Source organism: Mytilus galloprovincialis, chromosome 11 (genome assembly GCF_965363235.1).
Source record: "Mytilus galloprovincialis chromosome 11, xbMytGall1.hap1.1, whole genome shotgun sequence".
Taxonomy (NCBI): Eukaryota; Metazoa; Mollusca; class Bivalvia; order Mytilida; family Mytilidae; genus Mytilus; species Mytilus galloprovincialis.
The window spans coordinates 35,805,732-35,877,820 of NC_134848.1; positions in this window are offsets into that span (position 1 = coordinate 35,805,732).

Sequence of the window (72,089 nt, forward strand, 5' to 3'; positions counted from 1 at the left end):
TGGTAGGTCAATAATATTTGGTATTCAGTTGTATAAAGATCTGCACACCTAATTTCCATGGACTATTTTGCCTTGATCCCTCAGTCATGGTCCATTCATAATTGACTTTGAACATTTTGCTTACATGACATGTATTGGTTTGTAGTTAGGTCAGCTAAGTCAATAATATTTGATATACAAATATATTGGTATTTGCAAATCTTGTTTCTATGGAGATTATATAGCTGCACCCTCCTCATCATGGTTTATTGACTTTAAAACTTTTACACAGCCTACAAGTTAAGGTTTGTGTTTAGGTTTGTATAAAGGCAACGACTCATGATAACTCAATGGTACTTGGTATGAAGTTTTACTAGCATTGGCACATCCCATTTACATGGAATTTGTTTAGCATTATGTACCTTCAGTTATGGTCCATTTACTTTAAATATTTGTATAACTTGTAAACAGGCTAAATTGTTGGTATTTTAATTTCAACATTTGCAGTATCAAAATTACAAAAAAGGCGAGACATATCTCTGTGATATCTTACCCGGCGGTGTTGATGGTTTAGACGTTGAGTCGTTTGTTTTCTCTTATTTTTGAGTGTAAATTCACATTGCGATAAGACGTGTCACGGTACTTGTCTATCTCAAATTCATGTATTTGGTTTTGATGTTATATTTGTTATTCTCGTGGGATTTTGACTGATGCTTGGTCCGTTTCTCTTTGTGTTACATTTTAGTGTTATGTCGTTGTTCTCCTCTTATATTTAATGAGTTTCCCTCGGTTTTAGTTTGTTACCCCGATTTTGTTTTTTGACCATGGATTTGAGTTTTGAACAGTGGTATATTACTGATGCCTTCATTTATTGAACAAATGTTTTAAAAGTAAAGACATAGTGAAAAAATGAGTGTTTTATATCCCTGTTCATGGGAAAATAAGCTGAAGTAGTATGCTTTGTTGAATTTTTAACTTGTTTACCAGCAGTGCATCCCATGAAAGGAGAAACCAATCATCTTTGGTGCGAAGTGGTTTATTGATGAATAAAAGGCTTCAACATCTGAAGAGTTATTAGGTCACAGCTTCTTTTTGTTGTGGGGAGGGGGTTTTTAGGCCCTCTATCCAAACTTTGGCCAAGTAGCTTAAAATCTTTTCTCCATAACAAGCATTTATCCTTAAATAATTTTGTTATTTCATCGTTACTTTTCTTTTTAAATTATATTTCGGGATCATCAATCTGTTGTTCCTCGTCTTTAGCTTTTTCTTCTATTCCTTCAGCTACCAGTATTTCAGTTGGTGTCTAACTCCCGATAAGATCTCTTTCTGCTGATCTTGCAAAAACTGTTTGATCAACTTTAATGCATTTACCTTGATTAATTGAGAAACGTCCTCGGCAGGTATTTCGAGTTCGGTCAGTCAGTGCAATGCCAGTACGAACAAGTAACTGCCCACGCTGTTGTCACTCATTACAGATGTTTTTAAATAGGATCTGAAGAAATGACAATTCTGTCATATCAAAGAGAACATATCATTAAAAACATCGTCTGTCTTTCAGATGACTTGAAACATGATGCTGATGCTGTACATGCATTCAACACAACAAATAAGTATCATCTATCCAAGAAATTAAAAGACATTAAAGAGCAGGTTCAATTTTCAGAATGAAAAGTTTTAGCCAGTTCTGTTGATAGTTCTACGGTAAGAACTGATTTAGTCACTTCTGCCGACATTTGCACGGTTAGAACTGATTTGGTCGAATGCAAAATTTAAGCGATTTCTGTAATTAGGTTATTTTTTTATTTCGATATTACGTCTATTTCTCCTATTAGTTTAACAGAAAAAAGGACATTAACATAAAAGTATGCTTCTCCCGGAGGCAGATTCTGAGATTAAATGAACGGTGATCCCTTTTTTATTTCATTAGCTCACCTGGCCTGACTAAAATTGTTTATCAGGTCAAGATCTATCTGCCTTTAAATTTTCAGATGAATCGGACAACCCGTTGTTTAGTTGCTGCCCCTAAATTGGTAAGTTTAAGGAAATTTTGCTGTTTTTGGTTATTATCTTGAATATTATTATAGATTTTTACTAACATTTTCCACTGAAACTACTGGGCCAAGTTCATTATAGATAGAGATAATTGTAAGCAGCAAGAATGTTCAGTAAAGTAAGATGTACAAACACATCACCATCACCAAAACACATTTTTTTCATGAATCTATCTGCTTCTTTTGTTTAATATTCATATATACCAAGGTGAGCGACACAGGCTCTTTAGAGCCTCTAGTTTTTCTATTAAGTATAAGATAAAGTTCATTTATAGAAAAATATAGAGAAATCCTATATTAAATAAACAATTTGATTTAGACCCGCGAGCCCCCTTAACAACTGTTGACTATAATCGGGATAACAAGTGGGAACAAAACATCGGCGAAAGACATAGGGTTATTAAGTTTATCTACAAAATAATAATAGTTATCAAAGGTACCAGGATTATAAATATCTCAAAAACTATTGTATCTTTGTCGTAAAGAAAGTGGATGACATTTGGGGATAAACAAAACTTGTATTATGGTCGCATCAAAGTATTTTTCCCTGCTATAAATAAGAAAGTGGCATCATACATAACCAAATGTCAAGAATGTCGAAACAGATTAAAACCAAATGTCAAGAATGTCAAAACAGAATAAAAAGTAGAGAACATTCGTATCAGAAATCAAACCTGTTTTAATGTAGATCGTTTCTGCTAACAATCGGCCTGTTTTCGCAAAAACACAATTGTAGATCATATATATATATATGCATTATCCTTTAATTTTATTATATATTTATCTATTGTATAAATTGTTTTTAACTTATGGTTTGAATATATAAAGAGTCAAGAGTAATAAATTTCAGATCCATAATTAAAAAGGTTATTTACCAGGACATCATTAAAGGTATCAGAAATGAAGACCCATTTGATACTGTTGGTGAGAGCCAAGCAATTGAGCCTGAGAGCCAAGGAAATGAGCCAGAGAAGCAATAAATTGAGCCCGAGAGCCCAGCAGTTTTCAAAAACCAGTCAAATTATGCATACATTCATAAATAATCTATCTTCTCTTTTTCTCCTAGGTTCATCTATCACAGTGTTGCTAAGTCAAAGATCACCGCTTAACTTATGCCCTAATGACCCTTTGCGTCCCGAGTTTTTAAAACGATGTCAACACAACCACACTAAAATATGTATGTGTTTCCTGAAATTGACAGTGAATTATTCCACATAAAAACAACCAAGCGAAAAAGACTAATAATCAAGCAAGATGTTTATGATTTTGGAGAACGTATTCAGAAGACAGTTTATCAGGAGGATAACGAGTTAGAAAGAGTATGAAGAATATAATTCTGCAGTCGATGTTTTACAGGACATTCATGAAAGTTTTCAATCAAGGGATAAATAAAGGGGGAAGATAGAAACACAGCCAAAAATGTAAAAGGGTATATCCAATCTGTTGGGGCAGATCCATTTAACATAATTTTGTACACAGAGGAACAAATACGATTAATAAAAAGTTTTAAAAAAATGGAACTTTTGTTATTTTATGTAGATGCTACTTGGAAGGAAAGCAATTCGAAAAAAACAAAGTATCTGAATATTAACTATCTATACAATGCAGTGGCACTACCTGCCTTAAGACTTGAGAAAGAAGTGAGACAACAATAACAGACTGGCAACTGTATTATACTAGGTGTTTTGGTTTCTCCTATAGACTTCAGATCTAACAAATACACTGGTCTATAAGAATTTAAATTAATTCAACGTTTGGTAATGAGCTACTAGACTGAATATAGTTATCAAAGGTACCAGGATTAAAATTCAGTACGCCAGACGCGCGTTTTGTCTATATAAGACTCATTAGTGACGCTCTTATCGAAATAGTTAATATAAAGCCAAACAAGTACAAAATTCAAAAAAGGTGTGCCAAATACGGCTAAGGTAATCTGCTGACATTTACAAGTTACTTTCTATTTGAAGTTGTACAGTGCATTATTTACACTTAAGCTGGCAGGGCACTTAATTGGCAATTTGTCTATTAAACTTTGAATTAATTTTTGTTATGATAAAAAATGAACTCCTGTTTTCAATGTTTGCCACTGTATTTTTGAACAGAGTAACTTTTTTTGGTCTTTCTTTATTTTGTGTTTTATACATACATGAACACAACCTCGCCCTTTCCAAGTTTTTCAGCCTCATTAAAAAAAAGTTGATATTTTTCTGACATTGACCTAATATTGTATATATATGGATCAGATGGAACATTGTTAATACAAATCCAAAGTCGCCAAAAGAAGATTTGATAAAGATTAATATGGTTCAAAGACTAGATTGATTGATTGTTGGTTGCTTAACGTCCAGTGGCAAATATTGCATGCATATTCAGGACGAGAATAAGTTCACAATAAATACAATAGGTAGGTTGATACAATAGAGGCCATCTGGGATGATGGTCGGGGAAATTTGGACTGCCACTGGAAAATGAGGGTATATTGGATATGGACAGAAATTTTGCCTTGCAACAGGCCACCTACGGACCCCTCAAAGAGTTGTTGCAAGGGTTATTAACGTACAAAGAGCGTGGCACTCTCTTTACACGAGGCATCGGATTTAACGTCCCCTTCTGACCGGACGTGACTGCGAACTTGATACATCCCGCACAGCCAAACGGACACCCCACTTCGGCAAGCGTTTTACTGCCGGTCGGGAGAAGACCAAGTGACCATATTTCTATTCCCCAGTCACCCTTGTCCTGATATCTCAGCCCAAATCTAGTCAAAATTTTCTAAAAACAACTGATATTGTTTAGAAATTGCCATGCCATTGTAACATTTATAAAAAAATAGGCCCTTGTCGGATGACCTATAGTTATATGAACTTGGTGAAATAAAGGTTGTACGTTTAGCTCAAAAAATATAGGAATCAGTAGTTGTCTTTAAAAGATACGTAAAAAACATAAATGGTTTATGAAGAATCCCAGTTGTACTGTGAGCTATCTACTGTATGGCGCTTTTTATGTCCCATTTATGGGCATTAATGTTTTTGGTCTGTGGGTCCGTCAGTTTGTTTATCTGTTTGTCCTGCTTCAGGTTTTGGTGAAGGTAGTTTTTGATGAAGTTAAAGTCCAATCGACTTGAAACTTAGTACACATGTTCCTTATGATATCATCTTTCTTATTTTTATGCCAAATTAGAGTTCCCCCACTGAAAATAGAAAATGAAAGTGCAGATGGGTCATCCATGTACTGAGATAACATTCTTGTTTTCAAATATACTTGATGTACAGTTAATACTTTCCAAAGTAAAGGATTACATTCCTTTGAATTTATTTTACAGGATCAGGAGACTTTTAAATATATTCTCAATATATGCAGAACAATTATAGATGAGGGGATACAAGAAGTACCCAGCTTTGATGGTGTGTGGAATTTTGAAGTAGAACATTTGGAATATGATTGGATTGAGGTAAGTAAACTATAGAAATAACATGAATAGTTGGAACAATGACAATATAACCGAAAACATTTGGTTAACGACCATTTATTTATTATTTAATACGACACTTAAACATCAACATACGTATCAAGAATAATACAATGATAATTTGAAATTGCTTTTATGGTCAAATATAAAACCGGTTGCATGAAATTCACATGAAGTGCCTGATAATTTTACATTATAATACAATTACCGGAGTCGAATAGGACGGAGAAAATATCTAAAGACAATTAGCGGAGTAAAATACTATTTAGCGGAGATTAATAAATCCATAAAGATAGTTGTCTCATTGGCAATCATACCACATCTTCTTTTTTATATGTATTAAAAGAAGTAGAAGCAATTATCAATTCCCGACCATTAGTTTATGTAGGTGACGACATTAACTCTACAATTACCTTAACACCAAGCCATTTTCTATCGCTCAATCCAAAAGTTGGTATTCAAGAGATTTGACTTTGATATAAAAGATCCAAATTACAAGAGATGTGAAAGCTCTTCGGATAAATTACTCCAGCTATGGAAGAAAGGACAACGACTCCTCAACAGTTTCTGGTCTATATGGAGAGAAGAATATCTTATTAGCTTGAGAGAAAGAATGCAGACTAAACTGAAAACAAGCAGAATTTTTCGTCCATCGTTAATTTTATGGAGGTATGAAGGTTATTTAGTATTGCCGAACATAATCGGTGTTCTTCGTCGGATTTGATACTGAAGAAATCATCAAAGTATCTTTGGTAACTTGTAGAGTTTTAGTTATTTGTTTATGTCTGATAACACACCAGTTTTTAACTGGCTTCGAGTAAATGGTTTATTACCATCGGAATTAATTTGTCATTGTGGTGCAAACTGTACTTTGAACCGCCGAACAAGCACAACAGATGGCTTCACATTTAGATGCACAAAGGGGCGTGAACTAGGTATGAGAAAGAACTCCTTCTTTGAAAGGTCTTCTTATAATATTAGAGATCTGATAGTCATTATAAAGTATTACATAGAAGGGCATAGTCTACACATGTCGGCTAAATGTGCTAATATGGAATATAAATCCACATCTGTTCATTGGGCTAGCTTCATCAGAGAGATGTTTTGTGAATATATATACACAGAGTATGAAATTATAAGATTTCAAGGTGATGTAGAGCTGGACGAGAGCCTATTTGGGAGAAAAATCAAATACAATAGATATAAGCCTACGGGGAACCGTATATGGATTTTTGGTATGATAGAAAGAAGTTCCAACAAGATAGTGATGTAGACAGTAGAGGTGTTGATGTATTGATACCGTTAATTCAGAAGCATATTGAACCGGGAAGCAGGATATTTTCTGATAGCTGAGGGGCATATTCTGGTCTGAATAGATTGGGATACGAACATTTCACAGTTATCCACAAAACTTCATTTAAGCAGGTGTATATTAACACTGAAACTAATGAAGAGGTACAGTGTTGTACCAACAGAATTGAAGGGGCTTGGAAAATCGCTCAAGCCCATTTCAGAAGAATTAATAACACCAACTCCAACATCTTTGAACAACATCTCTGCGAAATAGTTTGGAGAAATCATGTCCACAGAGCTGGCAACATATATGCATCCTTCTTTGACCTTAAGAAGACTATATATACTTTGGACATGGCACCTCGTTTCACTTAAAACAAAACCACTGTTTAGAACTTGGACGCCACCTTCTAAAGCAGATGAGGCCAGATATAACATAACTATCGTACAAGGGAGTGATGCTGAGTCTGACGGAGAAGATGCATCAACAGTCGACACATCGGAACCCACAGGCTCTTCTTTGCCTGCTAGCATTTACAACAGTGAGGAAGTCCAAGGGACAAGCAAAGCCTGCTGTACTAAAAGAAGTGTGACAATCATAAAAAAAACATTCAAACCGATATAGGATTTGACAGAGTATTCCACAGATGAGGATGATATTTAAAAACTATTCTTTCCTCCTACATTTAAGTCACTCAAGAAAAAAGACAAACAGATTGATTGATTGTTTGTTGCTTAACGTTCAGTGGCAAATATTTCATGCATATTCAGGACGAGAATAAGTTCACAATAAATACAATAGGTAGGTTGATACAATTTGATTTGACGAAATTCCTTCATCACAACAATCACCTCCTAGGCATATCAAGATCGCCATAGGAAGTTTTTTGAGAAAATATGGCGAGACGCTTGCACTAAACAAGATGATGGACATCAGGAAAGTTTAAACTAAATGACAGGATCATGGAAATGAAAAACAATTGGGCGGCTGAATACCAAACGGGTGCAGGTATGTCTGGAAAAAAAACCCAGAAAAGAAGACCAAAACACAAAGCTAGAACAAAGGACAAATAGCAAATATCTGCACTAAAGAGAGAAGTTGATGATTGGACTTGGAGGGTCGTAACAAAACTGCTTTGTCAGTCAACAGCCTGGTGAAACACCATCATGGAAACATGAATCCTTTTCAAAACCTGAAAAAGCAAGATAGTATGAACGAACTGGACAGCAGACGTGTACACTTTTCTGCTACCAAGAAAGCAAACCTTCAAGCGGAACTCAATTAATACTCCATGGAATTTTTCGGCCTCATGCACTGATGCTACAAAACAATAAGAAATCTGCAAAAGAATTGAACATTGGTTATTATGAAGTTCTTGGTTGTGCATCTTTCCACGACATTACCAACGTAGTCCAGAATGTAATCACTGAATTGCCACACCAAATAAAAGACACAACTGTCCAAAAACAATTTCAGCATTTCACAGCGACATCAAAAATCAGATTAGATGCTAGAATGTAGGCAGTCAAAATTAATAAATTTCCAAACACCCAATATTTTAATCAGCAAATGATAGCAACATAATGTAACTGTTTAATTCCCTTACTGATATTGTCCACATCTGCTACAGTTCTTATGAATCACGATCACCTATAAACCATCCTGAGACTTTACAACCAATCTTTTATTTTTGCCATTATGAGCAGGACTGTATTTGGTATTTTTTCAAAAATGACAAGAAAATTCTTTGGTAGCCACTTTCCTAGCTTGACCATCCATGCACCAGAATCTCTCAGTATCTTCAATTTAAAGTCTTTTGTGACAGAACAAGAGGATATATGTTTTAGTGAATTACTGCGAGTGTCAGAAACAACATTTAATAGAGGAGCAGCACAAATTGTTGACTGCAAGTATGCGTGTAAAAACACAGCAACAGTTGGCATACAAGCAGGATTTAACATGGCCGCCGATATTCTAAACGGATCGCCTCGAGAAAAAAATCATCATAATCTTATTCTGTAAAATACGGTAATGCAATTGTTTTCGTAAAATCAATATTTCTGAATTGGACTATACGTTGGCCTAGTTGCATTGACCTTAAACCGAAAGTTGGCATTTCGAAAACGATCATGACAGGAGTAGGAAATTCGTCTGCTCTCAAATCTATTCCTACAATTAAGCATAGAAAACCGGACAGAGGGGTAAAATCAGGCGCAAAAATTATGGATATTCTAGTTATGACATTAAGCGGTATGAAAGTCTAGCCGAAATGGATGAAATGATGGTATTTGACGCCTTGATTCATGGCGACAAAGTTGAAAACACTTACAATATCGTAGAATTTGTAGAACTAGGAGTCATGCCTACAACAGAAGTTTCTGTTAGCAATGCACAGGGGTTGTTGGTAGCTACGGAGGAGGAAGAAGTCCTGCCACAAGTGGCAGATTCAGAAACTAATTCGCGCTATAAACCAGTAACTTTGGAGGATACTGACAAATTCCTCATGGACAACAGAAACAAAAAAATCACCTACAAAACAAACAACCGGTACGTCCAGACACCTAAGCAAACTGTTCTAGACCAAACAAATTGTGCTTCCAAGGGAATCATATAGTCTATGTCTGGGATGTAAACTCCCATCCTAAAGCCATTGTCAAAAGCTACTCGGAGTTTGCTGTTGTTTTTGGAAAATTCCTCTAAAACATGGTCTTTAAGTTTTATTGTCGCAAGTGTTCAGGTTTATGTTGAAATGTTCGCACAAAATAACACATGCGGCATTATTCAACGGTCTTCTTTTCATTAAACTTGTTCTTTACAATATTAACTAATTATCATTGTAGTTCATTCAAACTGTGTCTACATTTCTTTACTGTGTAAGTGATGCCTGTCTGGTTATTGACATACTGTGATTACTTCTTACTCAATCATGTCCAACTTTTAAAAAAATACATACGAATACAGTTAAGTTTCGTTTACCTCATGGAATACATTGTACACGTAGAATAACAACAGCAAAAAAATAGCTAATAAGCTATTTGATTAACATTTATGCAGGTCCGGCAAAACTCGCTTTTTGTAACTTCGAAAACCAGTATTTTCCGCCAAGTAACAATATTTTCGTACCATATCCATCTCGCCCCAAACCATTCCGCGTACTTCCGTCACGTTTCTGGTTCAAGTAATTCACTATTCAGGTAGCAGGTCCATTAAGCATAGTTGATAAGGTCAGGAAATATGTCTTGGCTGATAAAATTTGTTGGTGGGTCGAAACAGTTACCTATGCAAGTTGATAAAGCTGTTAAAGGTTATCAAAAATAACTTCACAAAAATTTTAATACAGTGTCAGCATCAATGAAAAGAACACTGACACAAGTGCAGTCAGAACAAAGAAGAACCAGCGATTTGAGCGAAGAATTTGGACGAACCTTTCGTCTTAACGATTAACAGTACACTAGGGACAGATCTAGTAATTGTAGAAGTAGAAGCAGACGAAACATAACTATATATATGTTCCGAACTCCAGACACATTTTCATTGTTAAAGAGAGCAGTATGGTTTACCTTTAATCTCTGATTTAATTTAAAATGTTCTCTGCTGAAGCATTGTAATGGATACTCACACAATAGCATTGGTTGTCTATACACAACTTTCGTCTGAAAATTATGTAAATCAATTTTTCTTATTTTCCATGTCAGCAATATTTCTCGAACATCTGCGTCCTCTCCCTGTCTGACAGAAGCTAACCAATTACGATTCAATTGAGTTTCCAATTCCACTTAGAATTGCGTTTATTTCCCTCTGAAAATTATATTCCATTGTCATATTCCCGTTTTTCGAATTTCTCAAGATTATACTAGAGTTATCCCTCTTTGAACAAAAAAAAAATAACAAATCTAAAAATCTAGAGAGCTTCCGAATACTTTTTGTTTGTTATCAAAATGGCCAAAAAGATTTCATGTTGCAGACGACGATGAACTTAAAGAAACAAAGATTCACTGAACACAAAGAAAGTACTGCAGTTGCAGTTAACTTGACGATGCACTGAAGAGTTATTAAGATGTTTCAAGTTACGGACGACATCAAAAGTTCAATGAAGGATAACAAACGTAATTCACATAGTTTTTCACTGACCCCCCCCCCCCCCCCCTCTTAACTTAATTTGTGAAAAATTGATTGACCAATAGGGATATAACTTAAATCGATTTTAGATTAACAAAACTTGCAGCAATGTTGATCCCCCACCCCCAAACTCCTCAGTTTATAATAGAAGAAAAGAATAATATACATAGTTATATCACAATATTGTATTGTTATCAGGCAAAAAAAAGATACATTTTCAACGATAAAATGGTTTTCCTTCTGATGCCTTTTCAGACCTGATTGGCGACCATTACTGAAATAAAATGTTCATCAGAATACACCTTGTATCGTGAAAATTGATAGGAACTATTTAATTCAGGTCTTTGATTGAAATTTTGCTTAGATCAAATGATTTAAAAGATGTAATTCGATAGTGGGCATGACTTTGATACTTCATTGAAAAACATAGAAGACTAAAGTTAGTGTTTGTTTTGGAACCAGCATTTAAGAGCTTCCAAATGAGATAAAAATAAATCTCTCCTTAATTAAGAAGAATTCCTAGCGTAAAGCTTCCTAGCTTAAAGCGTAGTGATACACCTGTTGCAAAACCCGTATCAATGAAGTTGCAAAGTTGTGATGCACAATCAACTGGTTACTATCAGAAGATTGGAAGTTATACAAACCCTATCGCTTTTTTATGTTGGTTTAGACGGAGCTTTTTTATGTTGGTTTAGACAGAGATATGTATGGTAGTATAAATATATGTCTCTTGTTTAGGGACCTGTACGAAGGGGGACCTTCTTCTGTCATATATTTCCTCCTTCTTTCCAATACTTGACCTTTTACAATTAAAATGTCTTGTTAGAGGCAACGTAAATTCGACCCATTTCTTCTTTTTATTTTAAGCTTATTTGCGTAGTGCTGTCCTTTGTTTGGTGGCTTGTTTTATTGTTACCAGCTGTGTTTTTGTCCCCCGGTTTACTTTTGTCACTTTGGTTTTCGCTTACTTCTTTACAATTTTTGTTACAAGAAAATCTTTGGCATCGAGCCTTTCGATTTATCAGACAACAAAGACGCATTGCTTCATTTTCAGAAACGACAACGACATCAACTAGTACGGTGAAACCTGGTTAAACCGAATCCTGTATAACCGAAAACCTGTATTAACCAAACATGTTCTTAAGCTCCATCGTATCAAATTGTATGCGTTATGAACCTGACCCATCAACCAAAACCGAACCACATATTAAGTCCCGAAGAGATTCTGTTTAAACAGGTTTAACTGTTCTAAGAATTATGTATTTACAGCACAACACAGAAAAGGTTGATACGATGGAGCTTAAGAACCTGGCTTAAAAAACATTACCACTTTTTGGATATTTTATTCAGATGTTACTTTAAATTGACCATATTCTTAGAATAACTATATATAATATAACAGCAAACCTGATATTGGTATTTTGATGATTTTTCGACATTTTACTGTAAATTTGACAATTTCTTTGATAATTGTAATTGGTGTTACCTTAAATTGGTCATTTGACTAAGACAATTTTCTTATATGCATTGACATTTGTATTTGATGCTACCTTAAATTGGTCATGTGACCGATATACTTTTTAATATGTATTGACAGTTGTATTTAAATTCAATTTGAACCAATCAAACCTTCATTTTAAAATTGTAATACTTTTTGAGAAAATTTACCACTTTTTGGATATTTCATTCAGATGTTACTTTAAATTGACCATATTCTTAGAATAACTATAATTATTATCACAGCAAACCTGATATTGGTATTTTGATGATTTTTCGTCATTTTACTGTTAATTTGACAATTTTCTTGGATAATTGTAATTGATGTTACCTTAAATCGGTAATTTGACCAAGACAACTTACTTATATGTATTGACAATTGTATTTGAGGTCAATTTCGACCAACCAAACCTTCATTACTGAATTAGAAATACTTATTTAATCAGTTTTACCATTTTTGTGATAATTGTAATTGATGTTACCTTAAATCGGTCATTTGACCAAGACAATTTTCTAATAGGTATTGATAATTGTATTTGGATTCAATTTGAACCAATCAAACCTTCATTATAAAAATATAATCCTTTTTAGAAAATTTTACTACTTTATGGATAATATATTCAGATGTTACCTTAAATTGACCATATTCTGAGGATAATTATAAATAATACAACAAATCTGATATTGGTATTTTGATGATTTTTCGACATTTTACTGTAAATTTTACAATTTTTTGATAATTGTAATTGATGTTACCTTAAATCGGTCATTTGACCAAGACAATTTTCTAATACGTATTGATAATTGTATTTGAATCAATTTCAACTAATCAAACCTTTATTATAAAATTGCAATACTTTTTTAGATAATTTTACCACTTTTTGGATAATTTATTCAGATGTTACCTTTAAATTGACCATATTCTCAGGATAATTATAAATAATACAACAGCAAATCTGATATTGGTATTTTCATGATTTTTCGACATTTTACTGTAAATTTGACAATTTTTTTGATAATTGTAATTGATGTTACCTTAAATTGGTCATTTGACCAAGATAATTTTCTAATATGCATTGACAATTGTATTTGATGCTACCTTAAATTGGTCATGTGACCGATATACTGTTTAATATGTATTAACAAATGTATTTGAATTCAATTGGAACCAATCAAACCTTCATTATAAATTTGAAATAATTTTTTAGAAAACTTTACCACTTTTTGAATATGTTATTCAGATGTTACTTTACATTGACCATGTTCTTAGACTAACTATATATAGTATAACAGCAAACCTGATATTGGTATTTTGATGATTTTTCGACATTTTACTGTAATTTTGACAATTTTTTTGATAATTGTAATTGATCTTACCTAAAATCAAGACCAAGACAAGTTTCTAATAAGTATTGATAATTGTATTGGAAGTCAACTTGAACCAACCAAGCCTTTACTATAAAATTGTAAAAAAAATCAATAAATTTTACCACTATTTGGATAATTTTTTCAGATCTTACCTTATATTGACCATATTCTGAAGATAATTGTAAATAATACAACAGCAAATCTGATATTGGTATTTTGATGATTTTTCGGCATTTTATTGTAAATTTAAAAAAAAAATTTTAATTGTAATTGATGTTACCTTAAATCGGTCATTTGACCAAGACAATTTTCTTATACGTATTGATAATAGTATTTGAATTCAATTTAAACCAATCAAACCTTCATTATAAAATTGTAATACTTTTTTAGAAAATTTTACTACTTTTTGGATAATTTTTTCAGATGTGACCTTAAATTGACCATATTCTGAGGGTAATTATAAATAATACAACAGCAAATCTCATATTGGTATTTTGATGATTTTTGACATTTTACTGTAAGTTTGACAATTTTTTTGATAATTGTAATTGATGATAACTAAAATCAGTCATTTGAACAAGACAATTTTCTAAGATGTATTGACAATTGTATTTGATGTTACCTTAAATTGGTCATGTGAACGATATACTTCGTAATATGTTTTGACAAATAAATTTGAATTCAATTTGAACCAAATCAAACCTTCATCATAAAATTGTAATAATTTTTTAGAAAACTTTACCACTTTTTGGATATTTCATTCAGATGTTACTTAAAATTGACCATATTCTTAGAATAACTATATATAATATAACAGCAAACCTGATATTGGTATTTTGATGATTTTACGACATTTTACTGTAAATGTGACAATTTTTTGGACAATTGTAATTGATGTTACCTTAAATCGGTAATTTGACAAAGACAACTTTCTTATATGTATTGACAATTGTATTTGAGGTCAATTTCGATCAACCAAACCTTCATTAGTGAATTAAAAATACTTATTTAATCAGTTTTACCATTTTCGTGATAATTGTAATTTATGTTACCTTAAATCGGTCATTTGACCAAAACAACTTTCGAAGTATTGATAATTGTATTGGAAGTCAAATTGATTGATTGATTGATGATTGATTGTTGGTTGCTTTACGCCGCATTAGCACAAAAAGGCTATATCGCGGCGAGAGCTAATTCGAATATTTTTACAATTTAAAGCATATTTTTAAAATAAGACAAAAAGTCCTTCAATATACTAAAATTCTAGACTAAAGCAAATTGATTATTTACAAATAAAAATCAATATGAGTAAAATAACGTGATAAAAATTAAAAACGACTTAAATATAATAACATTTTTATATTCTATAATAAATTCAATTTCTTTTAAAAATGCAACAATATTTGTAAATGGAACATTATTAAATAAATCATACATATTATTGACATTGAAATGCTTCTTACGAATATCAGCAAAGTCAATACAATTAATTAAAACATGTTTAGTAGTATACTTGCAGTTGCAAGGTACACATTGTGGTTCATCTTCATTTTTTAAAAGATACTCGTGAGTTATTCTAGTATGACCAATACGACATCTAGTAATAATACACTGATCTTTTCTGCACATAAAATTATTAAAAGGTTTACCTATATTAGGTTTAATTTCATGTAATTTATTATCATCTTTTTTACTCCATTCATTTTTTTAAATATTAAACACATATTCTCTAATATTAGATTTAAAATCAGTATATGGTATATCACAGTTAGATAAAGGGTCACCCAGGGCATGCTTTGCCTCAAGGTCTACAGCTGTGTTTCCAAGGATTCCAACATGACTCGGAACCCATAGAAATATTATTTCTTTCAGAAGAATTTTCAAATTCCTCATTACATATAAAATTTGGAGAATTGTTGGGTTTTTAATTTTAGTATTTTGTATAGCTTGTAAGCATGAAAGTGAATCAGAACATATAATAAATTATTGCTTCTGCTTCAGCAGTAAAGATGGATGCATCAGATGGCAAATTGAACCAACCTGAAATTTTACCACTATTTGGATAATTTATTCAGATCTTACCTTAAATTGACCATATTCTGAGGATATTTATAAATTATACAACAGCACATCTGATATTGGTATTTTGATGATTTTTCGACATTTTATTGTAAATTTTACAATTTTCATAACTGTATATATTTCAACTTAAATCGGTCATTTGATCAAAAAAAATTTCTAATATGTATTGACAAATGTATTAGAAGTAAAATTGAAACAACCACAGCTTTAATTAAAAATTGCAACATTTCCTCGGTAACATTTTTTCAGTAAATTTCACTATTTTTGAATATTCATTCATTTTTACCGATATTGATATTTTTTCAACATTTTACTGTAAATTTGACAACTTTTTTTATAACTGTGTCTGATATTACCTTAAATCGGTCATTTGATCAAGCTATTTTCTACTATGTATTGAGAAATGTATTATAAGTAAAATTGAAAATCCACAGCTTTAATTAAAAATTGCTACATTTGCTCGGTAACATTTTTTCAGTAAATTTTACTATTTTTAAATATTCATACATTTTTACCAATATTGATATTTTTCAACATTTTACTGTAAATTTGACCTGTTTTATAACTGTATATGATGTTACCTTAAATCTGTCATTTGATCAAGACATTTTTCAAATATGTACTGACAAACGTATTTGAAGTAAAATTGAAACAAGCATAGCTTTATTTCAAAATTGCAACATTTTCTTATTAATATTTTTTCAGTAAATTTTACTACTTTTTGGATATTCATTCGGATTTGACTTTTATTTATAATTTGCAACCATTTAACTGTAAATTTGACATTTTTTGGGATAAATGTTTATGATTTTACCTTAAATCGGTCATTTGATCGAGACAATTTTCTTCTATGTATCTAGAACTGTATTTTTTCAGTAAATTTTACTATTTTTAAATATTCATACATTTTTACCAATATTGATATTTTTCAACATTTTACTGTAAATTTTACCTTTTTGATAACTGTATATAATTCAACTTAAATCGGTCATTAGATCAAAACATTTTTTCTAATATGTTTTGCAGGGATGGGGTAATTGAAAATGTAATGGTAATTAAGTGTAATGCATTACAATTTTCCATGTAATTGAATGTAATGTGTAATTGAGCATTTTTTTAATTACATGTAATGGTAATTTAATTAATTACATTGATAAAAGCATGTAATGCTCAATTACTTTTGAATTACATTTCAATTACATATACTTTTATGGTGGTAAAGATAAGGATTTGTGTTTAATAATATAAATTGTAAAATAATACTTGTTTTTCAAATATTGATATCACATACTTTTTTAATATATGAAGTCTACAATGTATATCAATATAAAAAAAATGTCAGTATCATATATTAGTGTTCATTTTTTAAGAAAGATCTTTTAACTAAATAGATTGATAAGTAACTAATCACCTTGTTAAACAAAAAACCCAAAAAAAGTGTCACTGTGAAAAATCTTTCTCAGACAGTTCATTTAGAATTTAAAATCACTGCACACAGAATCATTTTGTCAAATTAGTATACACAAAAGGATTATAGAAATGAAAATTAACAGCTGTAAAAACAAACAGCAATTAATCAGATTAAAATGTCCAGGGGCAATACCACTGATTTGACTTTTATTTATAATTTGCAACCATTTTACTGTAAATTTGACATTTTTTGGGATAAATGTATATGATTTTACCTTAAATCGGTCTTTTGATCGAGACAATTTTCTTCTATGTATTGAGAACTGTATTAGAAGTAAAATTGAAACATCACAGCTTTAATTAAAAATTGAAACATTTCCTCGGTAACATTTTTTCAGTAAATTTTACTATTTTTTTATATTCATTCATTTTTACCAATATTGATATTTTTTTCTACATTTTACTGTAAATTTGTCAACTTTTTTGCCACTTTTTTGATAACTGTATTTGATGTTACCTTAAATCGGTCATTTGATCAAGACAATTTTATAATATGTATTGGCAAATGTATTCAAAGTAAAATTGAAACGACCACAGCTTTATTTTAAAATTGCACCATTTTCTCAGTAACACTTTTTCACTAAATTTTACTACTTTTTGGATATTCATTCATCTTTAACAATCTTGATATTTTTCAACATTTTACTGTAAATTTGACTTTTTTGATAACTGTATATGATTTTACCTAAAATCGGTCATTTGATCAAGACTTTTTTCTAATATGTATTGACAAATGTATTAATAGTAAAATTGAAACAACCACAGCTTTATTTTAAAATTGTATCATTTTCTCGGTAGCATTTTTCAGTAAATTTTACTATTTTGACTATTCATTCATTTTTACCAATATTGATATTTTTCAACATTTTACTGTAAATTTGACCTGTTTTAAAACTGTATGTTACCTTAAATCTGTCATTTGTTCAAGACATTTTTCTAATATGTACTGACAAACTTATTAGAAGTAAAATTGAAACAAGCATAGCTTTATTTCAAAATTGCAACATTTTCGCATTAATATTTTTTCAGTAAATTTTACTACTTTTTGGATATTTATTCAGATTTGACTTTAATTTATAATTTTTCAACCATTTTACTGTAAATTTGACATTTTTTTGGATAATTGTATATGATTTTACCTTAAATCAGTCATTTGATCGAGACAATTTTCTACTATATATTGAGAAATGTATAAAAAGTAAAATTGAAACAACCACAGCTTTATTTAAAAATTACAACATTTCCTCGGTAACTTTTTTTCAGTAAATATTACTATTTTTAAATATTCATTTAGTTTTACCAATATTGTTATTTTTCAACATTTTACTGTAAATTTGACCCCTTTGATAACTGTATTTGATATAACCTCAAATCGGTCATTCGATCAAGACATTTTTCTACTATGTATTGAGAAATGTTTTAGAAGTAAAATTGAAACGTCACAGCTTTAATTAAAAATTGCAACATTTCCTCGGTAACATTTTTTCAGTAAATTTTACTATTTTTGGATATTCATTCATTTTTACCAATATCGATATTTTTTCAACATTTTACTTTAAATTTGACAATTTTTTTAATAACTGTATTTTATATTACCTAAAATCGGTCATTTGATCAAGCTATTTTTCTACTATGTATTGAGAAATGTATAAGAAGTGAAATTGAAACACGAAAGCTTTAATTAAAAATTGCAACATTTCCTCTATAACTTTTTTTCAGTAAATTTTACTATTTTGAAATATTCATTTAGTTTTACCAATATTGATATTTTTCAACATTTTACTGTAAATTTGACCTCTTTGATAACTGTACAAGCATAGCTTTATATTAAAATTGCAACATTTTCTCATTAACATTTTTTTCAGTAAATTTTACTTCTTTTTGGATATTCATTCAGATTTGACTTTTATTGATAATTTTACAACATTTTACTGTAGATATGACACTTTTTTGGATAATTGTATATAATTTTACTTTAAATCGGTCATTTGATCAAATTAATTTTTCTACTATGTATTAAAAAATTTTTAGAAGTAAAATTGAAACAACACAGCTTTAATTAAAAATTGCTACATTTCCTCGGTAACATTTTCCAGTAAATTTTACTATTTTTGGATATTCAGTCATTTTTACCAATATTGATATTTTTTCAACATTTTACTGTAAATTTGACCTGTTTGATAACTGTATATGATGTTACCTTAAATCTGTCATTGGATCAAGATAATATTTCTAATATGTACTGACAAACGTATTAGAAGTAAAATTGAAATAAGCATAGCTTAATTTCAAAATTGCAACATTTTCCCATTAAAATTTTATCAGTAAATTTTACTACTTTTTGGATATTCATTCAGATTTGACTTTTATTGATAATTTTTCAACCATTTTACTATAAATTTTACATTTTTTTGGATAATTGTATATGATTTTACCTTAAATCGGTCATTTGATCGAGACAATTTTCTACTATGTATTGAAAAATGTATTAGAAGTAAAATTGAAACATCATCGCTTAAATTCAAAACATTTCCTCGATAACATTTTTTCAGTAAATTTCACTATTTTTGGACATTCATTCATTTTTACCAATATTGATATTTTTTTATTTTAAATTTGACAACTTTTGATCGAGACAATTTTCTACTATGTATTGAAAAATGTATTAGAAGTAAAATTGAAACATCATCGCTTAAATTCAAAACATTTCCTCGATAACATTTTTTCAGTAAATTTCACTATTTTTGGACATTCATTCATTTTTACCAATATTGATATTTTTTTATTTTAAATTTGACAACTTTTTTGATAACTGTGTCTGATATTACCTTAAATCGGTCATTTGATCAAGCTATTTTCTACTATGTATTGAGAAATGTATTATAAGTAAAATTGAAAATCCACAGCTTTAAATAAAAATTGCAACATTTCCTTGGTAACATTTTTTCAGTAAATTTTACTATTTTTAAATATTCATTCCTTTTTACCAATATCGATATTTTTCGACATTTTACTGTAAATTTGACCTGTTTGATAACTGTATTTGATATAACCTTTAATCGGTCATTTGATCAAGACATTTTTCTAATATGTATTGACAAATGTATTAGAAGTAAAATTGAAACAACCACAGCTTTATTTTAAAATTGCAACATTTTCTCAGTAACATTTTTCAGTAATTTTAACAACTTTTTTTATATTCATTCAGATGTTACCTTTATTGTTAAATTTCCACATTTTACTGTAAATTTGACATTTTTTTGATAATTGTATATGATGTTACCTTAAATTGGTCATTTCATCGAGAAATTGTTTTAATATGTATTGACAATTGTTTTAAAAGTAAACTTAAGACAACCACAGCTTTATTTAAAAATTGCAACATTTTCTCAGTAACATTTTTCAGTAATTTTGACAACTTTTTTTTATATTCATTCAGATGTTACCTTTGTTGTTAAATTTTCACATTTTACTGTTAATTTGAATATTTTTATACTTGTATATGATGTTACTTTAATTCGGTCATTTCATCGAGAATTTTTTTTAATATGTATTGACAATTGTTTTAAAAGTAAACTTAAGACAACCACAGCTTTATTTAAAAATTGCAACATTTTCTCAGTAACATTTTTCAGTAATTTTGATAACTTTTTTTATATTCATTCAGATGTTATCTTTATTGTTAAACTTTCACATTTTACTATAAATTTGACTTTTTTTGATAATTGTATATGATGTTACCTTAAATCGGTCATTTCATCGAAAAAAAATTTTAATATGTATTGACAATTGTTTTAAAAGTAAACTTAAGACAACCACTGCTTTATTTTAAAATTGTAACATTTTCTCACTAACATTTTTTCAGTAATTTTGACACCTTTTTTTATATTCCTTCAGATGTTACCTTTATTGTTAAATTTTCACATTTTACTGAAAATCTGACTTTTTTTGATAATTGTATATGATGTTACCTTAAATCGGTCATTTCATCGAGAAATTGTTTTAATATGTATTGACAATTGTTTTAAAAGTAAACTTAAGACAACCGCAGCTTTATTTAAAAATTGCAACACTTTCTCAGTAACATTTTTTCAGTAATTTTGACAACTTTTTTGATATTCATTTAGAATTTACTTTTTTTGATAACTTTTCACATTTTACTGTAAATTTGACTTTTTTTTTGACAATTGTATATGATGTTACAAATGTACCTTAAATTGGTCATTTCATCGAGAAATTTTGTTGATATGTATTGACAATTGTTTTAAAAATAAACTAAAGACAGCCACAGCTTTATTTAAAAATTGCAACATTTTCTCAGTAACATTTTTTTAGTAAATTTGACAACTTTTTTGGTATTCATTCAGATTTAACCTTTCTTGATAATTTTTCGACATTTTAGTGTAAATTTAACAATTTTTTTGATAATCGTATATGATGTAACCTTAAATCGGTCATTTCATCGAGAAATTGTTTTAATATGTATTGACAATTGTTTTAAAAATAAACTTAAGACAACCACAGCTTTATTTAAAAATTGCAACATTTTCTCAGTAACATTTTTTCAGTAATTTTGACAACTTTTTTGATATTTATTCAGATTTTACCTTTATTGATATATTTTCACATTTTACTGTAAATTTGACTTTTTTTTTGATAATTGTATATGACGTTACCTTAAATCGGTCATTTCATCGAGAAAATTTTCTAATATGTATTGACAATTGTTTTGAAAGTAAACTTAAGACAGCCACAGCTTTAATTAAAAATTGCAACATTTTCTCAGTTACATTTTTCAGTAATTTTGACAACTTTTTTTATATTCATTCAGATGTTACCTTTATTGTTAAATTTCCACACTTTACTGTAAATTTGACATTTTTTTGATAATTGTATATGATGTTACCTTAAATCGGTCATTTCATCGAGAAATTGTTTTAATATGTATTGACAATTGTTTTAAAAGTAAACTTAAGACAACCGCAGCTTTATTTAAAAATTGCAACACTTTCTCAGTAACATTTTTCAGTAATTTTGACAACTTTTTTGATATTCATTTAGAATTTACTTTTATTGATAACTTTTCACATTTTACTGTAAATTTGACTTTTTTTTTGACAATTGTATATGATGTTACCTCAAATCGGTCATTTCATCGAGAAATTTTGTTGATATGTATTGACAATTGTTTTAAAAGTAAACTCAAGACAGCCACAGCTTTATTTAAAAATTGCAACATTTTCTCAGTAACATTTTTTTAGTACATTTGACAACTTTTTTGGTACTCATTCAGATATTACCTTTCTTGATAATTTTTCGACATTTTAGTGTAAATTTAACAACTTTTTTGATAATCGTATATGATGTAACCTTAAATCGGTCATTTCATCGAGAAATTGTTTTAATATGTATAGACAATTGTTTTTAAAAATGAACTTAAGACAACCACAGCTTTATTTAAAAATTGCAACATTTTCTCAGTAACATTTTTTCAGTAATTTTGACAACTTTTTTGATATTCATTCAGATTTTACCTTTATTGATATATTTTCACATTTTACTGTAAATTTGACTTTTTTTTTACAATTGTATATGATGTTACCTTAAATCGGTCATTTCATCGAGAAAATTTTTTAATATATATTGACAATTGTTTTGAAAGTAAACTTAAGACAGCCACAGCTTTAATTAAAAATTGCAACATTTTCTCAGTAACATTTTTCAGTAATTTTGACAACTTTTTTTATATTCATTCAGATGTTACCTTTATTGTTAAATTTCCACACTTTACTGTAAATTTGACATTTTTTGGATAATTGTATATGATGTTACCTTAAATCGGTCATTTCATCGAGAAATTGTTTTAATATGTATTGACAATTGTTTTAAAAGTAAACTTTAAGACAACCGAAGCTTTATTTAAAAATTGCAACACTTTCTCAGTAACATTTTTTCAGTAATTTTGACAACTTTTTTGATATTCATTTAGAATTTACTTTTTTTGAGAACTTTTCACATTTTACTGTAAATTTGACTTTTTTTTTGACAATTGTATATGATGTTACCTTAAATTGGTCATTTCATCGAGAAATTTTGTTGATATGTATTGACAATTGTTTTAAAAGTAAACTAAAGACAGCCACAGCTTTATTTAAAAATTGCAACATTTTCTCAGTAACATTTTTTCAGTAATTTTGACAACTTTTTTGATATTTATTCAGATTTTACCTTTATTGATATATTTTCACATTTTACTGTAAATTTGACTTTTTTTTGACAATTGTATATGACGTTACCTTAAATCGGTCATTTCATCGAGAAAATTTTCTAATATGTATTGACAATTGTTTTGAAAGTTAACTTAAGACAGCCACAGCTTTAATTAAAAATTGCAACATTTTCTCAGTAACATTTTTCAGTAATTTTGACGACTTTTTTTATATTCATTCAGATGTTACCTTTATTGTTAAATTTCCACACTTTACTGTAAATTTGACATTTTTTTGATAATTGTATATGATGTTACCTTAAATGGGTCATTTCATGAGAAATTGTTTTAATATGTATTGACAATTGTTTTAAAAGTAAACTTAAGACAACCACAGCTTTATTTAAAAATTGCAACATTTTCTCAGTAACATTTTTTCAGTAATTTTGACAACTTTTTTTATATTCATTCAGATGTTACCTTTGTTGATATATTTTCACATTTTACTGTAAAGTTGACTTTTTTTTTGACAATTTTATATGATGTTACCTTAAATCGGTCATTTCATCGAGAAATTTTCTTGATATGTATTGACAATTGTTTTAAAAGTAAACTAAAGACAGCCACAGCTTTATTTAAAAATTGCAACATTTTCTCAATAACATTTTTTCAGTAATTTTGACAACTTTTTTGATATTCATTCAGATTTTACCTTTATTGATATATTTTCACATTTTACTGTAAATTTGACTTTTTTTTTACAATTGTATATGATGTTACCTTAAATCGGTCATTTCATCGAGAAAATTTTTTAATATGTATTGACAATTGTTTTGAAAGTAAACTTAAGACAGCCACAGCTTTAATTAAGAATTGCAACATTTTCTCAGTAACATTTTTCAGTAATTTTGACAACTTTTTTTATATTCATTCAGATGTTACCTTTATTGTTAAATTTCCACACTTTACTGTAAATTTGACATTTTTTGGATAATTGTATATGATGTTACCTTAAATCGGTCATTTCATCGAGAAATTGTTTTAATATGTATTGACAATTGTTTTAAAAGTAAACTTTAAGACAACCGAAGCTTTATTTAAAAATTGCAACACTTTCTCAGTAACATTTTTTCAGTAATTTTGACAACTTTTTTGATATTCATTTAGAATTTACTTTTTTTGAGAACTTTTCACATTTTACTGTAAATTTGACTTTTTTTTTGACAATTGTATATGATGTTACCTTAAATTGGTCATTTCATCGAGAAATTTTGTTGATATGTATTGACAATTGCTTTAAAAGTAAACTAAAGACAGCCACAGCTTTATTTAAAAATTGCAACATTTTCTCAATAACATTTTTTCAGTAATTTTGACAACTTTTTTGATATTTATTCAGATTTTACCTTTATTGATATATTTTCACATTTTACTGTAAATTTGACTTTTTTTTTGACAATTGTATATGACGTTACCTTAAATCGGTCATTTCATCGAGAAAATTTTCTAATATGTATTGACAATTGTTTTGAAAGTTAACTTAAGACAGCCACAGCTTTAATTAAAAATTGCAACATTTTCTCAGTAACATTTTTCAGTAATTTTGACGACTTTTTTTATATTCATTCAGATGTTACCTTTATTGTTAAATTTCCACACTTTACTGTAAATTTGACATTTTTTTGATAATTGTATATGATGTTACCTTAAATCGGTCATTTCATCGAGAAATTGTTTTAATATGTATTGACAATTGTTTTAAAAGTAAACTTAAGACAACCACAGCTTTATTTAAAAATTGCAACATTTTCTCAGTAACATTTTTTCAGTAATTTTGACAACTTTTTTTATATTCATTCAGATGTTACCTTTGTTGATATATTTTCACATTTTACTGTAAAGTTGACTTTTTTTTTGACAATTTTATATGATGTTACCTTAAATCGGTCATTTCATCGAGAAATTTTCTTGATATGTATTGACAATTGTTTTAAAAGTAAACTAAAGACAGCCACAGCTTTATTTAAAAATTGCAACATTTTCTCAGTAACATTTTTCAGTAATTTTGACAACTTTTTTTATATTCATTCAGATGTTACCTTTATTGTTAAGTTTCCACACTTTACTGTAAATTTGACATTTTTTGGATAATTGTATATGATGTTACCTTAAATCGGTCATTTCATCGAGAAATTGTTTTAATATGTATTGACAATTGTTTTAAAAGTAAACTTTAAGACAACCGAAGCTTTATTTAAAAATTGCAACACTTTCTCAGTAACATTTTTTCAGTAATTTTGACAACTTTTTTGATATTCATTTAGAATTTACTTTTTTTGAGAACTTTTCACATTTTACTGTAAATTTGACTTTTTTTTTGACAATTGTATATGATGTTACCTTAAATTGGTCATTTCATCGAGAAATTTTGTTGATATGTATTGACAATTGCTTTAAAAGTAAACTAAAGACAGCCACAGCTTTATTTAAAAATTGCAACATTTTCTCAATAACATTTTTTCAGTAATTTTGACAACTTTTTTGATATTTATTCAGATTTTACCTTTATTGATATATTTTCACATTTTACTGTAAATTTGACTTTTTTTTTGACAATTGTATATGACGTTACCTTAAATCGGTCATTTCATCGAGAAAATTTTCTAATATGTATTGACAATTGTTTTGAAAGTTAACTTAAGACAGCCACAGCTTTAATTAAAAATTGCAACATTTTCTCAGTAACATTTTTCAGTAATTTTGACGACTTTTTTTATATTCATTCAGATGTTACCTTTATTGTTAAATTTCCACACTTTACTGTAAATTTGACATTTTTTTGATAATTGTATATGATGTTACCTTAAATCGGTCATTTCATCGAGAAATTGTTTTAATATGTATTGACAATTGTTTTAAAAGTAAACTTAAGACAACCACAGCTTTATTTAAAAATTGCAACATTTTCTCAGTAACATTTTTTCAGTAATTTTGACAACTTTTTTTATATTCATTCAGATGTTACCTTTGTTGATATATTTTCACATTTTACTGTAAAGTTGACTTTTTTTTTGACAATTTTATATGATGTTACCTTAAATCGGTCATTTCATCGAGAAATTTTCTTGATATGTATTGACAATTGTTTTAAAAGTAAACTAAAGACAGCCACAGCTTTATTTAAAAATTGCAACATTTTCTCAATAACATTTTTTCAGTAATTTTGACAACTTTTTTTATATTCATTGAGATTTTACCTTTATTGATATATTTTCACATTTTACTGTAAATTTGACTTTTTTTTTGATAATTGTATATGATGTTACCTTAAATCGGTATTTCATCGAGAATTTTTTTTAATATGTATTGACAATTCTATTAAAAGTAAACTAAAGACAGCCACAGCTTTATTAAAAAATTGTATCATTTTCTCATTAACATTTTTTCAGTAATTTTGACAACTTTTTTGATATTCATTCAGAATTTACCTTTATTGATATATTTTCACATTTTACTGTAAATTTGACTTTTTTTTTGACAATTGTATATGATGTTACCTGAAATCGGTCATTTCATCGAGAAATTGTTTTAATATGTATTGACAATTGTTTTAAAAGTAAACTTAATACAACCACAGCTTTATTTAAAAATTGCAACATTTTCTCAGTAACATTTTTCAGTAATTTTGACAACTTTTTTTATATTCATTCAGATGTTACCTTTGTTGTTAAATTTTCACATTTTACTATAAATTTGAATATTTGGACAATTGTATATGATGTTACCTTAAATCGGTCATTTCATCGAGAAATTGTTTTAATATGTATTGACAATTGTTTTAAAAGTAAACTTAAGACAACCGCAGCTTTATTTAAAAATTGCAACACTTTCTCAGTAAGATTTGTTCAGTAATTTTGACAACTTTTTTGATATTCATTTAGAATTTACTTTTATTGATAACTTTTCACATTTTACTGTAAATTTGACTTTTTTTTGACAATTGTATATGATGTTACCTGAAATCGGTCATTATTTCGAGAAAATTTTCTAATACGTATTGACAATTGTTTAAAAAAATAACCTTAAGACAACCACAGCTTTATTTAAAATTGCAACATTTTCTCAGTAACATTTTTCAGTAATTTTGACAACTTTTTTTATATTCATTCAGATGTTACATTTGTTGTTAAATTTTCACATTTTACTATCAATTTGAATATTTTTATAATTGTATATGATGTTACCTTAAATCGGTCATTTCATCGAGAAATTTTTTTAATATGTATTGACAATTGTTTTAAAAGTAAACTTAAGACAACCACAGCTTTATTTAAAAATTACATTTTCTCACTTACATTTTTTCAGTTATTTTGACAACTTTTTTATATTCCTTCAGATGTTACCTTTATTGTTAAATTTTCACATTTTACTGTAAATTTTACTTTTTTTCATAATTGTATATGATGTTACCATAAATCGGTCATTTCATCGAGAAATTGTTTTAATATGTATTGACAATTGTTTTAAAAGTAAACTTAAGACAACCACAGCTTTATTTAAAAATTGCAACATTTTCGAAGTAACATTTTTTTAGTAATTTTGACAACTTCTTTTATATTCATTCAGATGTTACCTTTGTTCAATTTTCACATTTTACTGTAAATTTGACTTTTTTCGATAATTGTATATGATGTTACCTTAAATCAGTCATTTCATCGAGAAATTTTTTTGATATGTATTGACAATTGTTTTAAAAGTAAACTTAAGACAACCACAGCTCTATTTAAAAATTGCAACATTTTCTCAGTAACATTTTTTCAGTTATTTTGACAACTTTTTTAATATTCATTCAGAATTTATCTTTATTGATATATTTTCACATTTTACTGTAAATTTTACCTTTTTTTTTTGACAATTGTATATGATGTTACCTGAAATCGGTCATTTCTTCGAGAACATTTTCTAATACGTATTGACAATTGTTTTAAAAGTAAACTTAAGACAACCACAGCTTTATTTAAAAATTGCAACATTTTCTCAGTAACATTTTTCAGTAATTTTGACAACTTTTTTATATTCATTCAGATGTTACCTTTGTTGTTAAATTTTCACATTTTACTATCAATTTTAATATTTTTATAATTGTATATGATGTAACCTTAAATCGGTCATTTCATCGAGAAATTTTTTTAATATGTATTGACAATTGTTTTAAAAGTAAACTTAAGACAACCACAGCTTTATTTAAAAATTGCAACATTTTCTCAGTAACATTTTTTCAGTAATTTTGACAACTTTTTTGATATTCATTCAGATTTTACCTTTATTGATATATTTTCACATTTTACTGTAAATTTGACTTTTTTTTTGACAATTGTATATGACGTTACCTTAAATCGGTCATTTCTTCGAGAAAATTTTCTAATTGTATTGACAATTGTTTTGAAAGTAAACTTAAGACAGCCACAGCTTTATTTAAAATTGCAACATTTTCTCATTAACATTTTTTCAGTAATTTTGACAACTTTTTTGATATTCATTTAGAATTTACCTTTATTGATATATTTTCACATTTTACTGTAAAGTTGACATTTTTTTGGACAATTGTATATGATGTTACCTTAAATCGGTCATTTCATCGAGAAATTGTTTTAATATGTATTGACAATTGTTTTAAAAGTAAATTTAAGACAACCACAGCCTTATTTAAAAATTGCAACATTTTCTCAGTAACATTTTTTCAGTAATTTTGACAACTTTTTTTATATTCATTCAGATTTTACCTTGATTGATATATTTTCACATTTTACTGTAAAGTTGACATTTTTTTTGGACAATTGTATATGATGTTACCTTAAATCGGTCATTTCATCGAGAAAATTTTCTAATTGTATTGACAATTGTTTTGAAAGTAAACTTAAGACAGCCACAGCTTTATTTAAAATTGCAACATTTTCTCAGTAACATTTTTTCAGTAATTTTGACAACTTTTTTGATATTCATTTAGAATTTACTTTTATTGATATATTTTCACATTTTACTGTAAAGTTGACATTTTTTTTGGACAATTATATATGATGTTACCTTAAATCGGTCATTTCATCGAGAAATTTTTCTAATATGTATTGACAATTGTTTTAAAAGTAAACTTAAGACAGCCACAGCTTTATTTAAAAATTGCAACATTTTCCTCAGTAACATTTTTCAGTAATTTTGACAACTTTTTTTATATTCATTCAGATGTTACCTTTATTGTTAAATTTCCACATTTTACTGTAAATTTGACTTTTTTTTTGACAATTGTATATGATGTTACCTTAAATCGGTCATTTCATCGAGTATTTTTTTTTATATGTATTGACAATTGTTTTAAAAGTAAACTAAAGACAGCAACAGCTTTATTTAAAAATTGAAACATTTTCTCAGTAACATTTTTCAGTAATTTTGACAACTTTTTTTATATTCATTCAGATGTTACCTTTATTGTTAAATTTCCTCATTTTACTGTAAATTTGACTTTTTTTTTGACAATTGTATATGATGTTACCTGAAATCGGTCATTTCTTCGAGAAAATTTTCTAATACGTATTGACAATTGTTTGAAAAAAATAAACTTAAGACAACCACAGCTTTATTTAAAATTGCAACATTTTCTCAGTAACATTTTTCAGTAATTTTGACAACTTTTTTTATAGTCATTCAGATGTTACCTTTGTTGTTAAATTTTCACATTTTACTATCAATTTGAATATTTTTATAATTGTATATGATGTTACCTTAAATCGGTCATTTCATCGAGAAATTTTTTTAATATGTATTGACAATTGTTTTAAAAGTAAACTTAAGACAACCACAGCTTTATTTAAAAATTACAACATTTTCTCTCTTACATTTTTTCAGTTATTTTGACAACTTTGTTTATATTCCTTCAGATGTTACCTTAATTGTTAATTTTTCACATTTTACTGTAAATTTTACTTTTTTTCATAATTGTATATGATGTTACCTTAAATCGGTCATTTCATCGAGAAATTGTTTTAATATGTATTGACAATTGTTTTAAAAGTAAACTTAAGACAACCACAGCTTTATTTAAAAATTGCAACATTTTCTCAGTAACATTTTTTTAGTAATTTTGACAACTTCTTTTATATTCATTCAGATGTTACCTTTGTTCAATTTTCACATTTTACTGTAAATTTGACTTTTTTCGATAATTGTATATGATGTTACCTTAAATCAGTCATTTCATCGAGAAATTTTTTTGATATGTATTGACAATTGTTTTAAAAGTAAACTTAAGACAACCACAGCTCTATTTAAAAATTGCAACATTTTCTCAGTAACATTTTTGCAGTTATTTTGACAACTTTTTTGATATTCATTCAGAATTTATCTTTTTTGATATATTTTCACATTTTACTGTAAATTTTACCTTTTTTTTTGACAATTGTATATGATGTTACCTGAAATCGGTCATTTCTTCGAGAACATTTTCTAATACGTATTGACAATTGTTTTAAAAGTAAACTTAAGACAACCACAGCTTTATTTAAAAATTGCAACATTTTCTCAGTAACATTTTTCAGTAATTTTGACAACTTTTTTATATTGATTCAGATGTTACCTTTGTTGTTAAATTTTCACATTTTACTATCAATTTGGATATTTTTATAATTGTATATGATGTAACCTTAAATCGGTCATTTCATCGAGAAATTTTTTTAATATGTATTGACAATTGTTTTAAAAGTAATTTTAAGACAACCACAGCTTTATTTAAAAATTGCAACATTTTCTCAGGAACATTTTTTCAGTAATTTTGACAACTTTTTTGATATTCATTCAGATTTTACCTTTATTGATATATTTTCACATTTTACTGTAAATTTGACTTTTTTTTTGACAATTATATATGACGTTACCTTAAATCGGTCATTTCATCCAGAAAATTTTCTAATATGTATTGACAATTGTTTTGAAAGTAAACTTAAGACAGCCACAGCTTTAATTAAAAATTGCAACATTTTCTCACTTACATTTTTTCAGTTATTTTGACAACTTTGTTTATATTCCTTATATATATATATATCTTTATTCTGTCAAACCTTTGCAATTACAATGGTATACAGACACTACATGACATCAATAATACAGACATAAATACATGAATACACAGAGCAAAATATGTACACTATTTACAATTATACTGATAGTATTTAGCCAGGAGGGCACACATGGGAATTTATAAATCTAATGAAAGTACACAGCTTTCTCAATTTAGATTTTATATTTAAATTCATAATTTTCTTAAACATAATTATATTTGGACGATTTACATATTTTTTATCAATACATTCGTTTCTTTTTTTCTGACATCTCTGTGCACATCATAATATAATGATACTCATCTCCAAGATCTTTAGAGTTACAGAATTTACAAATTCGTCTATCTCTCTGAATATTTGTCCATCTCCCTTTCTCGATGGGTAATTTATGGTTGATGGTTCTAAATTTGCATAACGTATAAATATCACGAAATTCTAAAATATCAAAATAGTTCTCAAACCCAAAAGTATCCTTAAAAATTCGATAATTTAATGTCTTCGAACATGCTTGCACATTTGATAACCATGTTTGTTGAAACTGATCTTGGAGTGATGTTCTGATTGTATTCTTTAGCCAAATGTCACTAATACATGTTTGAGACAACCACACAAAAGATAATCCCGTTTCATTAAAAATAGATGCAACATGGTTTAACCATCTAAATTTTACATTATTTTCATTTGACAGCTTATACAGTAGTTTATAAATGGTCGCTGATAATTTAGTCGGTTTACCACATACTAATTTCAACCAAAATGATACCATACGGACTTTAATATCTAAATTGATGGGATATCGTCCAAGTTCACATATATTACGCAATTTGGGGTAGAAGACTTTAGGTGCAGAAGAAGCTTACAGAATTTTAATTGAACTTTCTCCAAAATGTCGTTATTCCCAAACCCCCAAATTTCACAACCGTACAATAAGACCGGTTTCACTAACTTGTCAAATAAATCTAATTGACAACTAATAGATAACCCATGTTTTCTCCCCTTTTTGATTACCTCATACATTGCCTTTGTAGCTTTTTCTGCTAAGTGTTTTCTAGTGTTTAAATGTCCCATTTCGTGAAAAATAGATCCCAAGATAGTTGAATTCTTGAACGATATCTATAACAGAGTTATCATATGTAAAACTGAGATTTTTGGGTTGTCTTCCATTACTAAAAATTACAATTTTTGTTTTTTCTACATTAACTTTCATTTTCCAGACATCACAATATGAGTGGAATTTATCTAGCAAAAGTTGAAGATTTTTGGCCGATTCCGCCATTAGCACAGTATCATCTGCATAGAGGATTGCGAACAATTTAACATAAATATCTAATTTTTCCTCGAGTGCATCTTCAATAGTGTTCAAACCAATCAAGTTCTCGTTGATAAAAAAGTTTTCCAAATCATTTAAGAAAAGTGAGAACAGAAAAGGAGATAAGTTTTCCCCTTGTCGTAGGCCAATATTGCATGAAAAATAATCTGATATATTGCCATTATAAGATAAACATGACTTAATATTATCATACATCTTATGAATTATGTTATACATATGACCATTTATGTTATTCAATAACATCTTATACCATAATGCGTCTCTTCTGACTGTGTCAAACGCTTTTTCAAAATCTACAAATGCACAAAACATTTTTTTCTTTTTTAATTTCAAAATTTCAAAGAAAGAGTGCAGTATAAATATGCAATCGACTGTTGAATAGCCACTTCTAAATCCAAACTGATTTTCATTTATTAATAAAAATTCATCGGAAAAATTTGATAATCTATTACATAAAATCGAAGTGAATAATTTCCCAACACAACTGACAATTGTGATTGGTCTATAGTTTTTTGGATCAAATTTGTTTCCCTTATTCTTATAAAATGGTTTGATCGTGCCAATTACCCACGATTCTGGTATAATACCAGTTCTAAAAACTAAGTTAAACAATTCAACATATACATCAATTAAAAAATCACTAGAAGATTTAATATATTCATTTATAATCATATCGTCGCCACAGGCTTTGTTACTTTTTAGTTTCTTAATACAATTCATAATCTCGTCCTTTGTAATTGGACCATTAATTGTACCATTTAAATCATCTAAAGCATCTTGGTCTACATTTGGTAACTCAATAGGATCGGGGGTGCCTGAATTTAGATCTCTGAAAAAATTTAGTAAATTATCAAAATTAATGTCCGGTTGTTTCGTGTGTTCCCGCTTATTCAAAATATCCCAATACTCTTTTGAATTTTGAGATCTAAGATTTTTTAATTTTTTAGCCATATCACGTCTATGAGTTTTTATGGCTTTGTCCATCACTTTTTTATATTTCCTCTCAGAATCTTTAACTTCGTTGTACAATAAAAGCGAAGGTGAAAATTTGAGCCTGCGCTTAAGCTTTCTAAAGTTTTGCCTCGCAAATTTGCAATCATAATTAAACCATGGCTTGTCTCCCTTCTTTTTAGGGGCTCGCTTTTTTGGTTTATCAGTTCGTGTTCCAAACGTCGTCTTAGCAGATTCTAAAACAACTAATCCAATCTCATTTACAAATGCGTTGACATTGTTATCATCAACTTTTTCTAAATTCACACATTTCAAATTACGTAACAACCTGTCTAATCTATCAACATTTATATTAGCTCTAAATTCAGGTAACATTTTATGATCCCATTTATTAATCTTTTGTCTTGGCTGAACATTAAGACTGTCCTGTTCATTACAATCTGTGACCAATGAGTTGCTTTTTAAGCGTAAATACAATGGACAATGAACATCTGAATACAAGTGTGAAAATTCTAATACATCAAAATCAATAAGTTTTTCTAAAACGTTAACATTACTCAAACAATAGTCTACAACACTAGCATTTCTGCAAGTAAATTTCCCAGTTTTATCATTTCCCAGTCTACCATTCATAATGAATAAGTTGTTACATTTACATAAGTCAAGCAGATTATTACCGTAACGTGTTTTCCCTTTATCCATACTAATACGATCTCTGGGTATATTATACAATTCTAAGTTACATACATCATTTATAGATACACACTCAAAATCAATACTAATATCTTTTTCATCAATAAATACATAATCTTTCTCATTTGAGGTACGTGCGTTAAAATCACCAATAATAAAAATATGTTCAAATGTTGTAGAAAATTCTAAGTATTCATTTTCAATTTCATTGAATGCATCAGGGGAGGAGTATGATGTATATTCTGGCGGGATATAGACCACTCCGAAAAGTATATCCTCGTTATTTAAAAATTTTGAAATTTTACACCATAGAACAAATTTACTATTTGTTTCAATCACTTCTATAGAGTTATTAAGATTTTCTCTATACCCGATTACAATGCCACCTGATTTAACTCTTGATATTTTATGTCTATTTTTGAATTTTAATGTGTAACCAGATAAATGAATATCATCCATATCGTCAGTTTTTGATTCAACAAAGCAAACAACATCATGTTTTCGGATTAAACTTTCAAATTCTGGATATTGTAGTCTATGTTTTAGGCCACAACAGTTAACATATAAAAGATCAATAGCTTTTTTGTCTGTAATACTATTTTTTGACAAATAGGCAGATTCACCTGATAAACACGCACTTATGTTTTCATTATTTCTAGTAATATGTTCATCAGCATCAATATTTACATGAACGTTTAAATTTTCAAAAATACAATTAATCTGTTCAAATGTTTCATCATTACACAAAGTTTCATTACAAACACTGTTTATATTATTTTCAGCAATGTTTACATATTTATTATCTGGTTTATCAATTAGTGTCGAACTGTCAATATGTTGCGCTCCTCGGCAATCCTAGTAATGAGACTTCGGAGTTGAACCTGTGCGGGATCATTTCTTGGGGTTGCTATCAGATGAGGGGGTTGATTTTGGTCGTTCAATACGCGGTGATGTGGCGTCAGTTTGGTGCTGTGGTGTGGCATCACTTAGGCGTAGCGGCGAAGATCCACCTTGGCGTGTCGGTAGACTGCCATCTTGGTATGGGATATCTGCTATCTCGGCATCGTCGGGGATTTGGTAAAGCTCATTGTCTATAAAGAGGCGGTCTCGTACGAGTGTTGCAATTTTCCTGTTTCGCTTTGCCTCTTTCATTATAGGATACAGCTTTCGTCTCCTGTCCTCTATTTCTTTGGGGAATTGTTGCTTTATGCCGTATCTTGTGTTCCGTAACCTGTATGCATTATCTAAAACGTACTGTAGGTCACAATGATATAGGAAACGTGCTACTATGGGTCTTCCGCCACCTTGATATCGTCCAAACCTGTGAACGTTTCCGAACTCTATTTTATAGTCAATGCCTAGTTCGTTGTTAAGAAAACAACGGAGAAGTTCTTCTGTGTTTTCATCTCTGACGTTATAAAGCCCGGTAAAAACAAGATTGTTCTTCATAGAGCGGCACTGAAGGTCGAGCACTTTTTCCTTCATGTTTTCAAGCTCTGTTTGGCAGTTGCATTCTTGCCGCTGGTCACTTAATTCTGATAATTTTTGGAATAGTTTATTTATACAGGCTTTTGTTTGTTCGAGTTCCTTTGAGATTTTCTCGGTGACGATTTTGTTTCTGTCGCACCGAGCTTTAACATCATCAAATAGGTTCCCTATCCCTTGGACATTGGTTTCAAGTTCCGTAACTGTTGTTTGACATGTTTTAAGTCCCTGCTCGTTAGTTATAACCCTGCTGGTCAAGGATGTTATTATATTTTTAAATTCACCGAAATTTTCAATCCCCTTTTCAACAACTTGCAATCTTTTATCAATACTCGATACCAAGCTAATAAAAGTGTTCAATAGTAAAGGTACGCTTAGATCGTCTCCATTGCCTTCAATAATTGTTCTACTATCCTCCATTAGTTTACGAGTCTCGCTTAAAGCCATTATGTGTATTGCGGATGTGTGTAAACACTAAAGGGCATAGTTGAATATTAAAGTCCAAAGTCCAACTTTGATGAACTGGCCAGTAGCGCTTTCCAATACGTTTGTTCAATCTTAGTGAGTTGTATTCGTTACATGTAGGTGTTATGTACTATTTTGGTGATGTCTATGAAGAATAAACAATTGCTGTGAAAATAAATAAAGTGTTACTTTTCTTTGGCTTTCTTCATCCGAAAATAAAGTCCGTTCGATATCGATTCCAATCATATATCACATATCTCCATAACGCTTTCGATTTTGCTACATTTTCAATATTTTGTACTCTGACAATTTTACACGTCCATCATTCTTAAGGGCACATAACTTCCTTCAGATGTTACCTTTATTGTTAAATTTTCACATTTTACTGTAAATTTGACTTTTTTTCATAATTGTATATGATGTTACCTTAAATCGGTCATTTCATCGAGAAATTGTTTTAATACGTATTGACAATTGTTTTAAAAGTAAACTTAAAACAACCACAGCTTTATTTAAAAATTGCAACATTTTCTCAGTAACATTTTTTCAGTAATTTTGACAACTTTTTTTATATTCATTCAGATTTTACCTTTATTGATATATTTTCACATTTTACTGTAAATTTGACTTTTTTTCATAATTGTACATGATGTTACCTTAAATCGGTCATTTCATCGAGAAATGTTTTTGATATGTATTGACAATTGTTTTAAAAGTAAACTTAAGACAGCCACAGCTTTATTTAAAAATTGCAACATTTTCTCACTTACATTTTTTCAGTAATTTTGACAACTTTTTTTACATTCATTCAGATGTTACCTTTATTGTTAAATTTTCACATTTTACTGTAAATTTGACTTTTTTGGATAATTGTATATGATGTTACCTTAAATCGGTCATTTCATCGAGAAATTGTTTTAATATGTATTGACAATTGTTTTAAAAGTAAACTTAAGACAACCACAGCTTTATTTAAAAATTGCAACATTTTCTCAGTAACATTTTTCAGTAATTTTGACAACTTTTTTTTATATTCATTCAGATGTTACCTTTGTTGTTAAATTTTCACATTTTACTGTAAATTTGACTTTTTTTTGGGACAAATGTATATGATGTTACCTTAAATCGGTCATTTCATCGAGAAAATTTTCTAATATGTATTGACAATTGTTTTAAAAGTAAACTTAAGACAGCCACAGCTTTATTTAAAAATTGCAACATTTTCTCAGTAACATTTTTCAGTAATTTTGACAACTTTTTTTACATTCATTCAGATGTTACCTTTATTGTTAAATTTTCACATTTTACTGTAAATTTGACTTTTTTGGATAATTGTATATGATGTTACCTTAAATCGGTCATTTCATCGAGATTTATTTTTAATATGTATTGACAATTCTTTTAAAAGTAAACTAAAGACAGGCACAGCTTTTTTTTTAAATTGCAACATTTTCTCATTAACATTTTTTCAGTTATTTTGACAACTTTTTTTATAATCATTCAGATTTTACCTTAATTGATATGTTTTCACATTTTACTGTAAATTTGACTTTTTTTGGGACAAATGTATATGATGTTACCTTAAATCGGTCATTTCATCGAGAAAATTTACTAATATGTATTGACAATTGTTTTAAAAGTAAACTTAAGGCAGCCACAGCTTTATTTAAAAATTGCAACATTTTTTCAGTAATTTTGACAACTTTTTTATATTCATTTAGATGTCACCTTTATTGTTAAATTTTCACATTTTACTGTAAATTTGACTTTTTTTGATAATTGTATATAATGTTACCTTAAATCGGTCATTTCATCAAGAAATTGTTTTAATATGTATTGACAATTGTTTTAAAAGGAAACTTAAGACAACCACAGCTTTATTTAAAAATTGCAACACTTTCTCAGTAACATTTTTTCAGTAATTTTGACAACTTTTTTGATATTCATTTAGAATTTACTTTTATTGATAACTTTTCACATTTTACTGTAAATTTGACTTTTTTTTTGACAATTGTATATGATGTTACCTTAAATCGGTCATTTCATCGAGAAATTGTGTTAATATGTATTGACAATTGTTCTCAGTAACATTTTTCAGTAATTTTGACAACTTTTTTTTTATATTCATTCAGATGTTACCTGTATTGTTAAATTTTCAAGGCAAAATTTCTGTCCCTATCCAATTTACCCTCATTTTCCAGTGGCAGTCCAAATTTCCCCGACCATCATCCTTGATGGCCTCTATTACAACTACCTACCTATTGTATTTATTGTTAACTTATTCTCGTCCTGAATATGCATGAAATATTTGCCACTGGACGTTGAGCAACCAACAATCAATTAATCAATGATAATTGTAGATGATATTACCTTAAATCGGTCATTTGATCAAAACAACTTTCTTATATGTATTGATAATTGTATTTGATGTTTACCTGAAATTAACCATTTGACCGAGATACTTTCTAATATGTATTGACAATTGTATTTGATGTTTACCTGAAATTGAAGTCAATTTGAACCAACCAAACCTTCATTAAATTATAATTCTTTTTTAGTAAATTTTATCACTTTTCGGATAATTCATTCAGATGTTACCTTTACTTGACCATATTCTTATAAATATTGAATATTATATAGCAGCAAACCTATTTTTGGTATAATGATCATTTTTCGACAATTTACTGTAAATTTGACAATTTTTTGATAATTGTAATTGATGTTACATTGTACCTTAAATCGGACATTTGACCAAGACAATTTTCTAATATGTATTGGTAATTGTATTTAATGGTACCTTAAATCGGTCATTTGACCGAGATACTTTCTAATATGTACTGCCAATTGTATTTGAAGTCAATTTGATCCAACCAAACCTATTGACAGTTGTATTTGAAGTCAGTTTGTTATCATCTTAATTACGTATTATAGTATTCTTTTATATGTCTTTTTTAGATATTCATTTGAAGTGACTCTGTGGTTACGTAAAACAACATACTTTGAACGGCAAAATTATTTCATTTATTGATATTACTTTTACTTAAGGATCTTGACATACCATGAATGACTAAACTATTTTATTCAATAAGACTACTTTTTCTGTTTAGTCTGTTTTTTATGATATACATTTGACGTGAAACTGTACTTATGTATCCCGTCATACTTTGAACCACACCATTATTTTATTTATTATTATTACTTTTACTGTTAAATCTGGTTTTTGTTATATCTACTTTACGTGAGTCTGCATTTATGTATGCCGTCATACGACAAAATTATTTTTATGTCTACCTGTGCGAATTTCAAACGCGCAATTTTACACCAGTAATGAAAACCTTCTATCATTTATGGGTAGACTTTACATAGATAAATTCAGCCGTATAAGAAAAGCAAAATGAGAATGTTAAATTTGATGTATGCCTTTTTGTGCTACTTTAATTGTTACATTTGTTGTTTATGTAGTGATATTAAGATGATAACACAATATTGACTGTTGTACCCCTATTTTTGACATTTTTACTCTGAGTATGTTTTGTTCATGCATCGTTGACAATGTTATGGAATTTGATGCGACTGTCATACAAGTGAGAGGTTTAGCTAGCTATAAAACCATGTTCAATCCACCATTTTCTACATTAGAAAATGCCTGTACCAAGTCAGGAATATGACAGTTGTTATCCATTCGTTTGATGTGTTTGGACTTTTGATTTTGCCTTTTGATTTTTGATTTTCCTTTTTGAATTTTCCTCGGAGTTCAGTATTTTTGTGTTTTTACTTTTTTTTGAACCAACCAAACCTTCAATATAGAATTATAATACTACTTAGTAAATTTTACAACTTTTTGAATTATTCAATCAGATGATACCTTAAATTGACCATATTCTTAGAATAATTTGAAAAAAAAATTCATAACTGTATTTGATGTTAACTTAAATTGGTCATTTGACCAAGACAATTTTCTAATATGTATTGATAATTGTATTTGATGTTAACCTGAAATTGGTCATTTGACCGAGATACTTTCTAATATGTATTGACAATTGTATTTTAAGTCAATTTGAACCAACCAAACCTTCATTAAAGAATTATAATACTTTTTTAGTAAATTTTACCACTTTTTGGATAAGTCATTCAGATGTTACCTTAACTTGACCATATTCTTAGAATAATTGTATATAATATAGCAGCAAACCTATTTTCGGTATATTGATAATTTTTCGACATTTTACTATAAATTTAACAATTTTTTTTTTATAATTGTAACTGATGTTACCTTAAATCGGTAATTTGACCAAGACAATTTTCTAATATGTATTGATAATTGTTTTTAATGTTACCTTAAATCGGTCATTTGACCGAGATACTTTCTTATATGTACTTACAATTGTATTTGAAGTCAATTTGATCCAACCAAACCTATTGACAATTGTATTTGAAGTCAATTTGAACCAACCAAACCTTCATTAAAGAATTATAATACTTATTTAGTAAATTTTACCACTTTTTGGATAATTCATATAGATGTCACCTTAACTTGACCATATTCTTAGAATAATTGAATATAATATAGCAGCAAACCTATTTTTGGTATATTGATCATTTTTCAACATTTTACTGTAAATTTGACAATTTTTTTGATAATTGTAATTGATGTTACCTTAACTCGGTCATTTGACCAATGCAATTTTCTAATATGTTTTGATAATTGTAGTTGATATTACCTTAAATCGGTCATTTGATCAAAACAACTTTCTTATATGTATTATTAATTGTATTTGATGTTTACCTGAAATTAGCCATTTGACCGAGATACTTTCTAATATGTATTGACAATTGTATTTGAATTCAATTTGGACCAACCAAACCTTCATTATAGAATTACAATACGTTTTTAGTAAATTTTACCACTTTTTGGATAAATCATTCAGATGTTACCTTCAATTGACCATATTTATAGGATATTTTTAAATAATACAACAGCAAACCTGTTGTAGGTATATTGATAACTTTTCGACACTTTACTGTTAATATGACCATTTTTTTATAATTGTAATTGATGTTCTCTTAAATCGGTCATTTGACCAAGACAACTTTCTAATATGTATTGATAATTGTATTTGATGTTACCTTAAATCGGTCATTGGACCAAGACAACTTTCTAATATGTATTGATAATTGTATTTGATGTTACCTTAAATCGGTCATTGGACCAAGACAACTTTCTAATATGTATTGATAATTGTATTTGATGTTACCTTAAATCGGTCATTTGACCGAAATACTTTCTAACATGTATTGACAAATGCATTTGAAGTCAATTTGAACAAACCAAACCTTCATTATAGAATTCTAATACTTTTTTTAGGTAATTTTACCACTTTTGGGATAATTCATTCAGATTGTACCTTCAATTGACCATATTTATAGAATAATTGTAAATAATACAACAGCAAACCTGTTGTAGGTATATTGATAACTTTTCGATCTTTTACTGTAAATTTGACCATTTTGTTTGATAATTGTAATTGATGTTATATCAAATTGGTTATTTGACCAAGACAACTTTCTAATATGTATTGATAATTGTATTTCATGTAACCTTAAATAGGTCATTTGACCGAAATACTTTCTGACATGTATTGACAAATGCATTTAAAGTCAATTTGAACAACTCAAACCTTTATTATAGAATTATAATACTTTTTTAGTAAATCTTACCACTTTTTGGATAATTCATTCAGATGTTACCTTCAATTGACCATATTTATAGGATAATTATAAATAATACAACAGCAAACCTGTTGTTGGTATATTGATAACTTTTTGACATTTTACTGTAAATTTGAATTTTTTTGGATAATTGTAATTGATGTTACATTAAATCGGTCATTTGACCAAGACAACTTTTTAATATGTATTGATTATTGTATCAGGAGTCAACTTGAACCAATCAAAACTTAAATATAAAATTTCAAAAAAATTTCGATAAATTTTACCTAAGCCGTATTTGACACAACTTTTTGGAATTTTGGATCCTCAATGCTCTTCAACTTCGTTCTTGTTTGGCTTTATAAATATTTTGATATGAGCGTCACTGATGAGTCTTATGAAGACGAAACGCGCGTCTGGCGTACTAAATTATAATCCTGGTACCTTTGATAACTATTACCACTTTTTGGACAATTGTTTTATATGTATTGATAATTGTATTTGATGTTACCTCAAATCGGTCATTTGACCAAGACAACTTTCTTATATGTATTGATAATTGTATTTGATGTTACCTTAAATCGGTCATTTGACCAAAATACTTTCTAATATGTATTGACACGTGTATTTGAAGTTAATTTTACCAAGTTTGGGATAATTCATTCAGATGTTACCTTCAATTGACAATATTGATAGGATAATTGTAAATAATACAACAGCAAACCTGTCGTAGGTATATTGATAACTTTTCGACATTTTACTGTATATTTGACCATTTTTTTGATAATTGTAATTGATGTTATCTTAAATCGGTCATTTGACCAAGAAAACTTTCTAATATGTATTGATAATTGTATTTGATGTTACATTAAATCGGTCATTTGACCAAGACAACTTTCTAATATGTATTAATATTTGTATTTGATGTTACTTTAAATCGGTCATTTGACCAAAATACTTTCTAATATGTATTGACACGTGTATTTGAAGTAAATTTTACCATGTTTGGGATAATTCACGTTTGGGATAATTCATTCAGATGTTACCTTCAATTGACAATATTGATAGGATAATTGTAAATAATACAACAGCAAACCTGTCGTAGGTATATTGATAACTTTTCGACATTTTACTGTAAATTTGACCATTTTTTTGATAATTGTAATTGATGTTATCTTAAATCGGTCATTTGACCAAGAAAACTTTCTAATATGTATTGATAATTGTATTTGATGTTACATTAAATCGGTCATTTGACCAAGACAACTTTCTAATATGTATTAATATTTGTATTTGATGTTACCTTAAATCGGTCATTTGACCAAAGTACTTTCTAATATGTATTGACACGTGTATTTGAAGTAAATTTTACCACGTTTGGGATAATTCATTCAGATGTTACCTTCAATTGACAATATTGATAGGATAATTGTAAATAATACAACAGCAAACCTGTCGTAGGTATATTGATAACTTTTCGACATTTTACTGTAAATTTGACCATTTTTTTGATAATTGTAATTGATGTTATCTTAAATCGGTCATTTGACCAAGAAAACTTTGTAATATGTATTGATAATTGTATTTGATGTTACATTAAATCGGTCATTTGACCAAGACAATTTTCTAATATGTATTAATATTTGTATTTGATGTTACCTTAAATCGGTAATTTGACCAAGACCACTTTCTAATATGTATTGAGAGTTGTATTTGATGTAACCTTAAATCATTCATTTGACCAAGACAACTTTTTAATATGTATTGATAATTGTATTTGTGGTTACCTTAAAATCGGTCATTTGGTCAAGACAACTTTTTAATATGTATTGATAATTGTACTTGATGCTACCTTAAATCGGTCATTAGACCGAGATACTTTCTGATATGTATTTACAATTGTATTGGAAGTCAATTTTGAACCAACCAAACCTTCATTATAGAATTATAATACTTTTTTAGTAAATTTTACCACTTTTTGGATATTTCATTTAGATATTACCTTAAATTGATTATCTTCTTAAAATAATTGTATATAATAGGACAGCAAACCTGGTATTTGTATCTTGTTTATTTCTCGACATTTTACTGTAAATTTGACTTTTTTTATAATTGTATTTGATGTTATCTTAAATCGGTTATTTGACCCAGACAAGTTTCTAATATGTATTGATAATTGTATTAGATGTGACCTTAAATCGTTCATTTAACCAAGACAACTTTCTAATATGTAGTGATAATTGTATTAAATGTCAACTTGAACCAACTAAACCTTTACTATAAAATTGTAAAAAAAAATCAATAAATTTTACCACTTTTTTGATAATTTATTCAGATGTTAGCTTAAATTGACAATATTCTTAGGATAATTGTATATAATACAACAGCAAACCTGTTATTGGTATAGTGGTAATTTTTCGACATTTTACTGTAAATTTGACATTTTTTTTTAATTGTATTTGATGTTACCTGAAATCTGTCATTTGACCAAAACAACTTTTTAATATGTATCGATATTTTTTTTGGATGTTACCTTAAATCGGTCATTTGACCAAGACAACTTTTTAATATGTATTGATAATTATATTTGAAGTGACCTTATATCGGTCATTTGACCAAGACAACTTTCTAATATGTATTGATAATTGTATTTGATGCTACCTTAAATCGCCCAATAGGCCAAGATACTTTCTAATATGTATTGACAATTGTATTGTAAGTCAATTTGAACCAACCAAACATTCATTATAGAATTATAATACTTTTTTTAGTAAATTATACCACTTTTTGGATATTTCATTTAGATATTACCTTAAATTGATTATATTCTTAAAATAATTGTATATAATACAACAGCAAACCTGTTATTGGTATAGTGGTAATTTTTCGACATTTTACTGTAAATTTGACATTTTTTTTTAATTGTATTTGATGTTACCTGAAATCTGTCATTTGACCAAAACAACTTTTTAATATGTATCGATATTTTTTTTGGATGTTACCTTAAATCGGTCATTTGACCAAGACAACTTTTTAATATGTATTGATAATTATATTTGAAGTGACCTTATATCGGTCATTTGACCAAGACAACTTTCTAATATGTATTGATAATTGTATTTGATGCTACCTTAAATCGCCCAATAGGCCAAGATACTTTCTAATATGTATTGACAATTGTATTGTAAGTCAATTTGAACCAACCAAACATTCATTATAGAATTATAATACTTTTTTTAGTAAATTATACCACTTTTTGGATATTTCATTTAGATATTACCTTAAATTGATTATATTCTTAAAATAATTGTATATAATACAACAGCAAACCTGTTATTTGTATATTGTTTATTTCTCGACATTTTACTGTAAATTTGACATTTTTTTATAATTATATTTGATGTTACCTTAAATCGGTCATTTGACCAAAACAACTTTTTAATATGTATTGATAATTGTATTTATAGTTACCTTAAATCGGTCATTTGACCAAGACAACTTTCTAATATGTATTGATAATTGTATTTGATGTTACCTTAAATCGGTCATTTGACCAAGACAACTTTCTAATATGTATTGATAATTGTAATTGTAGTTACCTTGAATCGGTCATTTGACCAAGACCACTTTCTAATATGTATTGATAGTTGTATTTGATGTTACCCTAAATCATTCATTTGACCAAGGCAACTTTTTAATATGTATTGATAATTGTATTTATAGTTACCTTAAATCGGTCATTTGACCAAGACAACTTTCTAATATGTATTGATAATTGTATTTGATGTTACCTTAAATCGGTCATTTGACCAAGACAACTTTCTAATATGTATTGATAATTGTAATTGTAGTTACCTTGAATCGGTCATTTGACCAAGACCACTTTCTAATATGTATTGATAGTTGTATTTGATGTTACCCTAAATCATTCATTTGACCAAGACAACTTTTTAATATGTATTGATAATTGCATTTGTGGTGACCTTAAATCGGTAATTTGACCAAGACAACTTTTTAATATGTACTTGGTGCTACCTTAAATCGGTCATTAGACCGAGATACTTTCTAATATGTATTGACAATTGTATTTGAAGTCAATTTGAACCAACCAAACCTTCAATATGGAATTATAATACTTTTTTAGTAAATTTTACCACTTTTTTATTTTTCATTTAGATATTACCTTTAATTGATTATATTCTGAAAATAATTGTATATAATACAACAGCAAACCTGTTATTTGTATATTGTTTATTTCTCGACATTTTACTGTAAATTTGACATTTTTTTATAATTGTATTTGATGTTACCTGAAATCGGTTATTTCACCCAGACAATTTTCTAATATGTATTGATAATTGTATTTGATGTGACCTTAAATCGGTCATTTGACCAAGACAATTTTCTAATATGTATTGATAATTGTATTTGATGTGACCTTAAATCGGTCATTTGACCAAGACAATTTTCTAATATGTATTGATAATTGTATTTGATGTGACCTTAAATCGGTCATTTGACCAAGAAAACTTTTTAATATGTATTGATAATTGTATTTGTGGTTACCTTAAATTGGTTATTTGACCAAGACAACTTTTTAATATGTATTGATAATTGTAAGCGTAGTTACCTTAAATCGGTCATTTGACTCAGACAACTTTCTAATATGTAGTGATAATTGTTTTAAATGTCAACTTGAACCAACCAAACCTTAACTATCAAATTGTAAAAAATTTCAATAAATTTTACCACTTTTTGGATAATTTATTCAGATGTTAGCTCAGATTGACCATATTCTTAGGATAGTTGTATAAAATACAACAGCAAACCTGTTATTGGTATATTGGTCATTTGTCGACACTTTACAGTAAATTCGACATTTTTTTTTTATAATTGTATTTGATGTTACCTTAAATCGGTCATTTGACCAAGACAACTTTCTAATATGTATTGATAATTGTAATTGTATTTACCTTAAATCGGTCATTTGACCAAGACCACTTTCTAATATGTATTGATAGTTGTATTTGATGTTACCCTAAATCATTCATTTGACCAAGACAACTTTTTAATCTGTATTGATAATTGTATTTGTGGTACCTTAAATCGGTCATTTGACCAAGACAACTTTTTAATATGTATTGATAATTGTACTTGATGCTACCTTAAATCGGTCATTAGACCGAGATACTTTCGAATATGTATAGACAATTGTATTTGAAGTCAATTTGAACCAACCAAACCTTTATTATAGAATTATAATACTTTTTTTTAGTAAATTTTACCACTTTTTGGATATTTCATTTAGATAGTTATCAAAGGTACCAGGGTTATAATTTAGTACGCCAGACGCGCGTTTCGTCTACATAAGACTCATCAGTGACGCTCAAATCAAAAATATTAATAAACCCAAACAAGTACAAAGTTGAAGAGCATTGAGGATCCAAAATTCCAAAAAGTTGTGCCAAATACGGCTAAGGTAATCTATTCCTGGGATAAGAAAATCCTTAGTTTTTCAAAAAGTTCAAAGATTTGTATACAGGAAATTTATAGAAATGATATTACCTTAAATTGATTATATTCTTAAAATAATTGTATATAATACAACAGCAAACCTGTTATTTGTATATTGTTTATTTCTCGACATTTTACTGTAAATTTGACATTTTTTATAATTGTATTTGATGTTACCTTTAATCGGTTATTTGACTCAGACAACTTTCTAATATGTAGTGATAATTGTATTAAATGTCAACTTGAAGCAACTAAACCTTTAATATAAAATTGTAAAAAAAATCAATAAATTTTACCACTCTTTGGATAATTTATTCAGATGTAAGCTTAGATTGACAATATTCTTAGGATAATTTTATATAATACAACAGCAAACCTGTTATTGGTATATTGGTAACTTTTCGACATTTTACTGTAATATTGACATTTTTTTTATAATTGTATTTGATGTTACCTGAAGTCGGTCATTTGACCAAAACAACTTTTTAATATGTATTGATAATTGTAATTGTAGTTACCTTAAATCGGTCATTTGACTTAGACCACTTTCTAATATGTATTGATAGTTGTATTTGATGTGACCTTAAATCGGTCATTTGACCAAGACAACTTTTTAATATGTATTGATAATTGTATGTGATGTGACCTTAAATCGGTCATTTGACCAAGACAACTTTCTAATATTTAGTGATAATTGTATTTAATGTCAACTTGAAGCAACTAAACCTTTAATATAAAATTGTAAAAAAAATCAATAAATTTTACCACTCTTTGGATAATTTATTCAGATGTTAGATTAGATTGACAATATTCTTAGGATAATTTTATATAATACAAGAGCAAACCTGTTATTGGTATATTGGTAATTTTTCGACATTTTACTGTAATATTGACATTTTTTTTTATAATTGTATTGGATGTTACCTGAAGTCGGTCATTTGACCAAAACAACTTTTTAATATGTATTGATAATTGTATTTGATGATACCTTTAATCGGTCATTTGACCAAGACAACTTTCTATGTATTGATAATTGTAATTGTAGTTACCTTAAATCGGTCATTTGACTTAGACCACTTTCTAATATGTATTGATAGTTGTATTTGATGTGACCTTAAATCGGTCATTTGACCAAGACAACTTTTTAATATGTATTGATAATTGTATTTTTGGTTACCTTAAATTGGTCATTTGACCAAGACAACTTTTTAATATGTATTGATAATTGTATTTGATGCTACCTTAAATCGGTCATTAGGCCGAGCTACTTTCTAATATGTATTGACAATTGTATTTGAAGTCAATTTGAACCAACCAAACCTTCATTATAGAATTATAATACTTTTTTAGTAAATTTTAACATTTTTTGGATATTTCATTTAGATATTATCTTAAATTGATTATATTCTTAAAATAATTGTATATAATACAACAGCAAACCTGTTATTTGTATATTGTTTATTTCTCGACATTTTACTGTAAATTTGACATTTTTTTATAATTGTATTTGATGTTACCTTAAATCGGTCATTTGACCAAGACAACTTTTTAATATGTATTGATAATTGTATTTGTAGTTACCTTAAATCGGTCATTTGACCAAGATAACCTTCTAATATGTATTGATAATTGTACTTGATGCTACCTTAAATTGGTTCTTTACATACAATTTTGTTACAACAATTGTCGAATTGTAAAAACTATTTTCATAAAGACTAAATAAGCCAATATATTAAATATGCTTAAAACCGCATATTTAAAGGGAAATAATCCATAACGTTTTGTTTACAACATTACATAATTAAAAATAGATTGACTCTTACCACTTTTGGAGTGAGTTTTCACTGGCAAAGACAAGGCACAGTTCACTAATACATTCTTTATATAATTACATCAATGGAGTCCTAAAACCAAAATGCAATCATAAACATTCGGACTAGTAAAATATTAAAATATACAATATGACAAAATAACTCAAGTTCATTCATAGTTATACTTCTATCATTACAATGTATAATATAAGTGTACTAATAAATATCAACTTTAACACTTTTCCTTATTTTGTCTAATATGCCGCCATTTATGAAATATAAATTATCTGTGTAAATAATCAAATAGCTAAGCAAATATCTTGTTCTATATTCTATCGTGACAAATTAACGGTAGATAATAAAATACATGTAGCACAAAGCTAAATAAAAGATTCTCGGGTACATCTATCATACTTATGTAATAACCAAACTTTACGAGGAGAACGTAATCATATAACAGAAACTTTCCTAAATTTTATCATTTACATGTGAAAATATTAATATAATAAAGAAGTTAACTTACAATAATCAGGTAATAGGTTGTGTCCACAATGAATTAAAACCATAACACAGTTATATAAATCGGGATACAATATAATGCGACTGTAATTTATAGAACTTATATGGAAACACCTTTACAGTATTGACAGACAACAATCCTCTTACATACGTGCTAACATCAGCCAAACTAGATGCAACTGGACACCGTTTGTAAAAGTTCCCGTGCAATTTATACCTGGTCAATACAAAATATAAATTGACCGCGAAATCACAATGACCAATCAAATACGTAATCTAAAGTAAGAACCTTTTGAATATTCATGAACTCAATATAAAAAGTAAAGTGTAGATTTGATTTAAATAATAATATTCCTTTATCAAAATTCTAGAGTTAAACGTTATAATAAATACAATTAATTTAAGAACTTTAAAGATATTTTTACTATTATTTATACATAATTAATAGACGTAAAAAATGACACTACTACATTCTCCCCTCTGTTGAAGAAAATGACTTCCATGTCATTGTGTCTTTCTCCCCTCTTATGACCTTGTCGTCCTCGTCAAGCTGTTTACATTAAGAACTGTTCTCAATAATCTTGATGATAGCCCTCGATAGTTCCATCTCTAAACCTCTAAATCGTCCTGTTTTTGCCTGATTTTCCAACCAATGTACTTTAGCTAACCAATCTGGTTTAGTTGTGGCCTGCTTTGCTGTTGTAACATAATCTTGCAGGAACTTCGGTGGTTTTCGATTTCTCTGAGGTCTAGCAAGTGTGGTAGGTTCTGGTATGTGACGTGGTGGTGTAGGTAAGTATCTACGTCTTCTTTCTCTAACTGGTTGTACTGTTGTAGTTTCAACATCTGTGGGTTCATCTGCCATTTCATCTAGAGGTGGATCCTCCGTCAACGCACTGCCATTATCTAATTCTAAAGCGTCAGCTTCAATATTCTGACCAGTCGCTGCAGGTTCAACATCCTCTGTTCCAGGGTTAAGTTCTTCAGCATTAACTATATCTGAAGGTAAAGCGTCCTCTACTAAACCATTAACCTGGCTACTACCAACGGCATCAAGATCGTCACCCGTGTCGCTGATAGTTACATCATCTACCATAGGTCTACTTCACTGTCAGTGTTGCTAGGTGTACTCCTCCCTGTCTCTATTATCCAATACCCCTGCTCCGACTCCTCATCTGATTCCGATGCAGTCATATTTTCAATGCTGTTCCCAAGAGACTTCGTCGGTGGTCGTCCAGACCTCAGCGGTTTACGCCTCTGTCTAGGTGCAGGAGCTATCTCAGACTCAACAGTCTTCGGCAGAAATCCAATTGGAAGTAAAAGATTGCGATGAAGTGTCTTTTTCCTTCCAGTTCCGTTTTCTTTCTTGACCTCATACACAGGTATCTCTTTGTTAGGCTGATTAACAATCTGGTATGGATCTTCTTCCCACTTGTCAGCTAGCTTATGTTTCCCGTCGAAGGCCAAGATCTTTACTAGGACTCTATCGCCGGTTTGTAAGATGGCTGATCTAGCTTTCTTGTTATAGTTGTGTTTTTGTCTATCTTTCCCTATTCTCGAGTGTTTGTTGCCAACTCGTATGCCTCTTTCAAACTTTTCTGTACGGTTTCAATGTACTTCGTCACTGGTTGCTTTTGTTCATTACCAGGAAGGTTGAAGGCGATGTCAATCGGTAATCTTGGTTCCCTACCAAACATTAGGAAGTACGGTGAATATCTGGTAGTTGTCTGTCTGGTGCAGTTGTAAGCATGTACTAATCCAGCAATGTGTGCTTTCCAATCTTTCTTCTGTGTTGTTCCCAGTGTACCTAACATACTCAGTAATGTTCGATTGAAACGCTCTGTAGTACCGTTGCCCATAGGATGGTAAGGTGTAGTACGTGATTTCTGCATGCCTGTGATGTTACAAAGTTCTTTAATGATGTTCGATTCAAAGTTGGCACCTTGGTCACTGTGAATACGTTCTGGCAATCCATAATGTACTACAAAGTGGTTGAAAAATGCTTCGGCAGTAGTCTTTGCTGTTTGGTTCTTCGTTGGAATTGCCAAGGCATACCGGGTAAAGTGATCGGTAATAACAAGAACATTTTCAAAACCTCCCTCGGATCTTTCCAGTGACAAGTAGTCCATGCATACTAGTTCAAGTGGTTGGTATGTTTCAATACTAACTAGTGGTGCTCTTTTATTAGTTGGTGTTTTTCGTCATATGCATCTGTTGCATTGTGTAATCCACTGATCTACATCTCTTGTCATCCCATACCATACAAATCTATCTCTTAAAAGTGACAATGTCTTGTCTCGTCCTTGGTGGCCCATGTCATGGTGAAGTGCTTTCATGCCTTTCGGAACGCCAGTTTCTGGTAAAACAAATTGCTTAACTGTCTGGCAATCAAATGTAACTTCTCTGAGTAGAATACCATCTTTCAGTTGTAACTTGTCGAAGTTGTTAATGAACCATGTATTCTCTGCTGATCTTTCTAGTTGTTCCTTGTTTGGCTTGCGGTGTTCGGATACCCAATAAATCCATTCTTTAATTCTGTAATCGCTCTTTTGTTCTGAATTGATGTCAACCAAATGCTGTGCTGGTAACGATGTATCATCAACAGTTGCAAGAGTATTCATCGAAAAAGTATCGACGAAAGGTTGAGTATGCTGAAGATTGCAGATGGCTTTGACAGAAGTAGCATCTAAGTTGGATGATGAACGTCCAAGTAACTCGGGCAATCTTGATAAAGAATCAGCATCGGCATTCTTAGAACCTGGTCTGTACATGATGTTAAAGTTGTACGATGCTAATGCTGCAATCAAACGGTGTCCAGTTGCATCTAGTTTGGCTGATGTTAGCACGTATGTAAGAGGATTGTTGTCTGTCAATACTGTAAAGGTGTTTCCATATAAGTAATCTGATATTGGTACTTTGATAATTTTTCGACATTTTACTGCAAATTTGACAATTTTCTTGATAATTGTAATTGATGTTACCTTAAATCGGTCATTTGACCAAGACAACTTTCTTATATGTATTGATAATTGTTATTGAAGTTACCTTAAAACGGTAATTAGACCGAGATACTTTCTAATATGTATTAACAATTGTATTTGAGGTCAATTTGAACCAACCAAACCTTCATTAGAGAATTATAATACTTTTTTAGTCAGTTTTACCATTTTTGTGTTAGTTGTAATTGATGTAACCTTAATTTGGTCATTTGACCAAGACAACTTTCTAATAAGTATTGTTAATTGTATTAGAAGTCAACTTGAATCAACCAAACCTTTGCTATAAAATTGTAAAAAAATTCAAAAATTTTTACCACTTTTTGGATAATTGATTCAGATATTACCTTAAATTGACCATATTCTGAGGATAATTGTGAACAAGACAACAGCGAATCTGATATTGGTATTTTGATGATTTTTCGACATTTTCCTGTTAATTTGACAATTTTTTTTATAATTGGAATTGATGTTACCTTAAATCAATCATTTGACCAAGACAACTTTCTTACATGTATTGATAATTGTATTTGTAGTTACCTTAAGTCGGTAATTTGACCGAGATACTTTCTAATATGTATAGACAATTGTATTTTAGGTCAATTTGAACCAACCAAACCTTCATTAGAGAATTATAATACTTATTTAGTCAGTTTTACCATTTTTGTGATAATTGTAATTGATGTTACCTTAAATCGGTCATTTGACCAAAACAACTTTCTAATAAGTATTGATAATTGTATTAGAAGTTAACATGAACCTTAACTATAAAATTGTAAAAAATTTCAATAAATTTTACCACTTTTTGGATAATTTATTCAGATGTTACCTTATATTGGCCATATTCTGAGGATAATTGTAACCAAGACAACAGCAAATCTGATATTGATATTTTGATGATTTTTCGACATTTTACTGTAAATTTGACAATTTTTTTGATAATTGTAATTGATGTTACCTTAAAGCGGTCATTTGACCGAGACAGTTTTCTTATATGTATTAATAATTGTATAAGATGTTACCTTAAATTGGTCATGTGACCGATATACTTTTTAATATGTATTGACAGTTGTATTTGAATTCAATTTGAACCAATCAAACCTTCATAATAAATTGTAATACTTTTTTTTATAATTTACCACTTTTTGAATAATTTATTTAAGGTAGATTAATGGTATACCGCCATCTTGGATTGTACAATCACAGTACAAAATCGGTCTAGTTATTTGCCTAAATCTGCAAATTTAGAGACAGATTTGCATTTCAATAGTTAGACTGTTTTTTCTATTTGAAGAAAACTTGTTAAGTAATTGTATAATACAAAATATTTTAACAAATATAATTTTTTTTGGTTTTAAAATCATTTTTTTCAAATGAGCCATTTAAGGGGAGATAACTCTATTAGTACAAAATTTATACTGGGCTTCTTGGGAAAATTTTTATTTTTACTTGTAGCAAGAGAACAAGTTCGGTGACACCATGTTTTCTTTTTATTTTCTTAAAACATATTATGAAACCTTTCTTCTCACAATTTATTTCAAAATTCTATCTCATGGAATTTTTTTTATGCACACTAATGTGTTTTTTCATGAACAAACTAACCTAATTTTGGCAATTTTCAACGACTCATTGCTTGAAAAATAGCACGGTGACCCATATTTTTTATTAAATTTTTGAAAAGAGCATAGTAAAATCTTTATTTTGGCAAATTATAAAAAAATTCTGTCTCAAAAAATATATACTTGTGATCTACGTTAAATGTTACCTTAAATTGACCTATATTGAGGATAATTGTAAATAATACAACAGCAAATCTGATATTGGTATTTTGATAATTTTTCGACATTTTACTGTAAATTTGACAATTTTCTTGATAATTGTAATTGATGTTACCTTAAATTGGTCATTTGACTAAAACAACTTTCTAATAAGTATTGATAATTGTACTTGAAGTCAACTTGAACCAACCAAACCTTTGCTAAAAAATTGTAAAAATTTTCAATAAATTTTACCACTTTTTGGATAATTTATTCAGATGTTACCTTAAATTGACCATATTCTGAGGATAATTGTAACCAAGACAACAGCAAATCTGATATTGGTATTTTGATGACATTTCGACATTTTACTGTAAATTTGACAATTTTTTTCATAAGTGTATTTGATGTTACCTTAAATTGGTCATTTGACGAAGACAATTTTCTTACATGTACTGGTAATTCTATTTGATGTTACCTTAAATTGGTCATGTGACCGATATACTTTTTAATATGTATTGACAGTTGTATTTGAATTCATTTTGAACAAATCAATTCTTCATTATAAAATTATAATACTCTTTAAAAATATTTTACCGCTTTTTGAATCATTTATTCAGATGTTACTTAAAATTGACCATATTTTGAGGATAATTGTAAACAAGACAACAGCAAATCTAATATTGGTATTTTGATGATTTTTCGACATTTTACTGTAAATTTGACAATTTTCATCGATAATTGTAATTGATGTTACCTATATTGGTCATTGGACGAAGACAATTTTCTAATATGTACTGATAATTGCATTTGATGTTACCTTAAATTGGTCATGTGAACGATTTACTTTTTAATATGTATTTACAGTTGTATTTGAATACAATTTGAACCAATCAAACCCTCATTTTAAAATTGTTATACTTTCTATCTTGATCAAATGACCAATTTAAGGTAACATCATAAACAATTATCCAAAAAAATGTCAAATTTACAGTAAAATGTTGAAAAATTATCAACAAAGGTCAAATTTGAATGAATATCTAAAAAGTAGTAAAATTAATGAAAAAATTGCCTTTATAAAATGAGCGATTTAATGTTATATCAAATACAGTTATCAAAAAATTTGTAGTAAAATGTTGAAAAAATGTTGGTAAAAATGAATGAATATCCAAAAATAGTGAAAATTACTGAAAAATGTTTCCGAGGAAATGTTGCAATTTTTAAATAAAGCTGTGGTGTTTCAATTTTACTTCTAATATATTTTTCAATACATATAAGAAAATTATCTTGATTAAATGACCGATTTAAAGTAACATCATGTACAATTATGCAAAAAAAATGTCAAATTTGCAGTAAAATGTTTAAAAATTATCAATAAAGGTCAAATCTGAATGAAGATCACTGAAAAATATTATTGAGAAAATGGTCCAATTTTAAAAAAAAGCTGTGGTTGTTTCAATTTTGCTTCTAATACATTTGCCAATACATATTAAACAATTGTCTTGATCAAATGACCTATTTAAGGTAACATCAAATACAGTTATCAAAAAAGTTGTCAAATTTACGTTAAAATGTTGAAAAATTATCAATAAAGGTCAAATCTGAGTGAATAACCAAAAAGTAGTAAAATTTACTGAAAAAATATTATTGAGAAAAAGGTGCAATTTTCAAATAAAGCTGTAGTTGTTTCAAAATTGCATCTAATACATTTTTCAATACATAGTAGAAAACTATCTTGATCAAACGACCGATATAAGGTAACATCATATACAATTATCCAAAAAATTGTGAAATTTACAGTAAAATGTTGAAAAATTATCAATTAAGGTCAAATTTGAATGAATATCTAAAAAGTAGTAAAATTTACTGAAAAAATATTATTGAGAAAATGGTGCAATTTTAAAAAATATTGTGGTTGTTTAAATTTTGCTTCTAATACATTTGCCAATACATATTAAAAAATTGTCTTGATCAAATGACCTATTTAAGGTAACATCAAATACAGTTATCAAAAAAGTTGTCAAATTTTCGTTAAAATGTTGAAAAATATCTCAATATTGGTAAAAATGAGTGAAAATCCAAAAAGTAGTAAAATTTACTGAAAAAATGTTACCGAAGAAATGTTGCAATTTTTAGAAAAAGCTGTGGCGTTCCAATTTTACTTCTAATACATTTTTCAATACATAGTAGAAAATTATCTTGATCAAATGACCGATTTAAGGTAACATCATATACAATTATCCAAAAAAATTACAAATTTACAGAAAAATATTGAAAAATTATCAATAAAGGTCAAATCTGAATGAATATCCAAAAAGTAGTAAAATTTACTGAAAAATATTATTGAGAAAATGGTGGAAAATTTAAATAAAGCTGTGGTTGTTTCAATTTTGCTTCTTATACATTAACAATACATATCAGAAAATTGTCTTTATTAAATGACCGATTTAAGGTAACATCAAATACAGTTATCAAAAAAGTTGTAAAATTTATGGTAAAATGTTGAAAAAAGATCAATATTGGTAAAAATGAATGAATATCCAAAAAGCAGTGAAATCTACTGAAAAAATGTTACCGAAGAAATGTTGCAATTTTTAAATAAAGCTGTGGTGTTCCAACTTTACTTCCAATACATTTTTCAATACATAGTAGAAAATTATCTTGATCAAATGACCGATTTAAGATAACATCATATACAATTATCAAAAAAAATTACAAATTTACAGAAATATATTGAAAAATTATCAATAAAGGTCAAATCTGAGTAAATATTCAAAAAGGAGTAAAATTTAATGAAAAAATATTAGTGAGAAAAAGGTGCAATTTCTAAATAAAGCTGTAGTTGTTTCAAAATTGCACCTAATACATTTTTCAATACATAGTAGAAACTATCTTGATCAAATGACCGATTTAAGGTAACATCATATACAATTATAAAAAAAAATGTCAAATTTACAGTAAAATGTTGAAAAATTATCAATTAAGGTCAAATCTGAATGAATATCTAAAAAGTAGTAAAATTTACTGAAAAAATATTCTTGAGAAAATGGTGCAATTTTGAAAAAAAGCTGTGGTTGTTTCAATTCTTCTTCTATTACATTTGCCAATACATATTAAAAAATTGTCTTGATCAAATGACCTATTTAAGGTAACATCAAATACAATTATCAAAAAAGTTGTCAAATTTACGTTTAAATGTTAAAAAATATCTCAATATCGGTAAAATTTTTAAATAAAGCTGTGGTGTTCCAATTTTACTTCCAATACATTTTTCAATACATAGTAGAAAATTATCTTGATCAAATGACCGATTTAAGATAACATCATATACAATTATCAAAAAAAATTACAAATTTACAGAAATATATTGAAAAATTATCAATAAAGGTCAAATCTGAGTAAATATTCAAAAAGGAGTAAAATTTAATGAAAAAATATTAGTGAGAAAAAGGTGCAATTTCTAAATAAAGCTGTAGTTGTTTCAAAATTGCATCTAATACATTTTTCAATACATAGTAGAAACTATCTTGATCAAATGACCGATTTAAGGTAACATCATATACAATTATAAAAAAAAATGTCAAATTTACAGTAAAATGTTGAAAAATTATCAATTAAGGTCAAATCTGAATGAATATCTAAAAAGTAGTAAAATTTACTGAAAAAATATTCTTGAGAAAATGGTGCAATTTTGAAAAAAAGCTGTGGTTGTTTCAATTCTTCTTCTATTACATTTGCCAATACATATTAAAAAATTGTCTTGATCAAATGACCTATTTAAGGTAACATCAAATACAATTATCAAAAAAGTTGTCAAATTTACGTTTAAATGTTAAAAAATATCTCAATATCGGTAAAATTTTTAAATAAAGCTGTGGTGTTCCAATTTTACTTCCAATACATTTTTCAATACATAGTAGAAAATTATCTTGATCAAATGACCGATTTAAGATAACATCATATACAATTATCAAAAAAAATTACAAATTTACAGAAATATATTGAAAAATTATCAATAAAGGTCAAATCTGAGTAAATATTCAAAAAGGAGTAAAATTTAATGAAAAAATATTAGTGAGAAAAAGGTGCAATTTCTAAATAAAGCTGTAGTTGTTTCAAAATTGCATCTAATACATTTTTCAATACATAGTAGAAACTATCTTGATCAAATGACCGATTTAAGGTAACATCATATACAATTATAAAAAAAAATGTCAAATTTACAGTAAAATGTTGAAAAATTATCAATTAAGGTCAAATCTGAATGAATATCTAAAAAGTAGTAAAATTTACTGAAAAAATATTCTTGAGAAAATGGTGCAATTTTGAAAAAAAGCTGTGGTTGTTTCAATTCTTCTTCTATTACATTTGCCAATACATATTAAAAAATTGTCTTGATCAAATGACCTATTTAAGGTAACATCAAATACAATTATCAAAAAGTTGTCAAATTTACGTTTAAATGTTAAAAAATATCTTAATATCGGTAAAAATGAATGAATATCCAAAAATAGTGAAATTTACTGAAAAATGTTTCCGAGGAAATGTTGCAATTTTTAAATAAAGCTGTGGTGTTTCAATTTTACTTCTAATATATTTTTCAATACATATAAGAAAATTATCTTGATTAAATGACCGATTTAAAGTAACATCATGTACAATTATGCAAAAAAAAATGTCAAATTTACAGTAAAATGTTGAAAAATTATCAATTAAGGTCAAATCTGAATGAATATCTAAAAAGTAGTAAAATTTACTGAAAAAATATTCTTGAGAAAATGGTGCAATTTTGAAAAAAAGCTGTGGTTGTTTCAATTCTTCTTCTATTACATTTGCCAATACATATTAAAAAATTGTCTTGATCAAATGACCTATTTAAGGTAACATCAAATACAATTATCAAAAAGTTGTCAAATTTACGTTTAAATGTTAAAAAATATCTTAATATCGGTAAAAATGAATGAATATCCAAAAATAGTGAAATTTACTGAAAAATGTTTCCGAGGAAATGTTGCAATTTTTAAATAAAGCTGTGGTGTTTCAATTTTACTTCTAATATATTTTTCAATACATATAAGAAAATTATCTTGATTAAATGACCGATTTAAAGTAACATCATGTACAATTATGCAAAAAAAATGTCAAATTTACAGTAAAATGTTGAAAAATTATCAATTAAGGTCAAATCTGAATGAATATCTAAAAAGTAGTAAAATTTACTGAAAAAATATTCTTGAGAAAATGGTGCAATTTTGAAAAAAAGCTGTGGTTGTTTCAATTCTTCTTCTATTACATTTGCCAATACATATTAAAAAATTGTCTTGATCAAATGACCTATTTAAGGTAACATCAAATACAATTATCAAAAAAGTTGTCAAATTTACGTTTAAATGTTAAAAAATATCTCAATATCGGTAAAATTTTTAAATAAAGCTGTGGTGTTCCAATTTTACTTCCAATACATTTTTCAATACATAGTAGAAAATTATCTTGATCAAATGACCGATTTAAGATAACATCATATACAATTATCAAAAAAAATTACAAATTTACAGAAATATATTGAAAAATTATCAATAAAGGTCAAATCTGAGTAAACATTCAAAAAGGAGTAAAATTTAATGAAAAAATATTAGTGAGAAAAAGGTGCAATTTCTAAATAAAGCTGTAGTTGTTTCAAAATTGCATCTAATACATTTTTCAATACATAGTAGAAACTATCTTGATCAAATGACCGATTTAAGGTAACATCATATACAATTATAAAAAAAAATGTCAAATTTACAGTAAAATGTTGAAAAATTATCAATTAAGGTCAAATCTGAATGAATATCTAAAAAGTAGTAAAATTTACTGAAAAAATATTCTTGAGAAAATGGTGCAATTTTGAAAAAAAGCTGTGGTTGTTTCAATTCTTCTTCTATTACATGTGCCAATACATATTAAAAAATTGTCTTGATCAAATGACCTATTTAAGGTAACATCAAATACAATTATCAAAAAAGTTGTCAAATTTACGTTTAAATGTTAAAAAATATCTCAATATCGGTAAAATTTTTAAATAAAGCTGTGGTGTTCCAATTTTACTTCCAATACATTTTTCAATACATAGTAGAAAATTATCTTGATCAAATGACCGATTTAAGATAACATCATATATACAATTATCAAAAAAAATTACAAATTTACAGAAATATATTGAAAAATTATCAATAAAGGTCAAATCTGAGTAAATATTCAAAAAGGAGTAAAATTTAATGAAAAAATATTAGTGAGAAAAAGGTGCAATTTCTAAATAAAGCTGTAGTTGTTTCAAAATTGCATCTAATACATTTTTCAATACATAGTAGAAACTATCTTGATCAAATGACCGATTTAAGGTAACATCATATACAATTATAAAAAAAAATGTCAAATTTACAGTAAAATGTTGAAAAATTATCAATTAAGGTCAAATCTGAATGAATATCTAAAAAGTAGTAAAATTTACTGAAAAAATATTCTTGAGAAAATGGTGCAATTTTGAAAAAAAGCTGTGGTTGTTTCAATTCTTCTTCTATTACATTTGCCAATACATATTAAAAAATTGTCTTGATCAAATGACCTATTTAAGGTAACATCAAATACAATTATCAAAAAGTTGTCAAATTTACGTTTAAATGTTAAAAAATATCTCAATATCGGTAAAAATGAATGAATATCCAAAAATAGTGAAATTTACTGAAAAATGTTTCCGAGGAAATGTTGCAATTTTTAAATAAAGCTGTGGTGTTTCAATTTTACTTCTAATATATTTTTCAATACATATAAGAAAATTATCTTGATTAAATGACCGATTTAAAGTAACATCATGTACAATTATGCAAAAAAAATGTCAAATTTACAGTAAAATGTTGAAAAATTATCAATTAAGGTCAAATCTGAATGAATATCTAAAAAGTAGTAAAATTTACTGAAAAAATATTCTTGAGAAAATGGTGCAATTTTGAAAAAAAGCTGTGGTTGTTTCAATTCTTCTTCTATTACATTTGCCAATACATATTAAAAAATTGTCTTGATCAAATGACCTATTTAAGGTAACATCAAATACAATTATCAAAAAAGTTGTCAAATTTACGTTTAAATGTTAAAAAAATATCTCAATATCGGTAAAAATGAATGAATATCCAAAAATAGTGAAATTTACTGAAAAATGTTTTCGAGGAAATGTTGAAATTTTTAAATAAAGCTGTGGTGTTTCAATTTTACTTCTAATATATTTTTCAATACATATAAGAAAATTATCTTGATTAAATGACCGATTTAAAGTAACATCATGTACAATTATGCAAAAAAAATGTCAAATTTGCAGTAAAATGTTTAAAAATTATCAATAAAGGTCAAATCTGAATGAAGATCACTGAAAAATATTATTGAGAAAATGGTGCAATTTTAAAATAAAGCTGTGGTTGTTTCAATTTTGCTTCTATTACATTTGCCAATACATATTAAACAATTGTCTTGATCAAATGACCTATTTAAGGTAACATCAAATACAGTTATCAAAAAAGTTGTCAAATTTACGTTAAAATGTTGAAAAATATCTCATATTTGTAAAAATGAATGGATATCCAAAAAGTAGTGAAATTTACTGAAAAAATGTTACCGAAGAAATGTTGCAATTTTTAAATAAAGCTGTGGTGTTCCAATTTTACTTCTAATACACTTTTCAATACAAAGTAGAAATTTATCTTGATCAAATCACCGATTTAAGGTAACATCATATACAATTATCTAAAAAAAATGTCAAATTTACAGTAAAATGTTGAAAAATTATCAATAAAGGTCAAATCTGAGTGAATATCCAAAAAGTAGTAAAATTTACTGTAAAAATATTATTGAGAAAAAGGTGCAATTTTCAAATAAAGCTGTAGTTGTTTCAAAATTGCATCTAATACATTTTTCAATACATAGTAGAAAACTATCTTGATCAAACGACCGATATAAGGTAACATCATATACAATTATCCAAAAAATTGTGAAATTTACAGTAAAATGTTGAAAAATTATCAATTAAGGTCAAATTTGAATGAATATCTAAAAAGTAGTAAAATTTACTGAAAAAATATTATTGAGAAAATGGTGCAATTTTAAAAAAATGCTGTGGTTGTTTCAATTTTGCTTCTAATACATTTGCCAATACATATTAAAAAATTGTCTTGATCAAATGACCTATTTAAGGTAACATCAAATACAGTTATCAAAAAAGTTGTCAAATTTTCGTTAAAATGTTGAAAAATATCTCAATATTGGTAAAAATGAGTGAAAATCCAAAAAGTAGTAAAATTTACTGAAAAAATGTTACCGAAGAAATGTTGCAATTTTTAAATAAAGCTGTGGCGTTCCAATTTTACTTCTAATACATTTTTCAATACATAGTAGAAAATTATCTTGATCAAATGACCGATTTAAGGTAACATCATATACAATTATCCAAAAAAATTACAAATTTACAGAAAAATATTGAAAAATTATCAATAAAGGTCAAATCTGAATGAATATCCAAAAAGTAGTAAAATTTACTGAAAAATATTATTGAGAAAATGGTGGAAAATTTAAATAAAGCTGTGGTTGTTTCAATTTTGCTTCTTATACATTCAATACATATCAGAAAATTGTCTTTATTAAATGACCGATTTAAGGTAACATCAAATACAGTTATCAAAAAAGTTGTAAAATTTATGGTAAAATGTTGAAAAAAGATCAATATTGGTAAAAATGAATGAATATCCAAAAAGCAGTGAAATCTACTGAAAAAATGTTACCGAAGAAATGTTGCAATTTTTAAATAAAGCTGTGGTGTTCCAATTTTACTTCCAATACATTTTTCAATACATAGTAGAAAATTATCTTGATCAAATGACCAATTTAAGATAACATCATATACAATTATCAAAAAAAATTACAAATTTACAGAAATATATTGAAAAATTATCAATAAAGGTCAAATCTGAGTAAATATTCAAAAAGGAGTAAAATTTAATGAAAAAATATTAGTGAGAAAAAGGTGCAATTTCTAAATAAAGCTGTAGTTGTTTCAAAATTGCATCTAATACATTTTTCAATACATAGTAGAAACTATCTTGATCAAATGACCGATTTAAGGTAACATCATATACAATTATAAAAAAAAATGTCAAATTTACAGTAAAATGTTGACAAATTATCAATTAAGGTCAAATCTGAATGAATATCTAAAAAGTAGTATAATTTACTGAAAAAATATTCTTGAGAAAATGGTGCAATTTTGAAAAAAAGCTGTGGTTGTTTCAATTTTTCTTCTATTACATTTGCCAATACATATTAAAAAATTGTCTTGATCAAATGACCTATTTAAGGTAACATCAAATACAATTATCAAAAAAGTTGTCAAATTTACGTTAAAATGTTGAAAAATATCTCAATATTGGTAAAAATGAATGGATATCCAAAAGTAGTGAAATTTACTGAAAAAATGTTACCGAGGAAATGTTGCAATTTTTAAATAAAGCTGTGGCGTTCCAATTTTACTTCTAATACATTTTTCAATACATAGTAGAAAATTATCTTGATCAAATCACCGATTTAAGGTAACATCATATACAATTATCCAAAAAAATTACAAATTTACAGAAAAATATTGAAAAATTATCAATAAAGGTCAAATCTGAATGAATATCCAAAAAGTAGTAAAATTTACTGAAAAATATTATTGAGAAAATGGTGGAAAATTTAAATAAAGCTGTGGTTGTTTCAATTTTGCTTCTTATACATTCAATACATATCAGAAAATTGTCTTTATTAAATGACCGATTTAAGGTAACATCAAATACAGTTATCAAAAAAGTTGTAAAATTTATGGTAAAATGTTGAAAAAAGATCAATATTGGTAAAAATGAATGAATATCCAAAAAGCAGTGAAATCTACTGAAAAAATGTTACCGAAGAAATGTTGCAATTTTTAGATAAAGCTGTGGTGTTCCAATTTTACTTCCAATACATTTTTCAATACATAGTAGAAAATTATCTTGATCAAATGACCAATTTAAGATAACATCATATACAATTATCAAAAAAAATTACAAATTTACAGAAATATATTGAAAAATTATCAATAAAGGTCAAATCTGAGTAAATATTCAAAAAGGAGTAAAATTTAATGAAAAAATATTAGTGAGAAAAAGGTGCAATTTCTAAATAAAGCTGTAGTTGTTTCAAAATTGCATCTAATACATTTTTCAATACATAGTAGAAACTATCTTGATCAAATGACCGATTTAAGGTAACATCATATACAATTATAAAAAAAAATGTCAAATTTACAGTAAAATGTTGACAAATTATCAATTAAGGTCAAATCTGAATGAATATCTAAAAAGTAGTAAAATTTACTGAAAAAATATTCTTGAAAAAATGGTGCAATTTTGAAAAAAAGCTGTGGTTGTTTCAATTTTTCTTCTATTACATTTGCCAATACATATTAAAAAATTGTCTTGATCAAATGACCTATTTAAGGTAACATCAAATACAATTATCAAAAAAGTTGTCAAATTTACGTTAAAATGTTGAAAAATATCTCAATATTGGTAAAAATGAATGGATATCCAAAAGTAGTGAAATTTACTGAAAAAATGTTACCGAGGAAATGTTGCAATTTTTAAATAAAGCTATGGTGTTCCAATTTTACTTCTAATACATTTATCAATACAAAGTAGACAATTATCTTGATCAAATCACCGATTTAAGGTAACATCATATACAATTATCAAAAAAAATGTAAAATTTACAGTAAAATGTTGAAAAATTATCAATAAAGGTCAAATCTGAGTGAATATCCAAAAAGTAGTAAAATTAACTGAAAAAATATTATTGAGAAAAAGGTGCAATTTTTAAATAAAGCTGTAGTTGTTTCAAAATTGCATCTAATACATTTTTCAATACATAGTAGAAAACTATCTTGATCAAATGACCGATATAAGGCAACATCATATACAATTATCCAAAAAAATGTCAAATTTACAGTAAAATGTTGAAAAATTATCAATTAAGGTCAAATCTGAATGAATATTTAAAAAGTAGTAAAATTTACTGAAAAAATATTATTGAGAAAATGGTCCAATTTAAAAAAAAAAGCTGTGGGTGTTTCAATTTTGCTTCTAATACATTTGCCAATACATATTAAAAAATTGTCTTGATCAATGACCTATTTAAGGTAACATCAAACACAGTTATCAAAAAAGTTGTCAAATTTACGTTTAAATGTTAAAAAATATCTCAATATCGGTAAAAATGAATGAAAATCCAAAAAGTAGTGAAATTTACTGAAAAAATGTTACCGAAGAAATGTTGCAATTTTTAAATAAAGCTGTGGTGTTCTAATTTTACTTCTAATACTTTTTTCAATACATAGTAGAAAATTATCTTGAGCAAATGACCGATTTAAGGTAACATCATATACAATATAAAAAAAAATGACAAATTTACAGAAAAATATTGAAAAATTACCAACGAAGGTCAAATCCGAACGCTAAAACATTTGTCAATACATATTAGAAAAATTTCTTGACCTATTAAAGGTAACATCATATACAATTATCCCAAAAAATGTCAAATTTACAGAAAATGTTGAAAAATTACCAATAAAGGTCAAATCTGAATTAATATCCAAAAAGTAGTACAATTTACTGAAAATTGTACTGAGAAAATGTTGAAATTTGTAAATACACTTATGTGCATCATAGGTGACTTTATGGTACAATGAAAAACTAAATTGTAATTGTATTCAGTCTTGTGTTATCATGTTAAGTAAATTTTAAAAATATGTAAAAAAATAATTATGGATTGTACGTTTGTGATTATCTAACTTGAAACTCATTGGAATTTGCAATTGATAAGGGGGCGCTACTCCAAGCACATTTTAAACCAAGCCTCTTTTCCAAATAGTGGCCAAAGGAAGAACGCAAAAATTTTCATAAAATATTTTCATTCAGATTTAAGAAAAATGAATACATCGAGAAAATATAGTGTCCGAGAAGGGGCAAGACTAATATTATGTTTTTCGAAAAAGCACTGATAAATAAATAAAATGATAAAAAAAAACTAGGTTGAAAAATCATCGAAATTTATCTCTTGGGACCAGATAAATATTCATGCAAAGATAAATTTAATTACGATGAAGTACATCTGAACACAAAGGGCAATACCATTTATACAAGTTAATAAAAGTATCAGTTATCAATGCCTGCAAAGGGATTCAATTAGAAACGGAAATCAATACGTATCTGAACCGCACTCGAAAATTTAGTAATATTTTGTAAACTTCCGGTGGATAATCGCAACTATGATGCATAGTCATTGTTCAAGAGGCACTTCCCATAAATTAATACAAGATAACAACACTAAACAGAAACATGCAACACAAGCAAACAATTTGACGATTAAGTATCGTCCAGGTTTAAGTATTCAAACAGGTTAACAATAACATGAATAATCAAGCTGAAATTCAAAGAAAAAATAAATAGACCAATTAAATAAAACAAAAAAGTCATACATTATATAAAATAGTATTATGAATGAAAGTATTGGATTAAGTTGACAGTAGTATATTCCAGACAATGCCTCAAAAAAGACAATCCTCGTATGGAGTGGCAGGTGCCATTAAGAAAATGAAGACTGCTGCCCAGAGGAAGAAAACTTCAACCGCTCCAAATAATGCAACGGTTATATCACCAGCTGTCATGGAGTAGTTGACCAATAGGGAAACAGAAAGGGTAGCTAGCCGTATGGAAAGGAGGATGGAGGAAATTTTCGACAAGATGGCTTCAAAAAATAATTGCAATTAAGAGGTTAGGAGGCTCAGGTCCAAAGTCATGTGGACCATCTGAACAGAAACATCCAAGGTAATGGAGAGCAAAACAATGACAGACACAATGTAGTTGTCAGTCCAGAGGTTCTGGCTGTACAACCAAATGTTGATAAACAAACTGTTGGGGGCAATCAGCCTTTGTTAGTTGCTCCCTCAAACCAGGGGGAAATGTAACAGATAAAATAAAACAACAGATCTTGGCGGGACAGTACAATACCTCCATTTCCTATTGGAAAATGATGAGACAAAATACAGATTACAACTGGTTCATGGGGCTGACAACCCTGAATTCTCCATTACAGAAGAACAAGAAAAAATTAACACAGCCAAAAGGACACCCATTTCGACAATAGTTTTACTGGCGGTCGGGAGAAGACCAAGAGACCATATTTCTATACCCCAGTCCCATTTGAGGTAACAATAAGGTGTTACAAACTGTTTACGTGCCAGTGGTTAATGAAGTTTTCAGGAGAGGATGGAATAGCCATAAATTGTCAACTGATAACAACAGAACTCCAAAGCAGATATGGTCAAATGTAATATTGCAAAATACAAACTAGGAAGCAACACCTATTGTCAATTATATTGGGAAGATATTCCTTCCAAATTAGAAAACAGATCGAGATGATATGGATTTAATCAGTAGACTTCCTTCAACAGGAAGATTCCAATCCTCAACAGGAATTGTTAAATGCAGCACAGATTGAGGTTGTACTCACTAGACAAGCTGCTTCTCCAAAATGTCATAATAGATCCCACTCGGTATGATGGTCGGGGAAATTTGGACAGACACTGGAAAATTGAGGTCGTTTGGATAGGGACCTGCAATAGTCCATCTACAGACTCCAAATTGATGAGGCAGTCAATCATTACAGAACAGAAGGACAGATAAATTGTGAGCTACGTTATCAAAATTGTTACTGCTTAAGGATTTTTCACATATCTTATGATGTTTCACTACACAGCGAAGCTTTGAAAGTGTATATCTTTGAATTATACGCATATTTCACCGATATCTTTCATTAAAAGATGAACGTGAAATTGTTTAAAAAAATTAGTCAGTATCGAAGATGCCAAGCATTAACTATAAATACAGATAAATGATTAATTTATGTAATCCAATTTCTTTCATTACAGATCTTGTAAAATTGAATAAGCAGATTGTTTGAATATTTTCTTCGTACCCGAAGGAAAATTAAGTCGCACCGACATTGTTAAGCACATTTTAGATACTGGTGAAGCGAGGCCCATCCGAATTCTTCCAAGGAGAGTTGCTTGTGTCCAGAAAGACATAATAAGTCAAGAAATTGACAAAATGTTGAAAGATGACATACAAGAACATAATAGAGCACAGTAATAGTCCCTGGAGTTCCCCAGTCTTACTCTGTCGGAAAGGACCAGACTTGGGAGATTCTGCATAGATTAAAGAGGCCTTCACCTTTTGACCCGCAAAGGTGACTACCCGTTGCCCCATATTATATATCTTATTAAGCGCAACATATTATACTACATCATATTAAAGGGGAACCAATATACTGATTACAATAAAGTTAACGGTACCAATTTCCTTGCACCAGATGCGCATTTCGACAATGCATGTCTCTTCAGTCATGCTCGTGGCCAAAATATTTAAAATTCAAAGCTTGTATTAAAGATAAAGAGCTATAATCCAAAAGGTCCAAAAGAGTATAGCCAAATCCGTAAAGGAATCAGAGCTTTGCATGAGGGAGATACATTCCTTAATTTATAATAATTTCTGATATGTTGTAACAGCAAATTTCAATAACACAAAAAAATCCGTATGTTCATGCCAATACCGAAGTACTGGCTACTGGGCTGGTTATACCCTCAATTAACTGTACCAATTGTATTGCACCAGATGCGCATTTCGACAACACATGTCACTTTAGTGATTCTCGTGGCCAAAATATTTGAAATCCAAAGCTTGTAATAAAGAAAAAGAGCTATAATCCAAAAGGTCCAAATAGTATAGCCAAATCCGTGAATGGAACCAGAGCTTTGCATGAGGGAGATACACTCCTTTTTTATAAGTTAAATAATAATAATTTAAAATAATTTCTAATATTTTGTTACAGCAAATTTTAATTTACAAAGGTCAATAGGAACTTATTAACTAGTGACCCTCTTCGGCAAATAAGGCAAAACCAGAACTTACAAACTAGCGTTGGAACTTTTCAACCCGTCACACAACGTAAAATTCTGGGGGGGGGGGGGGCTATGTTCTGTGCAAACAATCTATTTTTTTAGCGACAAACCGACAACAATTTTTTTCTTTCAATTTTAGCATTACATATAGTGGCAGCTGAGGGTGAAACAAACAATTTTTTTTTATCAGGGTCAAAAACAAATTATTGGTTGCTGCTTAAGGTGGCTCGGGCCTATTCGAAATTTCTATCAGAAGTGCCGTATTTTTTGTTATTTTATTCTTTACAGAGAGTGAATCAAATTGGTCAAAAAAAAAAAATAGGGGGTCACGGACCATTTAAGCTAAAAATTTTATTTTTAAACAGGTATGTAAAAGGGACCATTTTTCAATGAAATGATAGGGAAAATGGAGGTATTGACATATCTTTATCGGAATATCAAAAAAACTTTCTATGAGACTTGGTCCAAAACTGTTATATGAAAAGCTGAAATATAGCTTCAAAGAATGAGCAAATAAAAAACATAGGTCACCGATAAGAAAAAAAAAATATTTTGCCTTAAAACCTAAATTTTGGCGGGAAAATGGTGAAAATGGGTGAAATGTCATTTTGACCCTTTAACAAATACGGATAATATCGAAAATATTCTATTAGTTACATAACTACATCGATTTAACATGTCTAATCAATCAAAATATTAAAAAAAATTATGTCGAATTTACGACAAATAAATTTGTAATTCATGCGTGAAATTATGCGCAGTCGAATAGTCCCGAGCCACCTTAACGGTATAAGTTCTAATAAATTATGAAACATTAATCTGAAATTGATATTCTAAACGTACCCAAATGCGATGGGGGTATTTTTCTCTCTCTTGAGGATACTATGAATACTTAATTTGAATGAGAATGCAACGTATTCCGTTTTAAGTGAGCTATGCATCTTAAGTTTGGCTAACTAGTTGTGTTCAGCAAGAACTATTAAACTAGCTACTTATTCAACTGCACTAGGAATAACACGATTTGTTGAAACGTTCCCTCGGAACGAAATAACTAGTTGAATAGGGGGGGGGGGGGGGGGGGGGGGGGGGGGGGGGGCTATGGTTTTTTTTGGAAAAAAAGTTTGTTTCCAGTTTTTTGAGAAAAAAAAATTGTTTGTTTCACCCTCAGCTGCCACTGTATGTAATGCTAAAATTGAAAGAAAAAAATTGTTTTCGACTTGTCGCGAAAAAAATAGATTGTTTGCACAGAAAAAAAAACCATAGCCCCCCCCCCCCCCCCCCCGAAAATCAAATGGTTGCTGCCTAAGAGTATTAAAGTTCTAATATGTGTTATAAAAGTTACTTTTTAAATTGTTATTTGTATGGAGAGTTGTCTCATTGGCACTCACACCACATCTTCCTATATCTATATATAATAGAACATGGACTATTCAATGCGATCCATTTTTACTATAGATGCGATGAATGAGCGCTATATGGCATTCGTTTCTGATGTAGAATTGTCGAAAATGCGATGAATTATTATTGTAGATTAATGTGATAATTAGACTTGCTCAACTTATTTGATTGCTTTAATATTTAGTTTATGACTTGTATATGTTTATAAAAACTGGTTGGTCATTTTATCGTTTACCAACAGGATTGACATGTGTGAACTGTATTGCCGTGTGTTTCTGCTTTGTGATTCGCTAGGCCTTTTGAAGTTTCATATTCCTGATTACACAAATGACACTGTTGTTTTTTATTTTATTTGTGCATGTTGTTTCAAAGTATTTTTGTCAAAAAATGACTTCTCGCATTTCTCAAATTTATAAGGCTTGTAGTTCAGGTGCTTGTTGACATGGCCATCAAAGTGCTGTTTTTAGAAGAGCGCAACTTTTTTTGTTCGAATATTGCTATGATGTCGTCATCGTCTGCGTCGTCCAAAGACACATTTGGTTTCCGGACAATACCTTCAATTTAAGTGAATGAATATATATACATTTTAAGAAGGTTCAATACCACAAAAAAGCCCTGACAGAATTGTAAAGGTAAAATAAACTTTAAGAAACTTGTTTTTCAGTTAACAGGGAAGAGCATACAAAGAAAGCCGAACTACGAGGAAAAGTGGCTTACGAAAAAGCAAAAAGCATGTTCTCAGAGATCAGCCTCAGGTAGATAATACA